A 72089-nucleotide genomic window follows, 5' to 3' on the forward strand; every position below is an offset into this window, starting at 1 on the left:
TTTACCCCAAAACTTATAACCATTGGGGCAAATTTAACCTCTTTCTTTGATCTGTCTTTCATATGGAAAAAGGGCCTTCATAAACTCAATATACTTGAGAAATGTGGGCAACTTTTTTTTCTCAAAACTCAACCTACTGAACTTTCAAAACGAAATTACATATGTATAAAATTTTAGGCAATTGGTGAATATTAGCCACTAAAGGCAACCTTGGTGGTAGCACCTTCATTTTACTACATTTAATTTGTAGCTCATAATATAAGTTATTTTGACTATCTAAGGGACATATCATAGGTCATTGTAAATTATATGAGGGTTGATGAGATGAGGGACACCCAAAAGTGCTTTATTATACTTGTAATATGTATAGAAGGGGCAAAGCCGTACATGCATTAGTATGCTTGAGAAACTAGTACGATTTCTAGATTTATCAATGTCTACATCTACACCTACTCTATGCCCACAATTTTCTTAAATCTATGCCTACACCTAGTCTACACCTACATTTTGCTTACATCTATGCCTACATCTAATGAAATAGATTTAGAGACCTCAAGTAGCATGACTTAAAAATCGCTAGTCTTCACAATTCTTTTGGGAGGTTGAGATTCTAACTTGTGATGGAACTTAACAAATATCTAGTAGTGCTTATGAAAGCCATCAAATAAGTCTTTTATGAAAGAAATTTATAGTTAGCAATACAAATAAATATGGAAAAACTAGATGGAATACTATGGGTCATCACAATTTGAATCAAGAAAATAAAAATAACTTATATTGCATGCCTTTTAATTTCCTTCCAACAAGTAGAATATGTTGAATCATGAAAATTCATAGTTTTCTTATGATCATGAGTCAAGTGTTTGTATATATATATTTTGGAAAATATATACTAGTTTGTGGAATGCATACTATTTTTATTTTAGAATATATGCATGATGTTGTGCAAAATCTTGACTTATTTGTATAGTTTGATTTTTTAACATTTGAAACACTTGCATTTACAACTTTCAATGTGCGGAAAGACGCCTTTAGGAGGTTGTATGGGATGATGTTCTACATGAAGTAGCATAATGACAACTTGTAAGAAATGGATTGGCCATTGAGTCTCTAACTTATAGGGTGATGTTTGAAAGAACGTTTTGATCATTCCATATTTGAGAAATGTAGCTCTTACGTCTTTAACCTCCCATCAGCCATTGGGGATGTGCAATCATTGGACACCTTAGCATGAAGTGAGTATCATGTTGCACATTCAGTATTAAATTTACATAGTATCAAACTTTGATTTTTTTGTTATGAATAGGTACCTTGGGTTTTCTTCTACATTTTGATATCTCATTAGTCCTATGTGGAGGTTTCTGCCCAAAGTTATGGCCTTTTAACTACAATAGCCCTATTCATGATGATAGCATTTAGGATTCTCATTGTTTTGCAACATTGATAGTGCTTTCTTCTCATGGAGAATTCTTCAATGCTTTATGGACAATATTTAGCAACATACCTTCATGGTCAAGTTTTTGCATACGCTTAATTCCTTTTTCACTCTTGCCATTCTCAAATCTTGAGGATAAAACTTATTTGGGTAAGGATGATATGTAATAAAGTAAAAATTCAGCCTTGGTCTTGTAGTAAGTCTAGTGTCCTATAAAATCCAAGAGTTTGCCATTGTGGAGAATATTCCATGTTTGAGAAATTTAGATCTTGAGGCTTGAACCTTATATTGCAAGAAATTTTTGTGTCACCAATGATTATTCACAATGCAAGAAATAACATTATTTGGAACATTTGAGTTATCTTCTCTTATGATTCGAGAAAAAATTGGTTTCTAAATATTTAAGCACATCGTGGTATATTTTATAATGTAATGAGGAGTACTATATCGTTATTATTCTTTTTCTTAAATATTCACATTGTATATTTCACAGTATTCCTACTTATATGCTTTTATAAGTAGATTTAATTAATATACATAATACTCAATGTGTATGTAAGAAGGGGCAAAAAGAAACTAGGGAGTTGCTAGTTGTAGAATTGTGGCTCCACCCATAATTGTATAACTATTAACTTCTTGATTTCTTGCCTACACATGCCATGTCTATTTACACATTTATATTTATGGATAATGATACATAAATTTTATAGTTGGAGCACATTTAAATTGATATTTTCTATGGTATAAAAAGTATATTCTAGTTATGCCTAAAATTGTGTTTAAGATTGTGCTTACTATTCACAAAATAAATGCAAATTAGGCAGAAGTCACTTGATATGTGAGCAAGCTCATGTGTATATGTACTTGTAAGTTTTTCTTTAGTTCATTAAATGCATCAACTACTTGGTTGTCTATGAGCCTAATCCCTTGTAGTATTTGGAGATTGTAAAACTTTTTGTAAAGTCAAGATAAGTACATGATGGTATGCAACTCTACTACCTCTTGTAAGACATGAAACTCAAATGAATAGTGTTACTATTGGCTATGTTGAAAAAACCATTGGACATGTGATCTTGATACTTAGCTTTGATATCTCCTATGATTACCTTGAGATTCTCCTTTTTCAACACTTTTCATTACAGAAACATTGATCAATCTATGCATCATATGAGTTTCTTGAGCACACTAGTACATCTTTTACTTTGTCCCTCCTATTCATATTGCTAGCACAACATGACACTAGTGGATGCCTTTCATCATCAATTTCAACTAATTTCAACTAGTTCATACGTGTTGGAGGTTGTCCAAGAAAACCTTCCCTGAGTTCATGATCCTTTGGCAAGAAAGCAGCGTGTCCTTGATATACCATCTTCTTCATGGTTCGTGAGCTTTGGGAGTCTAACTGTGGCCCGAACAATGGACATGCATGATAACCTGAGGTAACCAGACCTGTTCCAACACCATGACCCAGTGAATACAAGCTTGAACGAGATAAAATATAGATATTACCAATGAGAACGGAGGCCTATTCACCTGAGCACTCTCCAAATCCTGGAAAGTCATGCATCGTCCACATGACAATGGCTCGAATATTGGTTGACTGCCGACCATCGCGCCTACCTCTTTCTCTTCAGCTAACCTCAGTTCATGTTTAACCCTTAGTAGCTGAGGCTGAAGGTATGTTTCCCCTTGGTCAACCCTTATTTCAAGTGTTTGACATTCAACATATTTTCTTGCTCTACTAATCCTTGTACTTTGAACTTGCTGTAACTTAACCTCTTTAAGGTATTGTTGGGTGTCTCTAATGGCTCTAGTCCAAGCTTGGGCAGGTGACCATTCTTGTTGAAAGGATAGAGACCATATCATGCAAAGAGTGTCTCTTACATTCTGGTTCTTGAAAAGCCTAGGGTCTGTATGAAACCACCCAGCCTTAATAGTATGCCCAGAATTTGAAAGGACAAGTTGAATGGGTTTATGGTCTGACAACACAATATTATCTAGGACTTTGGACCTGCAATTGACATATGAGGCCAGTAGCCCTGCTGAAACATAAAACCTATCAAGCCTTGCCTTTCTTAAGTGACAATCACTTTGATTATTTCCCCAAGTGAACCCCAAATCCTCACTGACATCAGTAAGACCATGAAATGCTTTAATGATTAACCATTTATCTTTTTCCTTACCTGAAATACTATGTACTTTTTCCAGATACCTATCTTTGGAGGTTTCCACCATGTTGAAATCTCCAGCCAAAATGATGGGATAGTTGATTACCTGTAAGGTATCCCAAACTCTAGCTCTCTCCATAGAGGAATTAGGTGCATAAATAGACACAATTGCAAACTCATCTTTATCCTTGAAGTGCACTGCAACCCAGTTAGCATTATCATCATGAGTGACTTTGAGCAATTTGTCATTCAGCTTTGATGAGATTCCTATGCAGGCTCCTCCTCTCCTATTTGTGTGTTTGGTTGAGAACCATATGTGTTCTCTTGATACTCTATCTAAGTTCTTAAGTAGGGGGGTTTCAATGACTTTAATCTCTTGTAGGCATATTATATCAGGGGAAATGGCATCAGTTTTAAGCCATTCCCTGATGATTAGTGCCCTTTTAGGGTCTGTCAGCCCTTTTGTGTTATAAGAAATAATTTTCAGTTTGTCCATCATCATAGTAAATCTAGTTCTTTTTAGATTTTCCCTTCTTACTAGCTTCTTTACCCTGACCAAATGGATTACTAGCACTCTACCCTACTCTAGAGTATCTTCTTTTAGAGTTTTGTGCCCCAGTTCCATCTTTTCTTGGGCTTCCCCCTAAAGGGGTACTTAGGGGAATGTCTCCCCCATTTGGTAGCTCCTCCTCTTCAGCCTAAGTCAGTTCAGTGTCATCCTGAGTGTTGAGGTCTATGATGGGGTTCTCCCTATTTTTTCCTTCATCATTGGCCTCCATTTGAGTCTCTTCAATAATCACATCATCATTATCAGATTTCGTGAGTTTACCCTCCTTATCTTTACTAGATTCTCCTTTCTCAAATGTACTAGTGGGCTCCTTCTCTATATTCATTAGAAGTGCTGAAAATCTATTGGCATTATTGTTTTTACTCTTAGTTGGATTACTATTTTTATGGGCTGACTGATTCTTGTTTTTTCCCTTCCTATTTACTGTCTGAAAGCCATCGTCTTGGTCTTTCTCAGTTTGAGGAGGGGTTTGTTCCTTTTGGGGCTCTGACTTTTCCTTATTTTTCCATTTTGGACAATTTCTAATAAAATGCCCTATTTTGAGACATTTAAAACATGTGTTGGGGAGATTTTTATAGAGGACTGGCTGGTCCTTTATAAAATTTCCCTTCGAGTCAGAGATTAACAAAGATTCTACAAGTTTTTTACTAAGATCTACTTCTATCAATAGCTGGGAGTGCCATCTAGGATTGATGTCTGTGTACGGTCTTTATCCCAGAAGTCTGCCTATTGGGGATGATAACATCTTAAGGAATGGGTACAAATTCAGTGGGAGATTGGGAAACTCTACCCACACAGGTATACAAGTAGGCTTTGGGCTTGTGGGGTCGAATTCCGGGGCCCATTTGAACAGAGATAACGGTGAGCTTTTGAGCATCCATTGCCCATAGCTCAAGATGGTCAAGGCAGCTTGTTCATTCTCAAACAAGAAGAAGAAATAACTATTTGGGAGATAATGCATGACTACTGGTTTAGCCCCAATTGGTTTCCAGTTGGTTCGTACCCATGTACTTAGAAATTCCATTGGGGGTTGGGCACCATGACATAATCCTATTAGAGCCCTAGATTGATACGGCAAATTGCATTTTTTTAACTCACCTGCTGGAACCAAAAGAGGTACTTTGTTACCTGCTGTGGTGGTGGAGTCTGTTTTTGAGTTACTGGGAGTTTGGCCCGCTTTTGGGATGCTGTTGTTGTCAGATTGCCCTTTTTGTGGTCCACCCTCAGCCTGATGTTCGCTTTGTTGAGGAAAGCTCGCTGACCTCCAGAAGCTGCATGGTTGTCAGACCTCTCAGCTTCTTTGAGGCTCTCCCTTTGGAGGTAGGGGCTGCCTCCACCGCTTCTTCCCAGTGGGTCCGAAGGGCCTCCCATGTTGATTGGTCCATTTCCCAAGGCCCATTCGCCTCCTCCACCTCCGAAACCTCCACTTTGACTCCTTCCCTAGATGCCATGGTGATTTTGATGAGTGTATTGAGCTGATAAACCATTGAATAATGGGTTGCCAACGACGTTCCCAAAAGATTTATGTAGTGAACCCACCATGCCCTTACAGAGCTGATTGTTGTTCCACGCCCAGAATGCTTCAGGGTTTATATTGACGTGCTGCATATTGATATCTCGGTCCATCGCTCTTTCTGCGATAGGGTTTCACAGGAGAGAGACGATTCGAGGTAGAAGACACGCAGCGCAGGCATCCAAAAGGGACCGCAATGCTTCAACGTGTAGCCCAGAGAGAGACGCACGACTCGAGGTAGAAGACACAGCAGAAGCGCTTCCTCCACACCCTCTGGACTCCTACTCGGACTCGGACTTGCACCTACTCGGACTCGCACATACTCAGACTCGCACCTACTCGGACGAAAAGCGAGCTGACGAACCCGAAAAGTCTTCTCGACTCTCTCTCTCTCACTCGAGAGGTTTTGGGTCATGAATTGTACTTTTTATTGATCATGAATTTAAAAAGACTTTTTAAATGCTTGATTAGATGTGCCCACTTATGGGTGTCTACCAATTGTACTTTTTACTAGTCACGAATTTAAAAAGCCACTTTAAATGCTTGATTAGACGTGCGACTTATGCGCATCTACCAACGGTGTCTAGGGTAAGAATGATCAAAACAATATTTACTATCATTGCATATTAATCTTATTGTTTCACGCAAGTTTGGTTGAGTAGTACTAAAGAGAGTGATAGCAAGGATATGAAGCGTGGTTGGGTACCAAAGAGCATCGTAGCGAGAACAACAATATCCGTGTACATTTGTGCTCCAAAATTACACGTTCCCCTTCCTCTTTAGACTAGGTCTTGGAAGCTAGTATTCATTATATGATGAACCTGTTCACAATACTAGCCTTGAAAAGTTTTAGGAGTATTAATCACTCGTCAGGCACATATAAGAGATACGTTTACAAATAGAAACGTACAAATTGTGAGATTATGCGAGAACCTGAATATAGAGTACCGGGCTTTTTTGAAGGCAGGAATGAATAAATTAAGAGCTATAGATGTGCATGCGACTTGGCGACGTATTCTGGGCTTGGATGATTCTACGCATGCAATAAATAATGAGTGCGTTTTGGATAGCTATCTTCGTCGCTGCTTGTAGGGATGTACAAAACTGAAAACTGTAGACTGTGAATTACGCTTGTACTCATTAGACAAGAAGCCAGCTACTGCAATTCCCTGGTGCAAAAACAAGAGCTGTTATTGATCTTCTTCTGGCGCGACAAGATAAATTTGCCAGCTTGCACTTTGGGAACTCAGCCGGCTGGACATATGACGGTTGACCTCAAATTATTACAGATGCTTCTTGTCTGTAATGGTCTTCCGCCCAATTAGCGGAGCAGGCAGGCTATGATGACGAGACCGTTGATCCTCAGGTGGATCGTCTGAAAGAAAGAAGTCGATAAGCTCATGCAAATCCAGCGCACAGAGAGAGAGAGAGAGAGAGAGAGAGCTGTATAGCTACTCATGCAGACCATGGAGGGCGTCGTCAGGATATCATTATTGTCAATTCTAGCACTGTTCGTAGGATTTGCAAATGCCAATCACATGCTGTTAGCTGTGTCGTACGACACGGCTTGCGACGCACAGCTCAAATCATGGTCTGCGCTGCCTAGCCATGATGACCCGGCGGCAACCGAACCGACCTCGCGTTCTGATTGGTTGGCCGGGAGCATCGTGACGGGGACGTGGGAGCGGGCCGAAGCAATAACGGACGGCGCAGATCATCCGCAGCAGCAGCAGGATCAGCTGGTGGTCGGAGAGGATCACGGCGGCTTTTTCGATCTGGTGAGCGCGCAGAGCTTAGGCTACGCCGCGCCGGCAGCCGTCGGCCACGTGTCGGGCAACGCGAACCTCCGGGGAGCAGGAAGGCTCTCGCGAGCGTACGTGGCCCTTCGGGTGGCAGGCGTCCTCAACTCCATGACCGGAGATGTATGCATGGTGGCTTGCAGATCAGCGCTCACATCCAGTAACCAGCCACAAGAATGGTAATAATTACTTCATCGTAAGCTGGATGTGTATGAAAAAACCTAGTTGCGCCTAGTTCGATCTTTCAACTTGTGAAGAATGAAGAATATAAATTAATTGTGTTCGACCGGCGCAGGAGCACGAACTTCAGCAGTGACTGTGAGATACGGATAGTGCTGAAGATGAAGTATCCTAAGATAGGATTTCTTGAAACGACTGTAGAGGGTAGCCTTGAGAGCCTGCGACAGCCCCAAGATCCTCTCTTCTTCTCGCCCTTGAAGATCCATGCCCTGGAAAAGAACATCAAAGAGCAGCACGCCCTCTACATCGCCACTCTTGCCATCAAATTCGGAAGCATTATTGTGGAGCTTGCCCTGGTGATCGTCCAGATCTACTACACCAGCAGGCACGTGCACGGCTACTACATTTCCACCCTCGGCCTCGTTGCACAAATCTCCATCTTGGGTTTCCGATGGATTAGGGCCCTTTATCTACCCCTTAAGTATTATAATAGGCTTAACTACAAGTTTCTGCTCACGTCATGGGCATGGATCACCCCCGTCATCAGCGACTTCTTCCTCATCTCTGCCTACCTTGCCTTGGTCCTCATCGTGGCCCTTAAATTGCGACGAAAACCAAGAATGGGCGTGGATGATGCAAAAAGTGAGAATGTCAAGGCCAATGAGCTTCCTATATGGCTATTCGGTCTACCCGCCTATTTTATCGTAGGGTTGGTACTTTGGTGGTGGACAAGTGGCCTACAAACTTATCTACAAGTGGTGCTCTTTTGGTGGTTGCTTCCCCAGATCATAGCAAATGTCATGTGGGATTTGCACTGCCAACCTCTCCTACTTGTTTTTATTGTTGGCGTCTCTCTTTGCCGATTTGTGATGCTCACGTTCAACACATTCAGGCCCACAATTTATGGGTATGATGACATCTACAACTTCCCCCGAAATTGGTATTGGGGGGTGTCTTTGTCTCTTGTCCTCTTTATGGCAATGGCATGGTCCCAACAAGCCTATGGGGGAAGATGGTTTATCCCTAAGCGTGTCTATGGGTATCAACAACTTGAGTTAACAAAAAACTCCCACTTTAAGTTTGAGGCTAATGATGGTGAGGAGCTCTAATCAAAATGTTTGATAATGCTTGGTCAACTCTGCTAAATGAAGTATGTAGAATACAATTGTATACCATTGGGAGTATACCCCAAATATACAAAATGAATTTTCTTGGAATAGGTTTTGGACAGTACCTAAATTTCCTAAATTGTAAATGTGTTCAAAGTTTCAATGTATTGAGCATATTAGGACATTCAAAAATGGGAAATTCTAATTCTTAGAATGAAAGTAGCCACTTCTCAAGTATTACATACTAAAAGCATGCTTAATTCATGAGTGTCAATATTCTTATTCACATTGACCCTTCACACATGTAAGACTTAAAACACCAAACATCTAGAAGGACCATTACTTTCACTTGCTAAATTTGTAAACCATTACTATTAAGTTCTAATTGTCTATCACTTGACTTTATTTATTCTAGTCCTCTTTGAAGAGCATAAATTTTTCTATGGCCTCTCACACTATAATAGTAGTAAATTATTCAAATTGTTTTTTGTGTGATTTTATTGAGCAAGAAAGTGAGTATAAAAGCAAGTAAGAGTAGCTGAGTTAACATATGGGTGATGAGGTTGTATCCAATAGAATGACAAGTTAGACTCTACATCATGTCATGGAATTTTAAAGACTACGTATGATGATGGCACCCCTTGTTGTAACAACTAAAGTCACATTCAAACCAACTCTAGGAAATTTCAAGCCTGCCTTTGTATTAGATTTTGTTGGGTATCACTTCTATTTTTGTTATTCTTTTGGGTCTTTGTTACATACTGTCCTTTATTTCCACTATAATGATGATTAGAAGTAAAAAACTAATGGTTTGTATCAAATCAACATGCAGGTTACCAATGCACTCACTGTTGTGACCATTGCAACACTCATAAGGTGCCTCCTCTCATGGGACCTAGGTGGAGGTATCTTGAAGAGAGAATCGATTGTAAGGGGATATAATAGTTTCATATTGGTATCTTAATACCAATATCTACTACACATACCATATTGTTAGATCTAAACTTAATAATGAATTTATTTTTCTCTATGGCTAAATGTGATTAGAAGTTAATTATATATTTTTAATAATAATTATTTTTGGACATAGGTTAGGTCTATAATACAAATTTATCAATGTTGGGTGGTTCAATGAATATTTTGTATTAAAAAAACCATTAAAAAACAAAATAAAAAAATAAAAATAAAATCTAAATAAAACAAAAACACTAAGGTGCTTGATTTTTTCGAGTTAGTGGTGTTTGTTTTTTTAAAACTGGATTCCTTGCATTTGGGACTACTCCTTCAGTCTTTTGCATACACATCCCTACTAGGTATTTATTTTTTCCCTGTATTTATTTTGATTATCCCTTAATCACAATTAATTGCTAAAATGAACTATATTCACCCACTTTTTCACGCGCATTCGCGCTAAACACACAATTTTCTAATAATTTAAAATCAACCAGCCTTTCACTTTGCACGCGCTACGTGCACTTAAGAGGCACCTTAATTGTTAATAAAAATGAACCAGTCATCACAAAAAAGCACACAATGGAAAAAACACACTCCACATTACCATTAATTTTTAATTAATGAATTTGCATTTAGAGACCCCAGTCTGGGAATCGCAGTCTGGGTTTTGATAAAGCACTACTTCACCCTAATAAATTGTAATTAAAATTTTAAGAAGGAACTGCTGTTTCTTATTAAGGTTTATAACCTGATAAAATGTCACCCATTGTTAATAATTTCCTAAAATGAACCCTTCATTAAAACCATCTCCCCTCACTATACTTTTCCCCCCTTTTTAATAAACAAGCTTCGTGGAATGGGCGCATAAAGTCCTCTAAGTTAAAATTGTTGGTCAAAGTTATGGTCAGGTCCTGATTTAGATTTTTATGGTATTATGGATTGCTTATGTGCTATGATTACGGGTGCGGTTGTAGTTTTTTCTCTCTCTTGGATGATACAGGGTTTTGGGTGCCTGCTTGTTGCATCGCATGAAGTTTTCGGTTGCATAAGTATCAAGGTCATGCTGAATTTTTTCTAAGATGTGGGTTGTTTGGGGTGGTAAATTGGTTAGTTACGTCTATATGTGTGTGTCCTTCTTTTGATTGATTTCTTTTTGATAGCCCTTTGGTTATTTTGCAGGCATTCTTTGTGATTGTCTGTGTTGTGGTGTGTGTGTTTTCCATTTGAATGGCCCCTCACGCTCCTTCTCCTATCCAGTATGTCCTGTTGATCAGTAGGGATTATTCTTCCCTACTGGCTTTTGAGCCTATAGCGAAAGCAGGACTTGCGACTTTGGTGGCTGCTTCATTCCCATTGATTCCAGATGATCCATCCCTATGTGATGAGTTTCTTGCATCATACAGTAAGAAGTCGGGCTTGGTTCATGGTGCTTCCATGGTATTGACACCTTGAGGGTTAGGGAAGGCTTTGTCTCTTCCCTACAAACGAGAGCCCTTTGTTACAGCTAGACAATTATTCTCCAATGATGAGATTTTCAAGCTGTTACAAAAGCAAACCAAAGAGATTTTGGATGTCAAGAAAGTGATAAACACTTCACGAGTATCTTTTTCCATGATCACTGATCCTCTTTGGAAGTTAGTCTGCCAGTTCCTCCAAGATAGGTTTATGTCTGCCAAAATACCATCTCATTATATTTTTCCATGATCACCGATCCTCTTTGGAAGTTAGTCTGCTAGTTCCTCCAAGACAGGTTTATGTCTGCCAAAACACCATCTCATTATTTGTCCAAATAACTCATCACAGCTTCCAGGATGGTGTTAAAAGGGGTGGCTATTGATTGGAGTACTTGCCTGCTTAGAAAGATGGACCAACATTTTGGCAAAGTAACCAGAGGGAATGTCACAAATGTCACTTATGGTTCCTACCTATATGCTTTCTTGACATACTCAGGTCTTAAGAAGGGAGTGCTACCACCTCCTCTATCTGATCCAGTACCTCCCCCTCCACCTTCAGAAGAGTCCGAATCTATGGACATAGAGGATCTTGATTCCCCTCCTCCACTGGTAATTCAGTAGAAGCACTTGAAGCGTGTGGCAGATAAAAATCCCTCAGTTATTCCTTTAGTCACAATTCCTGCTACATCTGGCAGTGACCTCTTTGCTTACCTCACATGTAATAATTTGTTCAGGGCACATAGAGAGGGTTCTTTGGAAATATCTGTCCCTTCACTAAACAGTTTAGTGTCAGGATATGCTATTCCATTCCTTTGTAATGACATCCAGAGTTCGATTGAACTTTCAGTGTGACAGCTTGTGTTCAACTGTAATATTTCCGCACACTGCGTACCGTAAATATTGCCTTCCCGCACGCCGTGTAAACCCTGTGCAAGGGTATTCCCTACTTCGTAATTATTTGTAACTTAATCCACACCATGCACGTTCAAAATGAGGTCTCCACGTTGATAATTAGAGGCTGAGATTGGAGACCGTAAAAGCCGCAAGGGAACACCCTTTTTGAAGGGGCAATTTGGATAAATCAAGGCAATTTTTTTTATTATTATCCCTTCCCCCAGCCGATGCATGGCTGGAGGAGAGGGAGTGTGGGGAGGAATGGCCAAGGAAGGAGATGGTCAGATTGCATGAGGAGGAGTCCTCCACGTGTGTGGAGGCCCTCTTTTCCCCCCATGCCTATATAAACACCCCCTTTTGGAGAGGGGGGATGAGAACAATGGGCAGCAGACCGTGTGAAGGAAGGGGTGGAAGGGACGGACGTGCTGGACAAGCGTGAGAAGGGGAGATGACGTGCTGAACGGACGTGAAGGGAGAGGCCGGACGTGAAGGGAGGAGGCCGGGCTGTGTGAAGGAGGGGATGCCGGACGTGGAGGGAGGAGGGCGGCTGTGAGAAGGAGGAGGTCGCCGTCGCCAGCCGCCACGCTGCCGCCCAGTCCACCATAGCCGCCGTGAAGCCGCTCGGCCCTTCAGTCCGCTGCCGCTGGATTACGATTTCCCCCCCCGTGTACACAGCTGGCAGAAGCTTCTTAAGAAGCTTCTCTAGGAAGCTTCTAAGGGGGCTTCCTTAAGCCCCCTTCCCACTACATTTCCCCCATAGGTCTATCCACACCCCCGGGACTTTGAAGAGAAGGAGGCGACGAGCCTTCTCACCAATCACCCAATAAGTCCATCTCGAGACTTTGAAGAAGAGGGGGCTACAAAAACCCCTTCCCACCAGTCATCCTTGGGCCGGGATTTTGAAGAATAAGAGAGGAAGCCCATAAAGGCCCTTCCCACTAATCACCCATAAGGCCCTAGGCTTGGGATTCAGAGTTTCCCTTTTTCCGCAAGGCCCACAAAATCCTTCCTAAACCCGGAATTTCAAGGTGGATTAAAGCTCTCAAACCTCCATTGTCCAAAGGACCTCATAAGAACCCTAAGGCCTTCCCAAGTCAAATTCCGCAAGTCAGAACTTCGGTCAAGGAAGCCATATCTCAAAGGAAATTGCGCATACAAGGGAGACGGACCAAGGTCATAAAAACTGCAAGCCAAGGCAAAAAGTTGAAATCCACAAAGGCTAACTGGAGATCGAATTCGCGATGGCCTCTAGAAAGATCACAAGGTGCGATGCGGGAGGTTCACCCCGAGCATACGTGGATATTTTCCGGAGTCCGCAAGTCCAGGTTTTATCTATTTGGATTCCACACAAAAGTATTGAAATTATTTACGATAACTTCACGAATTAGGAAGCACTCATGCATGTTCGAATTCAACTAGTCAAGTTAAATGCAATTGGAAAATGAATTGGCTATTTGAACATTTATTAGAGATAGCTTAAGATATGAAAATTGATCATTGGTACGTTCAATGGAGTTAATGAAAAGAGCATAAGGTGTCTATGCATTTGCAGGACCTTATTAGTAAGTTTCCTTTTGTGCATTCAAAAGCGACGAGCCTAGGACAACTGTTGCCTCATTACAAGGTTGAAATTATTGAGGTACACCTTTTTACTAGGCATGGAAAGATTAATGGCATGTCCCATTTTTAGATAGATCTTCCTTGTAATGATTCAGGAGGAAAAGTTAACACCCATAAGATGTTATTCGAAAAGGAATAGAAGGGCACGAAAATGATCTATGGACTTGCAAGTGGCATGATTATTTGATGTAAGTCCTAGTAGGACCTAGGAAAGTTAGTGTCCAGATTATCAGGCATTTTTACTTCGCCAAGGAAGGATAGGGTTATTGTGAACTATGTGATGCGTAGAAGCAGTGAATCGCATGTTTACACGTATTGGTGTAGTTGGAACTATTGATCTAGTTTATTACCTTTGGGAAAAGTTCATTCTTGTCGCAAGACAAGTATATTGTGTTGTCTAAATCACATAAACCACAAGAGATTCATTTGGGCATGGTTCAGTCGATATGATAGGTATCCCAAGTGCCAAGTGCAATAAGAATTCGACCTAGTTTTACACTTGTTGCCAAGTCTAAACCCGCAAACCCAAAGATCTTACACATGTTCACGAAATGTCGAATCAATTGGATGTTCATGCATAAAATGATCTAAGGTTTCATCCTAAGGATCACTCGTACAGATGATGAAACTCCGACTGAGTTGGAAATTCCTAGGGCCGTGGGCCAATATAATTAGGAATGGATTGGGTAAGAAGATACCCTAAACCTTGCTACTCGTCTGGAGGTAACTCCGTGACCGGATAACGCCATTCAATGGGTGAAATGATCCCGTGGAATAGATGCAACACATGTGCAAAAAGTTGCAACATCGTATAAACTTGAGATCTGTCCACAAGAGAGTTTTTGTCATTTCTCGAAATGAGGTTGGCAAGTTATTGAAAGAATTTAACTTATAGGAGGATGAGTAATCATCCTGTTACTTCACCTTTCTTGGGGAATAATTACCAAGAAAAAGGAGAGTTAGGTATTTACCTGAAAGCAAATGACCAATCAATAAATTGAAGCGACATGGTCGCCAGGATTTACTATTACCTAAGGTATTGATTAAGTTGGGTTAACAGGGTATGGCCCTAACCCAAGGATAAAAGGGTGAACAAACAAACCCTTGGGGATCTTGCCAAAGTCGCAATTTGATCCCAGGTCGAATGCTGGATGCATTCGGAGAGAATGATTCACTTTTTAAACAGTTGGCCAAATAAAACGACCACTGGAATTGATTGTGCTTGTAATAGTTTAGAAAGCACTGTTTGCATTGTTTGCTCAAGGAACTAAAGGATGAAAAGATATCTAAAACTTCAGGTTGAAGCCTGAAGGGAGAGGCAGCTTCAGTTACCCTCGACTGCCTGCCTGACCCTAACCAAGGGGGTTGTTAGCCGCGCCGGGAACGTGGACCGAACCCGCCGTGAGAGGTCTCTCCGTTGAGTTCTACTTGGAGCAGGAGGACGCTTGGGTGCCAGGGGGGGCTCTGGCTGTAAATCCCTCGCCTTCCGGGCCCTGCACAAGAGACTAACGTGACTCGGGATTGGATCTCGAGGCCCGCATACTAGTCTACGGGCGGAAACTTGGATTAGTGATCCCTGGTGGATTACTGGATAGCCTTCGGGCGGATTATGAATACGCCTACGGGCGGGAACTCCTTGTATTTCAAAGATAAAAGGATAAAATGATAATAAAGAAGTTGTTTGGCATTGTTTTCTTTATGTCCTGTGATAAGATTACGTGAAGGAACCAGTGCATAACAGGGCTAATCAAAGAAGCTGTTTGTATATGTCAAACTAATGTGGTAGGCAATTACATAACTAAAACAAACCGAGGAAAGTGCGGAGGATGGACCATGGGTCCGTCCTACGGATGGGTGGTCCCGGTTAGCCGGGAACTTTTCTCAAAGTCTTCGACGAACAGCAGGTTGATCTTCAGCATCAAAGGGAATAACGAAGACGATGACCTAGAGTTACATCCTACCCGATTTATGCTGTTTTAGGGGAACGGAATGGGACTATGCCTTGTGGCAGAGAGGTCGAGCCTTGCATCCCTCTCGTTTCCCATTCTCCTTGAACCAAGTGCAGTGTGAATCCGCTTCGGATCTGGCGTTTCTGCATAAAGTAGTTCGCTCGGGTCTGACGCTAGTTGTTGCTAGCTAATGACCAAACAGGAAAACCCAAATTCAGGTCGATCCTAAGTGGGAACGCCCAGGATACTTCCGCTACGTGGCAGACGCGGGAAGACCTAGATCGCAAGTCCTGTAACATTCCATGGGAGTGCCGGGCGGAGCTTTCTAGACATCCTTCCCGATGGACTGCTAAGACGTGTCCGGGATGATTCTAGTGGACACGTTACATCAACAGCTATATACTTCTTTCTATGAAGAACTGATGTAGTCCAGAGACTAGTTGCATAAGGCAACCTCAAAGTTAGCCTCTGCTAAAGACACATTTGCAGATCTGTTTAAGCAGATGGAGCAGCAGACCCAGATGATTGAGACCCAGAGAGAATATATATATTCTTTGAAGATTTAGTTAACAAAAGCTGAGTCAGAGGTCACTCGAGTCTTAGAGGAGAAAGAGAGAATGTCTAAAGAAGCTCAAGAGTTTCAGACTCTTTTAAATACAAAACTGTCAGCCTTATAGATTGTCATAACAGAGTGGAATCACAAGCTTCCCAGATTAAGCAGTTGCAAGACCAACTGACACCGTCACGGTCCTTTCCTCCAAGCCCCAATGTTCCTATTATTCCTTCTATCTCTCAGCAGGACTTGGCAGTTCTCCAAAGACAAGCCACATTGTGTCCCTTGTTTCAAGATAAAGTGGAAAGATTGCAGTCTAGGATGGATTTGTTATGCTCTACCTTTGAGCACTTTCAGGAGTATGTTCCTCCGGACCATTCTTTCTTTGTTCACTATCAGTTGCAGAAGTTTGCCTTCTATAAGAAGCTTTCAACGATGGATCTTCCTCTTCCAAGGGATGGTTGGAGTAGGGCTTGGTCTTCTGAGTTGCTGATAGAAGTGGTTCATATGGTTTTTGAAGATTTTGTGAAACTTATAGGACTCCCTAGACCACTCAGTGAGTTAGCAGAAAGGGATGTCAATGAGGGTATTAACCTCCCTATATCGAAAAGGGTGGGGTTGGAAGAGGTTAAAGATTCTAAGAGGCTGGACCCAGACCGTGATGAATATGAAGATTTTAATGACCCGGTGTTGATCCCCAAGGGGAGGACTAAATGTCCTCCTCTTTATAGGGATCTCCCAGTGTTTTATGGGTTGCCAAATGAGGATCCGATGATATACATCGAATGCTCATATTCCCAAGTACCCTAAAGGGAGAGGCAAGGAAATGGTACTAGAGCCTCCCAAGAGGGTCGATCAAATCATTTGAGGAGTCTTGTGATAGATTTCTAGATGAGTATGAAAAGAAGCTCCCTATGATTCAGGTCTTAGGGCAGCTTATGCAGTCTAGACAGGAGTCTTATCTTTCTGTTAAAGAGTATGCTAGAGCCTTTGATAGTACTCTTAGGCTTTGGTCAAGAAGAGCCAGTGCACTACCAGATGATGTGCTATGTGAGCTTTTTCTGAATGGCTTAGAGATTAATACGCAAATCCAAGTGGGACTGTGGAATCCTAAGTCGTTAAGGGAAGCAAAAATGCATGCCATTGATTATGAGGGTCATATTCAGAGATGTTGGGAAAACTTTTGGAGTTTTCCCTGCTCAGTACAAGTGCATCCTAGCTTCCAAACATTTCTGCAAGAAGACAGCTCACTTGTTGATACCAAGGCAGCCTATGAGGGGAACCTTGGTGGCCAAAATCTCAAAGTAGAGAATGGCCATCCTATGAGTAGTAATAACATGCCTCTCAGCGAAAAGGTTCCAAGCCATGTAAGTCCCATTAGGTCTTGCAACACTTCCACGAGAGGTAGTTGTGATGGCAACATGGATGGAACCAATGGGCCTATGAGTGTTGATAAGCATTCTGTATGTGGTTCTAATTTTGTTGCTAGTAAGGCTCTTGAGAGACCTTTGGTGTCGGAATCATGCTTCCGGGTGGATGTTGTTCCCTTCAGTGAAAGCATGGTTCTTATGAGAAAAAATTTACAGTATGGACGTAAACAAGTAAAGACATCTTTTGTAAAGAGGATGCAAAATGCTAAAAGTCCACCTATGCTTCACAAAGGTCATAAGGATGTGAGGCAATTTGGCCATAGGGATAAGTTTGCATTGAGTTCATTAGACCAGTGCAGCAAATTGAGGGAATGCAAGAATATTAAGGGAAATGTGAGATGGGCTTGGAGACCCAAAATCTCCAAAAGTGTGGCAGGAGTGTCAGATGCAAGGCCAAGGATCCCATCTGGATATATTTTGTCGAACCCCCAAGAGGATAAGACTGGATATACATCTGACAATATACATTGCCTTGGGATACACCCATGTGATGTGCCTAGGCTTGAAGGTCTACCTAGTTTGGGTCACAACACTGATTTATGTGAAAACCCAAATAGGGGAGGTTTGAATGAGTATAACGCTATGATTATTTCTCTCAAAAGAGCAACTCATCCGCTTGAAGGACCAGTTTATTTGGATTGCAATAAATGTAGGACATGTGAGCCCACTGAGGCCATTCATTTAGCTCATAGTGCCCAAGAAGGGATGGGTCTTATTGGTGAGTTATTTGTGGAAAGGCTTGGACTTGTAGCTTAAAAAATAAAAACCTAAGATCAAAAAATACAAGATCAAGCTTTTAGCTGACTTGCATGCGTAGCATGGGGCTAGTCGACCTATGATATGCTATCCTCGGCACCCTGGGTAGTCTGATAGGGTGTGATGTATATGCCAAGGACATCAGTATTACGTGGACTAAAATGACCTATCTAGTTTTAAGCTAGGAAGGTTAGCTGCTTTGGATATTACATCCAGATTTTGTTAGCCTAAGAGGGCCGATTAGTTTTTGTAGTGCATCGATTTATTTCATTAGGCCAAGAGGGCCAGTTGTCTGTATAGTACAGGTGCGGTTAATGGTTTCTTGTTGTAGTTCTGTGCGAGACAGGTTCAAAGAAGAGCTGGGAAGGAGCCTTTGTTGCGTAGAAGCTTCTCGTGGCCCTATCCAGGTGATATCTCTTATTTTCGAGTACCGTGGTTTTCTGCTATATGTGTCTGTGTGCTTGTAGGAGATTTTCTTTTCTTGTTGGGGACCGGCATCCAAGGCATGAAGTCCCAAGGTTTAGGTTTAGTATGTTTGAGGGAGGTCTAAGTAGTCATTGCCTCTTGTAAAGACATTGCCAGGCATTGAAAGACCTATTTGAGAAGGTAGTTCTAGTGACCCTGTTCTGCTAGCCTGCTAGGCAGCCGTTCTAGGAGTTCTTGTTAGTTGTGAGATAGTTAGAGAAGCCTGCCGACGGAAAAAAGATAATGAAAGAAACCTTGAATATCTCAAAGACAATAAATATATATGAAGGTGTGTAAAAAGGGGTTCTAACCCCCTATAAAAATAGAAAAGAAAAGAAAGGAAAATTTATACGCAGCTGATCATCGCCTTGTGAAGGCCTGGTAGGTTCCTGGGGACGAGTTAGACTCGGGGTCGATGCCTTATCTTCCTAGGGGTGGCATCTTGTTGGAAAAGAAGAAATTAAGGAAGGTTGGAGCGAAAATAAAAGTGAGCGTCAGAAAAGGATTAAGTGTCACCTTGCGAGGGCTTGGTAGGTTCTTGGGTACCAAGACAGGACCTGAGGCCGATGCCCTGTTCTCCTTAGGTCACTACGCTCAGCTCCCTGCTTTTTACATGCCCAGGTATGGAAAAATAAAAACCTAAAAGAAGAAATGTGCTAAAAGAAAATACTTCTTGATCAGGCTATAGGAGTCCTCGCCTAGTAGGAGCTCCTAATTGTGTTGTCCTTAGTTAGGTAGGTAGTTCAGACCACCACTTAGGGTGACCTCTTTGACAGTTCTTTTTAGTTTGGCCGTGTTGGAGCAGTTGGTTAATGACTAGCTTCGGACCTTCTATCAGATTATGCTAGGCCTACTCCTTGTGGATGTCATGCCTTGGTTTTATCAGGTAGTAGGGTGAGCATTGTGCTGTGTTTTAGTATATGTCTATTTTGTATCAGCTTGATGCTTCCTTTGGTTGTTTTGTGCAGATCTGTTGTGGGATCCGACGGGCTGAGTCGCCCTATCCCATGGTCGCCAATGAGAACGGAGTTCTAAGCTCGGGATGTCCCTAAAATTTTCCAAAAAATCTAAAATTTAGGGGAAAAATATTTAACATCGAAGGCGGTGGCTCAAGCTAGGACGATTTTAAGCACAAAGTGAAATACAACTCTTAAAAGGTGCCCGAGCGACACTTGTTGATTTTTGATAAATTTTCAGACTGTTGTGCGGGTTGTCAGGAGTTACCACTCAATGCGGGATGTCAAGCTGGACGCCTAGAAATTTACAGCACTCAAACCGGAGCCCGGACGGGAAAATGGCCACAAAATTGGCAAGATATGAAAAGGTGGACACTTGGGAGGCCAAAATTGGGCATGCCTTTTGAGTTCCCCCCCCCCCCCCCCCTCAAAATTTTAAGCATACAAGATAAAAAAATGTGGAGACAGGATGGAGGAAGAAGGCGCCATCTTCACGCCAGAATTTACGCCAACATGGGGATGGATGGAGATTGCAGCCTGCAAGTAACCCACATGACAACTGATCATACCCCTGATCTTCTCCCTCTTTGCTGGTCTTATCACCTGTCTTCGCCCGTGAAATGGCTGTGGGAATGAAGAGAACTAGATCTAGTCTTTCTCTCTCCTCCCTCTCTCTCTCCTAAGGGGCTATTCTTGTGTGCAAGAGGAAAATGAAGAATGGTGAAGGAAAGCTTGTCTGGATGAGACCGGATTGCTTCCGGATCAATGAAGACATGAAGATTGCTGATTTTGAAGATGCTGGACATTGAATGAGGGCTGACCCACAGTCCCGTACCCAAACCGAGATCCCGCGGCATGAAGCCTAAGCGGTAATTCAATTTTTATGAAGAAAAAATGAGTTTTTATGCTATTTGATTGATGAAATATTGTTCCCATGGGCTAAATATGCATTATGTTGTTGTTTGCTATGAGTTTTATCAGTTTATGCTCTGAAAATCAAAAAATCATAAGTGATATGGCTGAAATTAGTGGTATAAAACCCGTAAAACACGCATTTAAGGGGTAAAATGGGTTTTTTTTTGCAAAATAAATGAGAAATATGAGATATAACATCAACAAAATCTGAAATTTCGCTGTCAAGGAACCTAAGGGCCACAGCCCACAATCAATCTTAATTTCTAGTCATTTTTTATTGAAGATAATAGGAAAAAAATACCAAAAAATGGTGAAAAATGGGTTTTAAATGGGAGAAAATTAGAAAACGGTCAAAGGAAAATTCCAAAAAAATACATAAGTGTTTGTGCAATGTATAATGAAGGTAGAGCACGAGGTTGGCCTTGGTTTATCCTCATTTCTATGTTTCTGTCCGTGTTTATCGCTTTCTTTATAAAGAAATACACATAAAATCGCTCTTTCACCTATCAACGATTGCAAAACATTAAGCGGTAGGGTGAGAGGGGAGTTTGAGCATCAAAGTATGATTCTAAAATCCGATTTATGTGTTGCATCATGCCTATAGGACGTTGTTTTAAAATAAAGGAAAAGGCAGCATGAGCGTAAGGCTCGGTGTCTGTTCTCTTTGCAATACATAAACGCTAGCATGGAAATCATGAAAAGATTGGTTTCACACGATGCACAATGTTGAATTTCTTTTGTTTGTGCACTAAACCATTCACATTATGCACTACGCATGGTTCATGGTTTCAAAGGAAAATCTCATGGACTGCATAGTAATTGTTTTCTTAGGACTTTGACCCACGATTGAGAGTGTGAGGTTATCCCTTGCGTAGGGTAGAGGGTCGGTTTTCCTAAGGGACTGTTAAGTGAGGACACATGGTACATCTCCTGGAAATACGAAAGATATAAAAGAGAGGAGTTTGTGCTCGTTTGTTTTGTATGTTTAGCAGCACATCAAAGGGCTAATCCCTGCGATATAGGAGAGCTGCAGTGGGGCCACGGTGTTTCTATCGAGAGGCTACCTCCATATGTGTGTGATCGTGGCATTGCCAATGTGTAAAGGTTCTCCCTCTGAGGAGTTTAAGGGAAACGTTTGACTATAAACTATAAACGCATAGATTAAGCTTTAGGGCAGTTTGTCCTTCAGCATTAGATTGACACTCCTGGTCCGCAAGGCCGTGAGGGTGTTTGTGTGTCATGAGCATGAGGTCCAGCTAGTGCCATAGCCAATGCCGGCCCATTTTAGGTCCCATAAAAAACCCACACTCTATATAGGCCTATTGTTATATTAATATTCAAAATATAAAATTACAAAGTTGTACTTACAAGAGCCTATTCATAGGCATCAAAGGAGCTACATCACTCCTGAATTACAACAGCCTATTCAGAGGCATCAAAAGAGCTTTATCACTCCTAAATATACAACATGTAAAATAAGGATAAGCGACATCACTGCAAAATATAAAATCTCCAAGAAATTCCTTCAACTGAACTTGGGATGTAAGCAGTATATCTATCATATTAAAACTTAAAGAAAAAAAAACGTTACAGTGACATTAGAACAACACAAGGTACGAGAGACGAAAGGAAGAGAAGAGAGAAGAAGAAGTGTGTCAACTGAGCACACATGATAGGAATATATAGAGGGGACCTAGGGCACCATATATAGACAGACTATATATAGCTAACACCCCTGCTCAAATAAAGGTCCCTTACTATGGATGGAAAAACCCTTGGGGGCTCAAGGGAAAAACCCAAAGCTCTATATAGACCTACCATTATATTAATATTCAAAATATAAAATTACAAAGTTGAACTTACAAGAGTCTATTCATAGGCATCAAATGAGCTACATCACTCGTGAATTACAACGGAGCTACATCACTCAGGAGCTATATCACTCCTGAATTACAACAGCCTATTCAGAGGCATCAAAAGAGCTTTATCACTCTTAAATGTACAACATGTAAAATACGGATAAGCGGCATCACTGCAAAAGATAAAATCTCAAAGAAATTCCTTCAACTGAACTTGGGATGTAAGTAGTATATCTGTCACATCAAAACTTAAAGAAAAACATTACAGTGACATTAGAACAACACAAGGTCTATAGAGACGGTTCGCGACGCCGCTCTATAGAAAACATAACACATGTGGGGCCCCATGAACATAATATAAATAAAACAATTTGTCATCAGCTCGAATATAGACGCTCATCAGCTGGAAAGAATATAAACGAAATAATGTGTCATCAGCTGGAAATAATATAAACGAAATAATGTGTCATCAGCTGGAATATAGACCCTCATCAGCTGGAAAGAATATAAACAAAACAATGTATCATCAGCTAGAATATAAATGAAACCATGTATCATCAGCTAGAATATAGACGCTGATTAATGGAATAACGAACGAGGACGAGAGAGAGAGAGAGAGGAAGCTTATCTGCTAAGTGGCTCTCGTAAGCTACCATGTTTCTAAACAACCTCTCTGTATCATCTCCCACTCTTATTTTGGGAAAATATAGAATGGCCTTCTTAGCATCGAAACTAATTGAGTTAATGTAACCGGTTTGCTTATACTCACTGAGTGACTTGCTGTTAAAAATGTGGGTAAATGTAGGACCCAAAAGCATTGCTTGGATGAAACTCCAAGAACCAAGAAAGCCCACTCTGGAAGTGATTCTAAACAGCAGCTAGCTGAATAATTTTTCAAAGGACTCCTAATAATGATCTGATTGTGCATCACCATCCATGACCAACAAACAGAACTGTATTGCATCATTAATATAGGACTCCATGAATTGGATATGTAATATCTACTTTTTCGAAAAATAGATCTGACTGTTCATTTCAAGACTTCTAAAAGCTCTACAAAAGCAACTCCAAAAGAAACTTCTTATATCACAGGACTCAAAAACTTGGTTTTTGAAAGATTAACTTTGTCATCTTCATCCTGAACAATCAGGATAAGCATCAAAGCCTTCTTTCTCAACTTTTGAACTGTGTCCCATCAATGCAGTTTGCTTATAGCCACTGTGAACACCACAAACATCTTGAAGGATTACTTTCCTCCAACTGAGGTGTTCAATACTACTGGATCCCTCTTACTTGTTCATGTTCTAGATACATTGACTTCCAGCAACTCCATTGAGGGGATTATAGCCACTTTATAGCTGAGATCCCAATATTTTGAGCAAACAAAAGCCAAGAAATTGCAGCACATTCTGGATAGATTGATCTCACAAATCTTTATGGATGCTTCAAGTTCCAACAGATTGGGCTGCTGGAGAAAGATATCTCTGGAATACTGGCAAAGCTTCTTAGTCTCTTCCTCAGAAAGTTGAACCTATTTTCCAGGCCTAGTAGGGCTGCTGGAGAAAGATGTCTCTGGAATACTAGCAAAGCTGCTTAATCTCTTCCTTAGAAAGCTGAACTTTTTTTCTAGGCTTGGTAAACCTGACCTCAAGGAGAAAGGCCATCATGCTTGAGACAAGTTCCTGGGTGCAAACATCGCGAGCAACACGCCCCCCAAGCTGGTGTGGCTGAGCCGATGCCGTCCCATATGTCGGGCATGGTGCCATTCGGAGCCCAGCCCCATAGGTATCAGACCGAGATAAATAAGCCCCCGTAGATGGCATAGGTGTGGGCGAACTCCTGCTTCTGGAAGGTGGGGAGGATGCTCAAGGTGACAACCAGGAAACCGCCGAGGACAAGGAATAGCGAAGCCCCCGTAGATTGTTGAGATATCGAGCTCCACTCGTGATACGCCAGGGTGACCGTTGTGTATTTATGTCACCGACTTGTCAGTTGCAGACACGGTTGGTACACCACCCATGAATAATAGCTACATGATAGCTATCCTTATCTACTCTAGTTCGTGGCTCCGTTAGTATGCCACCTTAGTTAGTTGAGTTTGGTTTGAGACCCATATATAGGGTTCTTCTATTTCTTTGTATGAGAGTTCTTTTGGCTTACACAACTAAGAAGAGGAAAAATGTTTTCAGCCTCCACCCTTGTGTGTATTCCCCCATTGTGCAAGCAAGAAAGCTACAAGTGAGACTCCTTCCTTCTCTCCCACAATCTTGACATGGTATCAGAGCCTTGTTCGTGGTAAGGAGCTTAAGAAAGCAAGCCAAGCTCGCGGTGTTCTGGTAAGAGGAGCAGTGTTGCTTTCATTTTCTGTTTTGGGAGCAGATCTCTGCAGGTAGCACAGCCGAAAATTGCAAGAGTGCATTGTCTCAGGTTGAGACGCCCTTTGCGGTGAAGCAAGAGGGCAGTATTTTTTTGATTTGAGGCCATTTCGGGGCCTGTTTTGGAGGCGGAAGTTTTCTGCACGCACTCAGGAAAAGGCTCAGTTTTATGCTGTGCAGCCACTGTTCTATAGGTCGGTGAAAAGTTACTGTAGAAATTGCATCGTATGCTTATACGCAGAGACATTGGGAGTTTCAGAATCATCCTTGGTTCCTGTTTATGCAAAATCGTCACTAGGAAGTGACTGTATGGTCAAATACCACTTTCGCCAGTTTTTGCAGATTTGCCCTTGTGAGGGTGAAGCTGTGTTTTTTGCAGTGACAGAATTTTTTGCAGTATTCTGTAATGGCGTCTGATTCTCTGTCACAGATTGTCACTGAAAAGCTTGACAAGAATAACTTCCAGGCATGGAAGTTTAGAATGACGAATTTCCTTATGGGAAAAGGATATTGGGAATTTGTTGCAGGAAATGAAGAAGAACTAGTTCTTCCTGATGTTCCCAATCAACAACAAATGCAGGCATTCAAAGCATGGCATGAGAGAGCCAGGAAAGTTATGTACTGGCTGTCTATCAGTATTTCAGACTCTATGATTGTGCATATTCAGGATGCAAGTACGCCAAAGGAGGCATGGGATACTTTGTCAAAAATGTATAGCACAAATACGCAAGCCAGGAAAATGCAGCTCAAGCAAGAGTTGCATAATGTGCAAAGAGAAAATATGAGCATCAATGACTACCACATGAAGATGAAGAAGATTGCAGATGCACTTGCTTCCATTGGGTCGCTAGTGGAAGATGATGATTTAGTTTCTGTGACCTTGAATGGTCTAGGAAAGGATTATGCATAGTTCCAAACATCCATTTCCGTCCGTGAAAGATTTCCTGATTTTGAGGAGTTGATTGCTCTTCTAATTTTTGAGGAGCAGAGAAATGGTGGTGCATCTTCTTCAGGAGGAACTTCAAAAGAAGCTGTCTTCTACTCAAATGCTGGAAGAGGTAGAGGCAGAGGTAGAGGAGGCCGATTTGGAGGCCGTGGTAGAAATCAGGATATGCAGCAAACTCAAGAAAACCAGTCCTATGGAGGAGGACATGGTAACTCTAGAGGCAGGGGGAGCCAAAGAGGTCGTGGTGGATGGTAAAGAGGCCAAAATGCAAACAGTAATGTTGAATGCTACTACTGTGGTAAAATGGGTCATATGGCTAAAGACTGCTATAAAAAGCAGAATGACATCATGAATGGAAAACCGCAACAAGAAAATTATGCATCTTCTAGTAGACAAGGTGATGACAGAAATGAGCACTTGTTTATAGTGCAGCATATGAACAATTTTGTGACAAGTGCAGAAGAAAGCAATGATGTATGGTATGTTGACTCAGGTGCATCAAACCACATGACAGGTCATGCAGAATGGATGGAGGATGCAAGAAAAATGGAAAAACCAGGATTTGTGGAGACTGGTGATGATACTGCACATCCTATTGTGCAGATTGGAAAAATTCCTTTGTCTATGCAGGATGGGAAAAAGAAATACCTGTCCGATGTATTTCATGTCTCGAATATCACCAAGAATCTGGTTTCTGTTGGTCAAATGGTTAAGCAGGGCTTGCAGGTCAGATTTAATCCTCATGGATGCTTTGTTGAGGATATGAAAAATAAAGGTCGCTTGATAGCAAAAGGAAAGAAGAAGGGCAGAATGTTTACGTTGGATGCAGACATGTCTGAATTGAGTGCAGCAATGTTTGCACATGGGACCGGTGTGTAATATTTCCGCACACTGCGTACCGTAAATATTGATTTCCCGCACGCCGTGTAAACCCTGTGCAAAGGTTATCTCTTGCATTGAAATTATTGGCAGTGTAATGTGTGATCCGCACGCGTGAAATGGGGTCCTCCGCATTGGTAAATCAAAACCGGGAGCTCAAAACCGCAAGTCTCACAAAAACACCCTCTTGGGAGGGGCAATTTTAAATATTCAAGGCAAATTTTTTTAATTATTATCCCTTCCCCCAGCCGATGCATGGCTGGAGGAGAGGGAGTGTGGGGGAGGAATGGCCAAAGAGGAGAAGGTCAGTTTGCATGAGGAGGAGTCCTCCACGTGTGTGGAGGCCCCCTTTCCCCATCCCTCCCAAGACCTATATAAACACCCCCTAGCTAGAGGGTGCTGAGGAGGTGCCGGACGTGAAGGGAGGAGGCCGGGCTGTGAGAAGGGGGAGGTCGCCGTGAAGCGCCACGCTGCCGCCAGTCCGCCAGTCCGCCATCGCTGCCGCCCAGACCGCCAAGCCATCTCAGGCCGCCGCCGCCACGCTGGATCACGACCCCCGCCCTCGACGTTGCTGCAGGGGGTCCAGAAGCTTCTTAGAAGCTTCTAAGAGGAGGGGGCTTCCTTAACCCCCCTTCCCACCACATTTCCCAAAGGCCCATTCATACCCCCCTCCCCGGGACTTTGAAGAGGGGAAGGTGAAGCCCGTAAGGACCCCCACTAGACCCATTGAAAAAGGCTTTTCGCAAAAAGACTTTAAAGCCATTTTTCCGCAAGCGCCATCCCGCAAAGGAATCTTCCGCATACGAGGAAAAAGGCAAAGGTCGGAAGGTCGCATTCCGAGGCAAGTCAATTCGTAGACCACAAAGGCAAATCAGAAGCCGAATCTACGCCTACGATGGCCCCAAAAAGATCACAAGGTGCGACTGCGGGAGGTTCATCTCCGAGTATACAAGTGGATATCTCCCCGAGCCCTCAAGTCCAGGTTCTTTCAGGTTATTTTCCCATAAAGAAATGATTAGGCGCGCTTAGTTCATAAGGGAGATTGCATTTTTACGCTTAATTTTAATGCATGTGGAAATTGGAAAAAAAAATACATTTGATAAAGTATCTCTTGAAACATTAGGCAAGATTGAAATATGTCATGAATTTGAAACGAGTTATCCACCTTAGAAGACTAGTTGCATGTAGTTTTTTTGGTACATTATCAAAGTACTGAGCCTAAACTTAGGGCAAAGAAATGGAATTTATAAGTGCATTCTCTTTCGTCCTAGACATGGTAGGAATAAGCGTGTGCCGCATGTTAGGTAACATCCTCCTCGTAATGATTTCATGAGGAAAGGTTAACACCCATAAGATATTATCAGAAAAGAAATAATAGAGTACGAAAATGATCTTATGGACCTGCAAATAGCATGTAAAATGGAATGAGTTAACACTAGCTTTAGTTTGGTATAAACTTCGTTAACTACATTATAGCTAGGAGAATGTTGCGTATTGCATAGTCATCATGCGAAGACGTCATTCATCAGAAGCCGCATTTAGGAAAGGTTGCATGGTTCGTCAAAGCATAAGATTCGAAAGTATAGACTACAAGGTTGTAGGCATGATTAATAGGTCTTAGGAAAAGTTAGTATCCAGATTATCATGCATTTTTGCTACACCAAGGAAAGATAAAATTATCGTGAACCATGTGATGCGTAGAAGCAATAAATTGCATGTTTACGCGTATTGGTGTAGTTGTAACTATTGTTCTCCATTAGATTTAGTTTATTACCTTTAGAAGGTTCATCCTTGTCGCAATACAAGTATATTGAGTTGTCTAAGTAACCTAAAACACAAGGGATTCATATGGGCATGGCTCAGTCGATATGATAGGTATCCCAAGTGCCAAGTGCAATAAGAATTCGACCTAGTTTTACACTTGTTGCCAAGTCTAAACCCGCAAACCCAAAGATCTTACACACGTTCACGAAATGTCGAATCAATTGGATGTTCATGCATAAAATGATCTAAGGTTTTATCCTAAGGATCATTCGTTCTAATGATGAAACTCCGACGGAGTTGCAAATTTCTAGGACCATGGGCCAACATAATTAGGAATGGGTTGGAGGATACCCTAAACCCTGATACTCGGCTAGAGGTAATTCCGTGGCCGGAGGACGCCATTCAATGGGTGGAATGATCCCGTGGAATGATGCAACACATGTGCAAAAAGGTTGCAACATTGTATAGACTTGAGATTTGTCCACAAGAGAGTTTTGTCATCTCTCGAAATGAGGTTGGCAAGTTATTGAAAGAATTTAACTTACAAGAGGATGAGTAATCATCCTGTTACTCACTTTTCTTGGGAAATAATTGCCAAGGAAAAGGAAAGTTAGGTATTTGCAAATGACCAGACAATAAACTAAAGCGACATGGTCGCTGGAACCTACCACAACAAAACCTAAAGTATTGGTAGGGTATGACCCTAACCCAAGAATGATAGGAATCTTGCCAAGTTGCAATTGATTCCGGATTGAATGCGGGTTGCATTCGGAGAAAAGGAGTCACTCCTTAACAGTTTGCCAGCTAAACGATCACTGGAAATTGATTGTGCTTGTAACAGTTTAGAAAGCACTGTTTGCATTGTTTGCTCAATGAACTAAAGGATGAGAATATATCTAAATACTTCAGGTTGAAGGCCTGAAGGGAGAGGCAGCTTCAGTTACCCCCGACTGCCTGCCTGACCCTAACCAAGGGGGTTGTTAGCCGCGCCGGGAACGTGGACCGAACCCGCCGCAAGAGGTCTCTCCGTTGAGTTCTACTTGGAGCAGGAGGACGCTTGGGTGCCAGGGGGGGCTCTGGCCGTAAATCCCTCGCCTTCCGAGTCCTGCACAAGAGGCTAACGTGACTCGGGATTGGATCTCGAGGCCCGCATACTAGTCTACGGGCGGAAGCTTGGATTAGTGATCCCTGGTGGATTACTGGATAGCCTTCGGGCAGATTATGAATACGCCTACGGGCGGGAACTCCTTGTATTTCAAAGATAAAAGGATAAAATGATAATAAAGAAGTTGTTTGGCATTGTTTTCTTTATGTCATGTGATAAGATTACGTGAAGGAACCAGTGCATAAGAAGGTTAATCAAAGAAGCTGTTTGTATATGTCAAACTAATGTGGTAGGTAATTACATAACTAAAACAAACCAAGGAAAGTGCAGAGGATGGACCATGGGTCCGTCCTATGGATGGGTGGTCCCGGTTAGCCGGGAACTTTTCTCAAAGTCTTCGACGAACAGAGGATGATCGTCATCTCCAAAACAAGTAACGAGAACGATGACTTAGAATTAACTATTACCCGATTCACGCTGTTTTAGGGGAACGGAATGGGACTATGCCTTATGGCAGAGAGGTCAAGCCTTGCATCCCTCTCGTTTCCCATTCTCCTTGAACCAAGTGCAGCGTGAATCCGCTTCGGACCTGGCGTTTCTGCGTAAGGTAGTTCGCTCGGGTCTGACGCTAGTTGTTGCTAGCTAACGACCAAACAGGAAAACCCAAATTCAGGTCGATCCTAAGTGGGAACGGCCAGGATACTTCCGCTACGTGGCAGACGCGGGAAGACCTAGATCGCAAGTCCCGTAACATTCCATGGGAGTGCCGGGCGGAGCCTTCTAGACATCCTTCCCGATGGACTGCTAAGACGTGTCCGGGATGATTCTAGTGGACACGTTACACAGTGTAGTTGCAGATATTGATATCTGGCATAAACGCATTGATCATGTTAATGTACAGCGACTTAAATCAATGCAGGCCCAAAATATTGTTGCAGGATTGCCTAGATTCAAGGTTTCAGAAATGCATAAGGTATGTGAAGCCTGTCAGTTTGGAAAATATGCAAGGAAACCATTTCCTAGACATGTTCAAGAGAGTAAGAAGCCATTGGAATTAATCCACTCTGATGTGTGGACTACTAAAGCTGCATCTCTTGGAGGCTGCCATTATTTTGTCAGTTTTATTGATGACTATAGCAGAAAACTTTGGGTGTATTTTATGAAAAAGAAAAGTGAAGTTTTTGGGCATTTCAAAACTCTTAAAGCTATGGTTGAAAAAGAAACAGGCCTGCAAATAAAATGCCTAAGGTCAAATGGAGGGGGAGAGTACCTCTCAAATGAGTTTGCAAGGTTCCTACAGGAGCATGGCATAAAGCAGCAATATTCATGCAGTCATACCCCACAACAAAATGGAGTTGCAGAAAGGAAAAACAGGCATATTGGAGAGGTATCTCGTGCCATGCTCAACGAAAAAGACTTGCCAGATTTTTATTGGGCTGAAGCAGTTGCTACAGCAGTCTACATAATGAACAGGACTCCCACTGCAGCAATACATGGGATGACTCCAGAGGAGAGGTATACTGGTAGGAAACCAGATATTTCTCATTTGAAAATTTTTGGTTGCATTGCCTATGTACATGTGCCAGACGAGTTGAGATCCAAGTTGGATCCAAAAGCTGAGAAGTGCATCTTTATTGGTTACTCTCTGCAGCAAAAAGGATATAGATGTTATAACCCTTCTACTCGTAAGTTTACAGTGAGCAAAGATGTTGTTTTTGATGAGATGAGTAACTGGTATAAACCAGTAAATGTGATAGATGATGTAGATGCACAAAATGGTAATGCTGACAGAAAATATGAGTGGGGTCCAATAAGTGGTTGATTTGTAAGTGGGTCCAATATGGCAACTCGTAGAAAACTGAGAATGGTCACATTCTGTTTGGATGTGACTACATGTGGACCATTTTTAGCTCGTACCAGCTTTGGGCATTCATATGTGTTGGAGGTCGTCCAAGAAAACCTTCCCTGAGTTCATGACCTTTTGGCATGAAAGCGGTGTGTCCTTGATATACCATCTTCTTCATGGTTCGTGACCTTCGAGAGTCTAACTGTGGCCTGCATAATGAACGTGAATGATAACCTGAGGTAACCAGACATGTCCCAACACCTCTATCCAGTGAATACAAACTTGAAAGAGCTATAATAGATATGACCAATGAGAACGGAAGCCTACTTATCTAAGTACTCTCTGAATCCTAGAAATTCATGCATTGTCCACATGAGAATGGCTCGAATATTGGTGGACTTTCGACCATCGTGCTTGCTCATATGTTGCATGGTGACCCCCTCCTCCCACAAAATCTTAAGCTCCTCGACTAATGGACGAAGATACACATCCATATTTTTGACTTTGTAGCGGTCGGGAACGAGTAAGCTAAGGATGAGATATCCTTTCTTCATAGAAAGCCATGGAGAGATATTGTAGTTGACAAGGACTACAGGCCACACACTGTAAGAAGTTGAGTGCAGACCGAATGGGTGCACACCATCCATTGCAAGATCGAGTCGAAGATTCCTTGGCTCTCGGGCAAAGCCTGGGAAGGTAGAGTCAATGTGGCTCCATGCACGTGAATCCGCTGATATTCGTTAAACTCCATCTATGGATCTATTATGCACATGCCACATTGTCAAGCTTGCCATGTCGGACGTATGAAACATGTGGTTTATGTGTGGGATAAGTGGAAAGTGTCTAAGAAATTTTTTAGGGATGGTTTACTATTGCAAGTCTTATCAATACTTGTGAGCACCACACTTTGGACATGTCTCCATAGTCTCATATTCTCCTCAAAACAGTATGCAATTGTTGATACATGCATGGATGCTGTTTTAGTCCATGACAAGCTTTCATAAAATATATCGTGCATTATCACGAGACTCAGGCATGGTATTTGTAAGTGGTAATATATGATACTTTAGTAACCTGAAAAAAAATCATAAAACACCTTGAGAAAGCACAAATATTTTTAATGATAGTGCCGAAAAGAAATCAATGAAGCATACGTACAAGGTACTTGATCAACTCAGTCACACTTGCATTGCTCCACCCGTATTTTGCTTGCACACTTAGGAGTGCAAGCAGTGTCTTCAGGCAAGATACTCAGCACCCATCATATAATGGTATGGATGCTTCCTCTCTAAGTGGATTAGAAGTCTCGACATCCATGGGCATTAATGCATTGATCATTGCCTCCATCTCAGGCTCTAAGATTGTAGATAAGTCTCGAAGGCTGCTTGCCTCCTCTGGTATTGACGGTACAGATTAGGTAGTACCTTCCAAGTTGTGGATTGGCTCAGGCACTCTAATCATCGCATGCCCACGAACTCTTCTAACTGGCCGCAAAGGGTGCACTCCTCCTTGGGACGAGACATCACCTCCCTGGATAGAAAATTTGCCAGCCACAACCAATCTTTTTGTATATAGTATTCAATTAGCTTGCGAATACAATGTATGATTGATATAAACTTTTCTTACTATTTGTTGAAAATCTAAGATCACCTAATCAATGATCTGAGATTAAAACTCGCCAAAGCGTCGTACGTGTTCTATAGACAATCGACGTTTTCTCGTCTAATTGCCAGCTTACATTGAGAGCGAGGACATGGGACACGCTGATTAAGATACGCCTCGCGATCTTGAACATCACGACCTTCATCTTTTTCCATTTTGTCTACGTTATGACAAACAATTTGTTTTTCTTATCATTCGTTTTTTCTTTCTTAAATTATTTGAGAAGGGATTTCTTCTCTTGTAACTCAACAAAAATTAATGTATGTAAAGTCTCCACCCACCCACAAATTAACATATGTCGGAGTTTTTCCCATCTCATGGTATTGCACCGGACCTCACCGGACCTCGCCACCACTCTCTTATTGTTTTTTATCCATTCAATCTCTCCTCTCCTTCCATCTCTCTTTCTTTTTCTCTTTCTTTATTATGCTGTATGTTTATTCCCTCTCTCTTGTTCCTTGTTTCTTTTTCTCTACCCCTCTCTCTCTCATTTCCTTTAACAAAACATCTCTCTCTCTACTATCAATTTCCTTTAACAAAGCATCTCTCTCTCTCTTCTCTACCACTACTACTACCACTACCACTACCACTATAATAAACAAGAAAAGAAGAAGAAGAAAAAAAACAACAACAACTACTACTACAACAACAAACAAGAAAAGAAGGAAAAGAAAAGAAAAAAAACAACTACTACTACTACAACAAAAAACAAGAAAAGAAGGAAAAAAATAAATAAAAAAAACTACTACTACAACAACAAACAAGAAAAGAAGAAAAAACTACTACTACTACCATTACTACTACAACAACAACAAACAAGAAAACCACTACTACTACTACAATCACGACTACAATGACTACGACTATGACTACGACTACAACAAACCACTACCACTACCACTATCACTGCCACTGCCATTGCCACTACCACTGCCACTGCCACTGCCACTACCACTATAATAAATAAGAAAAGAAGAAAAAACAACAACAACAACAACAACAACTATTACTACTACTACAATAACAACAAACAAGAAAAGAAGAAAAAACTACTACTACTACAACAACAATAACAACAACAAACAAGAAAACCACTACTACTACTATAACCATGACTACGACGACTACGACTACATCTACGACCATGACTAGGAGTACAACTATGACTGCGACAAACTACTACCACTACCACTACCACTACCACTACCACTATAATAAATAAGAAAAGAAGAAACAACAATAACAACAACTACTACTACTACAATAACAACAAACAAGAAAAGAAGAAAAAACTACTACTACTACTACAAAAAAAATAAGAAATATAAACAACAATAAACAAGAAAAGAAAAGAAAATACTACTACTACAACAACAACAAATAAGAAAACTACTATTACTACTATTAGTACTACTACTACAATCACGACTATGACGACTATGACCATGACTAGGACTACCACAACAACTCTCTCTCTCTCTCTCTCTACTACCACCACTACCACTACAATAAACAAGAATAGAAGTAAAATCATCATCATCAACAACAACAACAACAACAACTACTACTACTACAAACAAGAAAAAAAGAAAAAACTACTACTACTACTAGTATTACAACATCAACAAACAAGAAAACTAAATAACAATAAACAAGAAAAGGAAAAAAAAACTACTACTACTACTACTACTACTACAAAAACAAACAAGAAAACCACCACCACTACCACTACTACTACTACTGCTGCTGCTGCTGCTGCTACTACTACTACTACTACTACTACTACTACTACTACTACAAACAAGAAAATAAGAAATTAAACTACCACTACCACTACCACTACCACCGCAAAAACAACAAACAAGAAAATAAGAAATTAAACAACAATTACCACTACCACTACCCCTACTACTTCTACTACCACTCCCACAACACTACCACTACTACTACTACTACGACTACCACAACAACAACAAATAATAAAAAAAGAAAAGAAGAAATAAAACAATAATAACAATAACAACAACAACAACATCTCCCTCCCTCTCTCTCTCTCCCTCCCTCTCCCTCTCCCTCTCCCTCTCTTTCCCTATTATGTTTAATGTTTTCTCCCTCTCTCTCTCGTTCCTTCTTTCCTTTTCTCTCTTCCTCTCCCTCTCTCATTTCCTCTCCCCCTCTAAATATACATGATTTCTAACAAAAACAAGTAAAATAAAAAGAGAAAAAAGAAACAAAGCAAGAAGGAACAATGCACTCCTTGCAAAGGCCCGAGGATGGATTCCGTGCCTCCTCATCATGACGACGGTCCTCTTTGCCCTCCGTGCACTTCCTCCTCTTCTTCATGAACAGTGGTGGCAGCAGTGAGAAGCTTTTCTTCTCCCTCTTTCTCTCTTTCTCTCCCTCTCCCTCTCAAATGCAAGATGGAGTTCGCTCTCTCTTTTGTTTGTTCGTGCAAAATAATGCACTCGGGTTTTGGCCCCCACTTTTTCATTTGAGCACCATCGCTATTTGCATCGCATTTGCGACGCTAATAGTGACGCAAATAGTGATGCCATTATTTTGCATCGAAAAGTGCCATTACTGTGCCATCGAAATTCACAAGATTGTGTTTATGAGTTCAAGGTTTCATCTTGGAACCTAATTCACTTGTGTAACGGTTTGTCTCTACTTGTCCATGTCATTATGAGTTTTTGGTCTTCATATTTCATCCACCATAACTTGTGTCATGCTCTAGATCCACATCTTTTAACAATAAGCCATGGAATTCAAAGCATATTTCAATGTCTTGGGCATATTTTCCTAAGCTGCTGGAGATTTTGAATGAGAAGGTCAAAATGAGGATTTTGGAGTCTTCTTCAACTCCATATTTGAATCAGTGGTTTACTGTTCCAAAGAAGAATGGTGCTTTGAGGTTTATACAGGATTTTCAACCAATTAATAAAGTCACCATAAGGAATATTGGACTAGGCCGTCCGATAATGGATGAATTTGCAGAAGAATTTGTAGGCAAGGAAATTTACTCTATGGGTGATTTATATTCAGGATATGATCAGTTCCAGCTTGCATTGGAAAGCCGGGATATCACTACCATGAAGATACCGTTTGGATTGGTTAGGATGTGTATGCTTCTACAGTGAGCAACCAATTAATTGGCGCATATGATGAATTCTATGCATAAAGTTTTGAGGGAGCATATTCCTCAATTGACCTTACCCTTTCTTGATGATGTGCCGATCAAAGGATGTGATATATATGAGAAGAATGAAGAGTTGAATGAGCATGTATGTATAAGATTTGTGGCTGATCATACTGCTGATTGTGATAGGATTTTGAGTTGTCTTGAAGAAGTGCATTTGACTTTGTGAGGAGAAAAGTCAGTTTTCGATGTTCTTTGAAGTAGCATCTTTAGAAGGCCCAGAATTTTTTGCACTTTCATTTGTACTTGTATGTACATAAGTCTCCTGACAAGCATCATCATCATTGATCAAGGTGATCTTCTTCTCATGCCATGATTTCAGTTCATCAAATACCACATCTCTTGAGACCAATGTCTCATGAATAGAAGGATTGTAGCATTTGTATGCTTTCCTATCTTGTGCATACCCAATAAAGATGGCCTTTTTTGCCTTTGGATCAAGCTTCTTCCTCTTTTTATATGGAAAATATACATATGCCAAGCATCCAAAAACCTTAAGATGGCTAATGTCTGGCTTTATCCCATAAAGCCTCTCATGAGGAGTCACCTCATGTATACCTGTTGTTGGTGTACGATTCATCACATACATTGCATTCATTACAGCCTCTACCCAATATGCATTTGGTAGGCTTTTCTCATTCAACATGGCTCTAGCGGATTCCATGATCACCATGTTTTTCCTTTCTACCACACCATTTTTTTGTGGTGTATATCTGCACACCAGTTGCCTTTTAATCCCATGGGCTGCCAATAAGTGATCAAAATATTTAGAAACATATTCTCCACGACTATCAGATCTCAAGCATGAGATGTAGCAAGCCAATTCTTTCTCCACATGTCTCTTGAAGTCCTGAAAAGCATCCATGGCATCACTCTTGTGCTTCATCACATACAACCATGTGTACCTACTATAGTCATCTATGAATGACACATAGTAATGTGATCCCCCAAGAGATGCATTCTGTGAGGGTCCCCATACATTAGAATGTACAAGCTGTAATGGTCTAGTAGTACCTTACATGCCTCATAAATGGAAGCCTTGATTGCTTCCCAAATTGACATGATTGACATATATGTCCCAATTTCACATGCTTGAACTTAGGAAGTCCAAGTACAACTTACTTATGCTGCATATTCTTCAGCTTTTGAATATTTACATGACCAATCCTTTCATGCCATATCTCATTGTCCCTTATTGTAGCATTGTCATGTGAGTACATAGCAACATTCAATGCTAGAATTTTCGTATCCAATGTAAAAATCTTGCCATTTCTTTTGCATTTAGTAATGAGTTTGCATCCTTGACCATACTCTTCAATGTAGCATCCATCTCTATTGAATCTAAATTGTAGATTCTGTTCAGCCATTTGTCCCATAGAAATCAAGTTTTTGGTTATGGAGGGTACATGTAACACATCATAGAGACTCTTTTTCCTATCACCATGCATCATCAGGGGAACAATATCTGTATGCATAATGTCATGTTGTGTATCATCCCTTGTGCAAACATATCCATGAGTACCTTGTACCAACGTGTCAAACCACTCTCCATGAGGAGTCATGTGGTTAGATGCCCCTGAGTCTATATACCATATATCATCTACTTTGTCTTGTGTAGGCAACCCTTTCTTCACATGTTGCATTGCAAACAACCTGTCATTTAGGCACCTCTAGCTGAATAACCCCCTCTTCCAGGAGCATTTGAGGCACCTCTATTTGCTTGAGGCTGCCTATTCTGACATTTAGTAGCTTACTGTCCACGAGCTACATATGCATTTCCAGCACCTTGTCCTCTAAAGTTCGATCTTCCTCTTCCACATCTACCCCTTTGATTGGAGTAGAAGACACTGTCCCTACTATTTTTAGACCCACTGGAACTTGTATTGAGTCCAAGTTTCACTTGTTGCAATAGAAGTGCCACAATTTTGTCAAAGTCAGGTTGATCCTGACGCACTGAAATGGAAGTATCAAACTGCTTATACTCCTGTCCAAGTCCATGGAGGGTAGTAGCTACCAAACCATTATCCTCAACTTCAGCTCCAATTGAGCCGAGTTGTTCTGCAATGGATCTAATCTCACTGACATAGTCTTCAGCTGAATTTTTTCTACAGGTGTGTCTTTCTCGCATGAGTGACATGCCCATAATTCTTCATCAATAAGTCCCAAGCAGCTTTTGGGGAAGTACAGTTTGCAATTTTCATAGCTTTTGTGTTTGATACACATAATGACAACCAATGCAAGACCTTGCTGGCCTTTTCTAACCAAGTTATGTGTGCCTTTAATTGATCATGCGTTGGAGGTCTATCCTCTGATAGCTTGGGATCATCTTCAAGACCTGTGACTAGGTCCCAATAGCCCCTTCTAATTAAGAAATTAGACATCTTGAATTTCCATAGAACAAAATTGTTGTAGTCCAGCTTCTCACCAACTATCTAAGTGATAGTATCCTTCTCTCCCGTGTTTTCCATTTCAAAGTCTTAAGCTTTGCAAAATCAGTCAATTTCTCAAAATGCCAGCATGCAATATACTTCAGTGACCTGTAGTGCAACTTGTTTTTACTATAAAACTTCAGCAATAACCACTATTGCATTTTTAGATAGTACATTTGCTTCTGATCCCATTCAACTGCAGTTACAATGCATCAACAACTTTGCATTCCAATCTGATATGATGAGTGCATACGATCCAATACATGCAAGAAATAGAATCTAAAAAATCGTTCAATTGATTGCTTAGATATATTCATATTTGTCATAGCATTTTTGACCTATCATGAGAGCTTTACTCAGTCATCATACTCTCCACAAGTATGCCATTCATTAGCAATGGGTTGTTATTAATCACTGCCAGTGCATAATAAAGAATCAAGTATATTTCATGCTAGACTTAGTGAGCTTCAAGCCTGCTTGATACATTCATTGCTGCTACAAAACTAAGACAAATACAAGCTTCAAATGGTATTCCCGGATGCCAATTGTATCCTTGAAGTTAATACTCAGGACCTGCTGTACAAGCTAAACATGATCTAGAGAAATTGTCTCCATCAAAGCTTTTACATGCATCAACAATGGGTTTGTAGCCAGTGCACTTGTAGATATTACCTATTATGGCAGACTAGGTTTATTATGACAACAGAGAGCAAGTGTGCAGCCAGCACACATTTGATGTCCACAGTCTTGAACTTCAATTGTGTAAGCATGCTCAAAACAAATATGGTGTTGAAGAATTTTCGAAAGCAAAGTCGCGACCACAGAGGACCTTAACGAATTTCAAGATGGAAGATCAATCAGGCGAATAAGCATGACGAGAAAATGATGCCAAGTAACAATTGTATTATTGCCAAGAAGTTTACAAAATACAAGATGACTTCAAATCTGATCAGTCCACTGATTTTAGGCCACCCGATTTAATTGTGCTGCATTTGTAGATCCTACATCAAACTGTCCATGGTCACACTGAATACTTTGTTGACTGCAATCCACTTCCGTGCTTTCTAGAAAAGCAGCTTCTTGTAAGCGTTTTTTAGCCAAAACGATAAACTCAAGTATTAACACCTTGACCTCAAACACTGTGTGCAGAAATCAGGAATTCAAAGATACAACACTATCATGATCTTCTTGGATTCAGGCTGTCTAGTAAGACCATAAAAGGCTTCTTGTGCACTAAGCCAGAAATACAAAGGCACAAGCTTTCTCCTAAGCTGCCCTGTTATGATAGAGGCACAACATAGGAGATCTTAGTTCTACAAGTATCCAGCTAAGCTCCTCTGAGAAACAATCTAGAGTTGGTTACTGACTCCTTGGCTGTATTGAATGGGGAAGAAACACTGGCAATCTGGTATACTGGATGCATGTTGAAGACAAGATCATTACTGTCTGCTAGCTTAAACTATCCGCTCTAGTTCTTTGGCATAACCCAGAGTTTGATTGATCAATTGTAAGGAAGGTATTTCCTTGCACATTGTATCTTTCGCTTTCTAGAAGTACACACAGCCATTGGGGACCTCCCACTCTGGTTGATCCTCTGCAACATAGGCTAGGAGTTCTTGATCAAAGGAGAACATCAACATCTTCTTTGCATTAGCAAGAGACAGAAAGTCATATGCCTTTTCATTGCACCCAGCTATCTCATCCCGCACAGTTTTTGCTAGAAGATCCATGAAATAGGCGTATGTCTCATGAGGGATAGCCTGCCGGGCACTTAACACTCTATTATATGCACCTTCCATAAAAGACTGCTCCAATTCAACAGCATACTTTATGCAAGGATTAACTAACGCTTCAGAAGAAAGAAGCTCCAGCTCTGTCTGAAACTCTACAATCCTGTTTCACCTTAATTCGATTGCTTTCGTGTCCTGTATTGTGAACTCCTTGATCTCCAGCTTTGTGTCTTGCAAACCACTACATATGGAACACTCGTGCAGCGGCTTCTTCTCTATCACTCCAGATGGCCTCATCTTGCCTCTCCACGTGCATGATAGTTTATGTGACAACGGCGGTCCCGAGTCATTGCTTGTTGATGTAGTTCTCCTGGCCCATCAGAGGGCTTTCGGGAAATCTCATTGACTCCTCCCTGCATCTTGCAGTAATCTTTTACAAAAGTGTTACCCACTCGACAACGATCCAGTAAATACTGCTCTTGATGGTAAAGGCAATGATATGCAGTCATGGAACTGACATTATGCTTGGACTGATCATGCCACACCCGCTTCTCTACGCTCCCCTCTATTGCCTGTTGTCGTTGCTTTTTCTCCCCCAGGCGGAGTTTTTCTGGCATGCTAATTTTCTCAAAGATAAATGCTTTTTCAAATAGCCGACAAATTTGCTCCTTCCCTCTGAGTGACCCAATATGTGTAGTGGTGTATGTGGCTTGCCTCAATAACCCCATGTTGAGAGCCATGGCACCATGAACAACAGTGGGTCCAGCTCCTTTCCACAAGGCAAGGACATCCTCATCTGCAGAAATTCTGTAGAGAGAATGGAAGACATTGGTGTAATTTCTGCGTTGTGCAAGGGGTAATGTGTTGTCAGCTTGCATTCGGATCAATGCAAGATCTGCAAGATTACCAAAGCAAGCACCAATCGCTCCAGCTGTCAACCCACATAATGCATTTTGATAAAGTGGAAGTGGCTTTCCTTCATTGGCTTGAGTAGCTTTGTTGATCAGTATCCTGCTCAAAACTGTCAGCATCATTACATAAAAAAGGTTCTCCAAAAGGTTGAGGTTCCTTCACATTACCAAGCTGATTGACAACCTTAGTGTCCTTTGACCCATTGTCATGAACTTGATCCAGTATGGGACCTACAAGAGGAGCATTATCTATCCCTTCAAAGGTTGAACCAGGTGAAGTTTCTCGTACAACTTGCCAATCTCGTATCTGACCATGCTCCTACATCTTAGACAAGATAGTACCATTTGTATAATCATTTTTTAACTCGATTGATGTCGGCAGTATTAGGAAACAACTCAGATTCCTGCTTCATTCTGTGCACCCTTCTCACCCCTGTTTATGATAACAGTTGCTGCCTCCCTAGCTTCATTTAGATGTGCCTTACACAGGTTTATAGGATGGCAGCACTCAAAATGTCTAAAGGTACAAGCAAATGAAAGAGCTTCTAGATGTTTACCATCATTAATTAGCCTTTCAATCACCTCTAGAGCCTTGGACATCCATATGCTCCTTGGCATCTTTTACAAACCTTATTGTCACAATGGCTTTCATTTGAAATAAATCATATTGATGTGATGTCTCCTGTTCATCATTATGCTGCCCACCTCCATGGGGTCTGTAGGTGTGCTTTTGGGTGAACATCAAATCATCTACTAAATAGCGAGGTTTGATCTCCAGCCCACGCAAAACAAAATGCAAACACAATGACTAAGTATGCACAAAGTAACAAATGTCACACACACAAACTTTTTGGTGGATTCCACACCTCGGATACACAGCAGTATGACAACGGCATAACTCTATCTCCTCTTCATCATTCTCTTCTTGAATAGTTGATCCATCCAACTCTTCAAAAGTATTAACTACCAGAGTCACGTCGAGTTGAAAATATTTTCTTTTCCCAGGCATCATTGACTTGCGCCAAAGCAGCCTCTAGTAACCGTTTGGCTTCTAGATCAAGGTCACTCATAAACTTCCATGGAGATGAAAAGCGGATTCAAAAAGTGTTGCACAAGCTATATTGTTGTACTTCATGGGTATGAAGAATGGAGTGTGGCCTTGTGAATTTCTTTGCATTTGATCTACACCCCAAGCTAAAAGCTCCTTTACACATTTTGTTGATCCACCACGTGCTACAAAGTGTAGGGGTGTACTCCCAAATGCACAACCACTACCGCCCTTGTAGTAACCGCACATACAAGTGCCCCCTTGTTTAGAAGTAGACAAACTACTACTGGGTGGCTAGACCGGGCAGCTAGATGTAAAGGAGTAGCACCACTCCCATCATGAACATTCACAAATTGAGAAAAACCCCAAGTTTCTGCTACCGTAGGAGATTGGGCAGCATCTAGAACTCTCAGAATACAATCAAGATGCCCACTTTTTGCAGCATAATGCAAGCATGTCCTCTAGCAAACCGATGAACATGAAATGCAAACCGCACTCCTTGAAGTAGTAAAAATTATTTTTGTGGTTCTCTTACAGGAGATGCTATTGATGCATCAAGTAGGCATGGCAGCAAATCTGCTCATGCTTTGAGAAGGAAGCCAGGTCCTTCAATCCCAAGCCTTTTGCCATTGCTGCTCTTCTTGGAACACTTGGAAACCTTGGTAGCATTCCTCAGATTCAAGAAACTGTGGTGGCTGATGAAGATTCAATCCCTGTGCTAATTGGACTTGTTACATCAAGAACACCCATTGCTCAAGTACATGTGTATGATTGTCTGAAAAAACTTGTCATGCTCAGATGAATACATAAGATAGGAAATCATCAGAGAAGGTGCCATTCAAGCTCTGATACCATATTAGAAATGAGAGAGAGAGAGATGGACAAGGCACAAAGGGTAGCAGACATGCTCCCTTCCATTCCATTTCTTCAACACTATCCAAAGTCAACTGTGTACTCCACACATACAAAAGATCAACAAACCTAGATCTAATCATGGTTAAGCCAGTGTGACTTAACCTTACTCAACTAAGGTAAACAACTGGCAGAAGACTAATGAGCTTGAATCTCAACAATAAGAAGGTCGGGAGACAATGCCAAGGATAGGCTTTGGACTTACAAATATCCTAGAAGACCACAAAAGAAGCCCAAGACTTATAGATGAAGGTATCGATGGAGAGCCAACACAATGCCGCGATGGATATCCAAAGTGTTGCTACGTACTCAAGGGTATTACATAGGAAACCAATGGATTTGGGTACCAAAACCACCTACTAAACCATCTTTGTTAGAGCTGAAGGCCAGACCATATCAAAAGTGAAGAAGCATAGAGGGAAATCTAAACGAAAAACCAAGTCTCGAGGCAAGAAACCAAACATGACTATTCGAAAGGAAGATTCTCAGCCTAGCATGCTTAACAAGCAGATGTAAGATATGATTGTCGAGTGTGCACAAAGACCACTAGCACCCAAGTAGCCTTTGACTTCCCAAGAGGATAATGGGCACCACAGACACAATGTTGCTCATGATAAGGCTGATTACTCAATAAAGAAAATTGCAGAATCGTCTAATAACAATGAGCAAATTTTTCAGCCAGTAATGCCAAGTCCACCTAGGAGTCCACATCTCCTACACCCTCTTTTCCTAAATGGACACAGGAAGCACAACAGTGGTCGTAAAGTGCAGCCAATCAATCCCTATCTCAATCTCCATATGATCTTCCAAATGTCCAAGATGCGGGACATGACACCATCCCTAATTCTTAGCCTAAGGATATGCCTATGCAGTCCAGTGTGACTAGCTCAACTGATGCTTGATCTACACAAGTGAATGCGCAACGGGCAACAAAAGATATGACCACTTCTAATCTGATTGAGGACTTGACACCACAATCTACCAATAATGGCTAGTCCATTGAACTAGCTGCTATACTACTTCCAATTAGGAATCATAGCAGTCATAACCTTTGACCATGACGATGCCCCTTGTGGAACATGTCCTTTAGCAATTCACATGCGGAAGAGGTGTCACAACAACCAACATCCTTGACACCTCAAAAGCACCTAAAGCCTAGGCTTGAGGAGAAATCTCTCGAAGATTTGGCCAAGGAGATGCGCATCTAACCAATGAACCAAAGATGAAGTGCCTGATGAAGCTTGATCACAAGCTGATAGCCATCACATGTGCATACGTCCATGAAATTTGAAGGCCAACACAAGAGCACACAAATCTCTATTCCAAAAGCCATAGCTAGAGAATTGTGCTTGATACCCTCACTCTATACTGATCAATGTGAGACAAACAAGGAAAAGATTGAAGCAATCAAACAAAAAGGGAAGGGACAAGGTAACTTTGTGCAAAAATGGTACTCTTGGCAGCCAAAATTGGCCACCGACTAATGACACTAGTTGAGCAAAGAAAGGCCCTTTGGACATCAATACATGATCCCACGTATGTTGCCCCAACCTCATTAAGAGTATTGGAAATGATCCATGAGGTCTAGCTTTCTACCACTACCCAAAAACAACCCTTGTACGATAAACTGCTTCTAGAAGAAGATCTATATGTGGCTAGTAGGCTAGGAGTAAGGAGCATGATACTTGATGTTAGCACATATGTCTTCTGCCTTACTCAAGATCCTTCAATCCTAGATCTCTATGCTTCCCATCAATACAACCTGATTTCTTCAGCTAGTTTCATCCATGCCTACATGACAAGAACCCTAAACCGTCTCTTGGTTCTACACTAGAGTCACATGAACCTCGAGAGGAAGAGAAAAATAGCTCTAAACACAACACGGATCTAATAAGAAGCAATGGAGGCATGCTCCAATGGGTAAGGACAAGAATTAGACCAAACACCTAACTGGGAGCAATTGTCAAGGCAATTGGATGAGGGGCTAGATGGAGGGGAATTAGGTGAAGAACTCTAGACTCTCCAAAAAGAGAGGCAGTTGTACCCTCACAACCTAGCCAGGCTGTTCAATAGGCCCCAACTATATCCCTTGAGGACACATTAGAGAAAGAGAATGCTGAGGCCCAAAACTAAGCACATCAATGGCTAACCTAGTTTAGGGTCCTGAGTATTTAAAGGATACACCTCAATTACCCAAGAAAAAGAGGAGAAAACAATGAAAACAATAGCAGTTGCAAGTGGCTGTAGAAACAAGAAGATTGAGATCAAGAGTGCTGAAGAGCTAAGGAATAAAGCATCTAGTCCACCCACGAATGAACCCATTGCCATCTCTCCTAATAGCAGTGAAACCTCAAACACATCCATGTGTTATGATAAGTCAAAGAAACCATTACCATCAATGGTTTCTTGTAACACTCAATCCACTAACCACAAAACTTACATTGACCAATCAAGAGTGGATATAACACTGCCACAACAAGTTGACAAAACTATACCAGTCACATCTAAGGAGAACCATGACACAATAGTAGAAAAGCCTTAGGAGAAACATGAAAACCCCAAGACATAAAAAATCCTAGCATTGACTAATCTTGCTCATCTAGGCCTGAGTCCCCAGCTATGCTGAAGCCTAGGGAAATTCCCAGAACCTTGCATAAGATAGCAACCGAGCAAGCCTTCATAGAACATAGAAGTGTCACACACATTTCTTGATCGAGTTGGAGGCTAAACTCAAATTATTTGCACGTGCTTACATCTTTGTAGACATGGGCACATTCCCTAGGGAGTAGCTTGAGAAATATTTGTGATATCCGCTATCTTGGGAAGAGCAAGAATATCTTAATGAGCACTATGACAAGCTCCTACATGAATTTGATGAGGAGGCCGACAAACTACGCTTAACTGTGACATTCAACAAAGCTCTTTGCTAACCAAATCTCTTAGAGATATGCAGCTAAAGCAATAATCAGAGGGTCAAAGTCAAATTGAAAAATATTGGTTTGAAAATTGTGCTAAAATGGTTGAACTTGGAGCCCAAATTATGACATCTCAGAGGAGTGACTGGCCAAATGGCGGTCTCAAAGAGACCCAACCTATGTGGCACCAACTTTCTTTTGAGTATTGACTACCGTTTGGGGTATGGACTTAGCCAAAACTAGCCAAGAGAACTCTTTGGTTAATAAAATTTTCACAGAGGAGGAGCTACATGTTGTGAGAAGACTTGGACAAGGTACCATGCTACTCAATGTTGCAAAATATCTATTGTTATTGAATAGGCTGCCAAAATTACTAGATGCATGTGCCACACTCCAATACAATCCTGAGTTCTACAATTGGTTTTTATCATTATGAAGTAACATGGATTCATAAATGTGTATATAAATAAACAATGAGTCTTGTGACTGTGTGTAGATAAGACCAAAAAAGCAAAGCCAACACACACACAAGAAATGATAATCAAGCACAGGTGATATTTATTGAAGTCAACACCATGGGATTCAGGTAAGTGATGTCTCTTTGAGCTGCACCTGTTCATTATTATGTCTCTTTGAGCTGCACCATGGGATTCAGGTAAGTGATGTCTCTTTGAGCTGCACCATGGGATTTAGGTAAGTGATGTCTCTTTGAGTTGCACCTGTTCATTATGGTTGAAGCATATGACTTGCATGTACTCTCACGAGTTGCCAAGTCAATGCAGGATGACACATGTTTATGTACAAAAGCATTCAATGTCCAAGTCACCACAAGATCACCAACCCCACAAAGAACCATTATGGAGAAAGCGACAGAAATACCAAGAACAAAGAGCCATGATGGAATCCCCCCCACGGGAAGAGAAAATTACCCTTGTAGAAAGCACACATTGCATCTGTGCATGGCCCAAAGCATAGTCATTGGCTACTCTATCTTTCTTGGTAAAACTCTACACCTAGGTAGGAGCCACGCTCTTAGCAATGACAAACATTTCTTCATCAACCAAGATTCAATTCACCAGATACTCTGTTCCTTGTCCATGCATAGCTCACTTTAGTTGCTACCTCAATTGCACTGATGTCTCACATGTTACAAAGAGGTTTGTAAAATCTCAAGTGTATGTTTCCATCTCAACAATTGTTCTTCTAGCATCGAGGCTAGCAACACAATCATATTTGTAATATCCATTTTTCATAGCCTTTGGATCTCGACATTTCTCAATCCAAATGAAAGGCTGATAACCAAAAGAAAAAAAAGGAAATAAAATAGAAACAAAAAGAAAAGAAAAGAAAAGAAAATAAAATAAAATAAAAGAAAAGAAAAGAAAAGAAAAGAAAAAAATCACTCACAATCACAACACAACACCTAGGGGTCCTCAAATTATGTACGTCCAATGACCTTGGTCGGCAAGCTTCGTCCCTAGTTCCCTAGCCCTTTATATATCCCCCACAATTGTTTAGGGCTAATCAAGGGTAAGGCATACCCAACGAGCTTGTCTCGCCTATGGGACCTGTCACCTTGACCCATTTGCATGATTTTTTTTCACATTCCGTCTCAGTACCATTGCAATCAATAGTGGTGAGCAAGGCATAAAAGACCATGGAAAGTACACCATACTCTTCAAACAATACATGTAGCCACCAACTACCAAAAGCTCAGGCGTCAATGAGCTCAATTAGGCTACATCGTATTGTCAAAAGTATAAATGATGTCTCAAGAAGACTTCGTGTGTACTTCTCTCAACATCGACAAATTTTTCCATCCCATTGAACCCTTGCTTCATCCACATATTGCTAAGAGGAACCAGACCAAAAGTCTTCTAACTACATAATATCTAAGTATACACGTGCACGCACATAATATCTACACCACAATCTATACAGAGTTTGGGTCCTTAAGTGCACACATTGAACCCTTGCTTCATCCACACATTGCTACGAGGAACCAGACCAAAAGTCTTCTAAACTACGTAATATCTAAGTATACACGTGCACTCACATAATATCTACACCACAATCTATATAGAGTTTGGGTCCTCAAGTGTAGGACATTACTCTCGGCTCACACCTAGAGTTTGACCTATCTTCCAAACTAATCATACTAGGTCTTGTGCATGATAAGAAGACTAGCACTACCCCCAGGGAGAGATCACATAAGAGAGGTTTTCAATTGTAGGTATTGAAGACTTCAATGAAAGTACTGTCAGCTCTTCATCAACACTCAACTTTGAATTCTTATTCTTTATCATCCTGTAAGCCCACCAAAGAATGGTCGCCCTCAGAACCCCCAAAACATCAACACGGGTGTCAACCCATGAGTGCAACTCCCAACAAAAACTAGCTCTATCATCAAATTCAACAACTCTATCACCAACCAATCACGCCAACAAAGTGCCACCAACCACCTTCATTCGTACCACCACCAAAACTCCTCCAAGGCAAACCACAGCAGCCCCTTTCACCCACGTCTTCTCGGTGCATGCCAAAGTCTACTACCTATGATGGTGAGTGCCATGGCACTAGCACTCATCTAAGAGGGAGGCAATGTTAAGAAAGATGGAAAGTTTGGAAAATCTAAAGCAAAAGACAAGGTCAAGGAAAAAGTGCAACAAAAGACAAAGGTGCACCAAGAAAAATATGAAAACACAAGAAGTGCAGAAAAGTCTGCAATGTAAAAAAGGGGATAAGGGGATGACCGCCTAAAGGGATTTAGGGTTTTATATATAAAGTTGAAAAGTGAATGAGAAGCTCATTCTTGTGTGTGGACAAAAGTAGCTCTCTTCTTCTTCTTCTTCTTCTTCTTCTTCTGTTTCTTCTTCTTGCTTGCTTGCTTGAGCTTGTGCTTGAGAGAGGCAGTGTGAGAGTGTGAGGGAGTGAGTGTGTGAGGGTGAGGGACGGTGGTGAAGCTCTCCATCTTCTCCTCTCTTCTTCTCTTCTCTTCTCTTCTCTTGTATTGCTTGCGGAAATGGAGCTTGGAGCATGGAGCTTGAGGATCGAGCTTGCTTGAAGCTCGTACTTGGATCATGGAGCTACTGGAGTGCTCAAGAGAGGAGGAAACTCGATTGGGCATGAAGCTAAGCTTACTACACTCGTAGAGATAGATAACGTGTCGGCTATGTGAGAGGTAGCCACTAGTGCTCGACTTGAAATGCTTGAAACAATAAGTGGTCCGTGGGTCTTGAGCTCGCCTCTACAGGCTCATCAAAGATTGATTGGGATTGTCTTCTTGACATTGGATGCTATCATTGGACACTTGATTGCTCATATGCTCTGGATGTCTTACTGATGTATGATCTTGGATACTCTATCACTGGTGCTCTTACATGCTTTTTTTGAGTTTATTTACTTAACGTCTATGGCTTTTGTGCTAGTGGAAGTGTCTTTGTATGCTCATCAGACATTGAGCAGTGCGGGTTATGCATATTGAGCTTTTAGATCTTTGATACCGGGATATCCTCGTGGATGATGTATGGTTGATATACCTTGGTCTGTGTAGATGTACTTGGGTTGATTCAGCTTTTTATTCACTGAGCACACACCGACTTGTCTTAGGTCTTGGCAGTGATATGTACATTTTGTCCTATTGATTGGGGGATGTAATGACTTACTGTGATAGACTTTGTCTGACGGATATTGTCTAACATGCTTGGGTGTGACAAAATTTGTCTGACATGCTTGTTTATGTCTGCTTGATGCTGGTTTTGCATTGACAATTAGTGATTGACTTGGAATATTGGATTTTGCCTCTACTGTCAGCTCTCATTGTATAGTGCTATTATAAATTATAGTAAGCATATATCTCCAGAGGACTATCATGTATTTTTCATGTTGAATCATCCTAGTTTGATGTACTTTTGATGATACTTGGTGGGCAGCATCATTAAAAACTCATTTCTTGTCATTTTTCCTTGGTTTTGGTGGTTTTTTGGTCATTTTTTGCAGTTTACAAAGAAAGCAGTTTTAAACTATGTGCACTGTTTCATCTTGTAGTATGGCATCTTCTTCCACTAATAGTGCTATCTTCAACATCACTAAGCTTGATGGTATGAATTATGTCTATTGGAAGAACCAAGTTTGGCCGATTTGGTGCAAAAATCATAGATAGAGCCACTAAGATTGAGTGGGCAGCAGCCTAAAGCTATGACTCATGACGAATGGATGGAGCTTAATGAGTTATGCAAGTCCACCCTCATCTTGTCTCTCACTGAATAGGTGCATTATAATGTGGTTGAGAAAGCACAGAGTGCTTCGTAGCTTTGGGATAAGATGAAGAACCTCTATGACAAGCAAAGTCCTGCAAGTCAAATGTATTGAGTGAAACAGCTTATGGATCTCCACATGAAAGGGAATGTGACCATGTCAGCTCAATTGAGCCAGTTTCATGCTATTCTTAAGAACTTGGTTTTGCAGGGCATTGATTTTAAAGAGGATGTCACTAAGCTCTGCCATGCAAATGGGTGTACAAGTTGAAGAGTATCCATGAACACCCCAAGCCAGCTTATAAGGAAAGACTTGAGCTAAGTGTTTTAAACAGGAGCATGGAGTTGACTTTGATGAAGTTTTTTATCATGTGGTTAAGATGATCACCCTCCACTTGGTTTTAGCCTTAGTCGCATAGCTTGACTTAGACTTGTATTAGATGGATGTCAAAATGACATTTTTACATGGGGATTTGCCTGATGATATTTACATGGAGCAGCCTAAGGGCTTTGTAGAGCCTAGCAGTAGGGAGCACCCTGAATCTCCCTTCACCCTATTGTCTCTTACCCCTGTGGTAAACTTTCAACCCCAAATGCTTTGACAATAGTGAACCCGACCTGAAGTTGGCAGCAACATGTGTGTAAAGATGGGGGATTCTGTAGGTTACAGTAGTGGTAATACTTTACAATAGATGATTACTTTGTTGTAGCAACAACAACAGTTATTGTTACAACAACACATGCAAACTTGACAGGAAGCAGAGAGAATTGATTCCTTAGCTATGAATGCATTGCAAGCAGTGGGACAATAATTGAAGCAATTTAAGGGTCAAAATGTTTGGTCCCTCATCTGGTTGTATGAAGAAAAGATGTTGTTTCATGGGGTACTACAGTATACATGGAGTTGGTATTTCTCTCATTTGGCTGTGCATGCATTGCATGATTGGATTGACGAGGTACATAGAAGAGATGTTGATTAAGCAGCTTTTAAGAAAGCTTTGAGAGAAGAGTTTTTATTGGAAGATGCAAGATTGGTAACTAAAAAGACATTTATAGATTGGATTGAAAATCCCAATAAAGAATTGGCTACTATAGCTTTGCTCCATGAATTTGAAAGTTGGTATACATAGTTGAATGCCGATGAGAAGCAATCATTGGAGGGTCAAAAAATTGATTTGTTTTTGAAGGCTGCAGATCCTATCTTGTAGGAGAAGATAATAGATTATTTAGAAGATGCCTCTTCTGAAATGGGCCTGAAATTAGATTGGGCTAATGTAATCGAGGCAATGCATATGTTGATAAAGAGAGAGTGGATGGGGTATAGGAAACGCATGTACTAGTGCTTAGAAGGGGGCTAGAATTGCAACCAAGGCACTTGTGGCTATGGCAGAACAACCGCCTATACTTGTTGGTCATCCGGCTCTTAAAGGTGATGTTGTAGATGCATTAATCAAAGAAATGTATGATTTGAGACTGAATTTGATAGAAATCTATGAAAATGTCAAAAAATTGGATATTAAGGTAGAAGAGAAGGGTCGGGCAATAGCCCAAAGACTGTACAAAGAAGGATACAAGAGGAGATGCATTTGGTGTGATAGTTTACAACATGAAAAGCAAGACTGTACAGCCTACCAAGAAGCGAAAGCGAAAAGATTAATATTTTGGAAAGATGGCAAAGTACATGCAACAGAAACTGGTCTTCCAATAGAGCCAAAATTTAGAAAGGGTGGCATGCAAAAGAGGTTGGAAGAGATGGCAGTAAGGACAACATTTGTTGCCATAAATGTAGCTACATGTGGGTTGAGAATTGAAAGGACTGAAGAAGCTTGTAAAGGATGCATGGCTGAAGCAAAATCTCGTGTTTGGATGCAGGCATTAGACTGCATGGAAAAAGGCAAAACAACGAAGTCTGAATTGGTTGATGCAAGTCAGAGTATATGGGGGAGAATAGGATGGAGTACACTAGTGGATTCATTTTCAGCCTATGCTTATTTGGATGAGGTTCATAATCAAGAAGCTCTTGTGAAAGAAAAGAGAAGAAGAGATGAGGACACTGTTGGGGATGCATAACACAAAGTAAAATGGAGCAACAAAAAGAGGTTAAAAAAGCCATATCTGAGCATGCTATGGAGGATGCATCTCAAGAGAAGAAATAAGAAGGGAAGAAAAGGGGCAAAAAGCCCGGTTACATGTTACAATTGGATCTTGAGACTGCTACAAACCTTAAAAAGGTCCTGGAAGATCGCATACTTGGCAGTAGAGTGGAATTCATACTTGGTGAAGTTCTTGGAATGGCGAAGTGTGAATTTCATGATGCAATCATTGATATGTTGAAATGAAAAAGAAAGTTTGATGGTGAAGTTTTGCAAGCATTGATGTAGGTTGAGAGAAACAACTTTAGAGGGAATATGATGATGCACGTAATGTTGATTTGGAGCAGGTTGATGTTGAAAATGGGAGTGTAGACAAAAAGCTTTGTCTTGTGGGGCAACAATAAGCATAGAGAGAAGGCTATGTATAATGGAGATGTCAATCAACGAGTACATGAAGAAGAAGATTCTCATTTTATTCCAAGTAGTCATTATTCATGAACGCATTGAGCTCGTGCTTAAAGTGGAAGAAAGGGAGATGTCTTGCATAGCTCTCTTGGATCATGGTTCCAAAATCAATGTTATGGCATGCAACTTGTATAAGAATGGAGGTAGGTCGATTGATGTAGATCTGGGATGGCACATGCGGGCATAAAAAAATTCATCAGTGATTCTTTATGCAACTTGTTTGAATGTACCAGTGACTATTGGAGATGTTAGGGATGAATATCATTTTTTAATGCAAGATTCATGTAGTTATGCAGTGATTTTGAGGTAGCCCTATATTTCAGAATTAAGGTTGGAAACAAAAGCCTTGGATGATGATTCTTCATATACTTGGGTTCAGAGTAAAGACAATACAAAGGGGGTACAATTTCTCACTAATTATGTGTATCATCCCCGCAATTGAGATAGACTGCGAGATAATCCCATGCCACCTAATACAAGATAGTTTAAGGGTTTTTAGATAGCACTCTTGTAAGTGGAGGCTATGGTAGTGCCTCTAGGAAGATAATTATGCCTCCAAGAAGGGGAGAAACTATGTTTGTGTTCAAATTGCAGGAATAGACATCATGTAGTCTTGGCAGTTTTAAGAATATTTCAACCATGTGTAGGGATGAAAAGAAATATGTAGGATGGGTTGAAAAAGAGCTGAATTCATATGGTTTGATGGTTGCAAATGAAGGTATTTCAAGGCTGGTTAATGTTATTATAGTGGTTGAATTTTCTACAACAATTAATGCTTAAAACATGGAAAAAAAAGAGGTTATTTATGTTGACGCTTTAGAGATGTATGAAGTCATTCAAGAGTTTGCTGAGCATGAATGTTATGGGCTGCAAAACAGGGCTCAAGCAAGGGTGGACACAAAGTACAAAACAATTGGAAAGAAGGTTAAGCATGTGGCTTTGCCTTTACTGCCTGAAAGTGATGGGTTGGTTGAAAAATGACTCGATAGCCTCGTTTACGAGATCCACATGGAGTAGGAGATAAATTTATAGCAGAAACTTTACAAGACCTGAAAATTGGTGATACAAGATTCCTTTTGCTTGTAGAAAGAGCTTGTTTCTTGTAGATGTTGACAAGGCATGGGAAAGCCTTTGTGTTTCAGCTAGATGAAATTGGATGTATTGAGTTGATCATAGTTGCACACCTGTGGTGATCTTTATAGTATCTCATGTGCCATGGAATTTAAAACCTATTTCAATGTCTTGGGCATATTCACCTATGATACTAGAGCTTCTGAATGAAAAGATCAAAGTGCAGATTTTGGAGCCTTCTTCAGCTCCATATTCGAATCAGTGGTTTACCATTCCAAAGAAGAATGGTGCTTTGAGGTTATACAGGATTTACAACCAGTTAATAAAGTCACCGTAATGAATGTTGGATCGGTTAGATAGTGGATGAATTTGCAGAAGAATTGCATAAGGCAATTTACTCTATGGGTGATTTATATTCAGGATATGATAAGTTCCAACTTGCATTGGAAAGCTGGGATATCACTACCATGAAGACACTGCTCGGATTGGTTAGGATGTGTACGCTTCTAGAGCGAGCAACCAATTAATTGGTGCATATGATGAATTCGATGCATAAAGTTTTGAGGGAGTATATTCCTCAGTTGACCTTACCTTTTCTTGATGATGTGCCGATCAAAGGATGTGATATATATGAGAAGAATGAAGAGTTGAATGAGCATGTATGCATAAGATTTGTGGCTGATCATATTGCTGATTGTGATAGGATTTTGAGTTGTCTTGAAGAAGTGCATTTGACTTTTTCAGCAATTTTTGTAGTGGAGAAAGTATTAGTTATTGGGCATATGTGTGGACCATACGGGAGAGAGCCCTCACTAGTAAATATTGATGCCATAAGCGGGATGCAGTAGACATGTTCAAATGTATCTGAGGTGAGAAGATTTTTGGGTGTATGTGTCTTTTACTTGATATGGATTCCACATTTTTCTCATGTGGCTAAAAGTTTATATCAGCTCTTGAGAAAAGGGAAAAAGTTTTGGTGGTATAAACAACATACAGAGGCACTTCAGAAGTTAAAGAGCTTATTGATTTCAGCCCCAACACTAAAGAGAGCAAATTATGAGAATGGGCAGCCTATTATTCTCACCATGGATACAAGCCCAAATTGTATTGGTTGGGTAGTGGGTTAGGATGATGTTGATGGGAATAGGTATGCCATTCGGTTTGGAGCAAAGGTCATCAATGAATATCAATGATGGTATTATCAAGTCAAAAGAGAGCTTTAAAGTGTAGTGATAGCCCTTAAGTGTGATAGGGAGTATTTTATGGGAGCTCATGTAGTGGTAGAAACTAATTGTCTACCTCTATTGGGAATGATAGTAAATTGCTCAACTCTCGATATTGCCATGTTATGGTGGATTGCATATATAAAGTCACATACATTAATTTTTAGCATATTGCAGGTAGAGAAAACCCTGTGGCTTACATGCTTTCATGAGAAAAGTTTGAAGATGAAGAGGACGATGTGATAGGTGCTGAAAATGACTTTATGATAGCAAGGAATGAGTAGGCAGCTGCTATTACTGCAGATATAGATCGAAAAAAAACAAGTACAACAATCATTAATGTAGGTACAACTATCATAACAACAAATATAGCATGTACAATTGTTGTAATAGGGATTTCAATAGTAAGGAAAGAACTTACATCCATGGAGAAGAGATGGATAATAGAGAGAAAGCATCATCAATGTTATGCTTCAATGAGAACACAATTGTTGGAAGAGTTGTATGAGGATGATTGGCTAAAAATAGGCCAATATCTTAGCCTCATGATAATGAAAACTGAGTGGTTTGAAGCTGAATTCAAAAGGATTAAAAGAAAAGCTTATGGATGGATATCTATGGAAGCATGCAAAGAAAAAGAGAGGAGCTTCAGTATGTGTATTGCCTATCCATTGTGTGTGCATTACAAATGGGTAGATGATTTGGTTACCATGCCTACAAGTTTATGGAATATGAGATATCTTGTGCTTGCACGAGAAGACTTGAAAAATCAAGTGGAAGGTCGAGCTGTTAGTACAAAGACTACTCAAGCATTTTGCAGATTCTTATTGGAAGAAGTCCTTTGCAGGTGTGGTTGTGTTGGTAAAGTGGTTGGAGATAGAGGAGAATTGGATGCGGATGAGGCTCATGACTTCTTTTGACGATTGGGTATCAAGATGGCTTTAACTTTGGCCTACAATCCTGAAGCAAATGGAAAAAGTGAAAGAGGTCATGAGCCTATTATTAAGGCATTAGCAAAGTTATGCAAGGGCAGTATGAAAGAGTGGCCAAGAATGTTACCCTTTGTTTTATGGGTTGAAATGACCACTCATAATGCAGTTAGAGGGTATATGCTTGCTGAAATAATGTATGGACAACGACCAATCATGCTGCCTATTGAGGAGACTATTGCTACTTTGAGTGTTCTACCATGGAAAGAGGGTTTGAATAGAGAAGAGTTGCTGGTCCTATGCATTAGAAAATTAGGAAGAAGGCATGAATACATTGAGGCATCCATGAAAAATATAAAGACTACAAGGATCAAGAACAAGAAGAGGTTTTACAAGCGACACAAACTTCAACCACGAGCTATACAAGAAGGGGACTAGGTACTGGTTTATGACAACAGCTTGGAAAATCAGCATAATTGGTCCATATGTGGTAAGGTTTGTTTTTGACAATGCTACCTATGCATTAAATGAGATGGATGGAATAACTCTAAGGATTCCAGTGGCTGGAAAACATGTCAAGCTCTTTAAATCTAGGGATTGCTCAACATATGAGTTGAAGGAGTTGGATATTGAGCATGAACATGAGAATATAGAAGAAGAAGAAGTAGAAGATGAGGACATTGACATGGAAGAGGATACTTCTTTTTGTTGAGATGGCAAGCTCAACACGTGCAAACATTGATGATGGACCACCTGACTAGATGGGTCCGCATGTCTACACTTAGCACGTTGGTGGTCATTATGATACTCACATGGCCACTGACTTATCACTTATTATATTTAGTTTGTTACACCTACCTACAGCTGGCAAAGACATAGCACTAGTCGATTAGTGTAGTCGATTATGCACTGTTTGACTTAGTAGACCACTTTCCTTTATGTTGTATCTTATCTATACTTTGTGTACATTGTATAGTGTGTGGAAGAAGAAGAAAAAATTAGCAAGAAAACGTTTTGGCCTCCATCTCTCTTCTTGTGTTCTTGAGTGAGCTTCCTCTTGTGTATATAATGTGTGTTTGGCACTGCAGCTCAAGCAAGTCCCCCTACCACGCGATTCTTGATATGGTATCAGAGCTGCACCACTGAGAGAGGCTTATTTCGAAGGCTAAAGTAAAGGAGAAGAATCAAGGTTTGAGCAAACAAGCCACGGGTAAGAAGCTCTTCCATTTTTCCACACTCTCTCTTGGATAGTGTCTGTGGAGGTATCGGAAGCAGGGTCGAGCAAAAATCTCAGATTGCTGCGAGATTTGCTGTGAGATTTGGTGTGCGTCTGAGGCCATTTTAGGCCCCGTTTTAGAGCCGCAAGGCTGCGGACAATAGTTTCAGGATACACTGTGATTTCAGCTGTATTGACTAAAAGTGGGTGCACAGGTTATAGATTGCAAATCTGTAATTTTTGAGGTGTTTGCAGGAAGCAAACATAAGGTTTATCTGCAAACAGGTTGCAGATTACATGTACTATTGAGCAATTAGTGAAAAAGGTTGCTTGGCGTAGTGATGTGCACGTGTTGTGAAAGACTGCAGAAGAATAGCTTGCTGTGCTGTATCCTTGTTTGTGATAATGGTAGAGAACAATGAAAATCCCATTATTGAGAAGCTCGGCAAGAAAAACTATCCTTCATGGAAGTTTCGTGTGATGAACTTCTTCATTGGAAAGGGCCTTTATGAGTTTGTCTCAGGTGAAGAAAATGAGCCAGATCTGGGTATCTCTCTGATTGCAAATGAATTAAAAGCATGGAAAGAGTGGAATGCGAAAGATAAAAAGGTGATGTACTAGTTATCTACAGTCATTGATAATACTATGCTGGGACATATCAAGAGGAATGCAGAAACTTCACATGCAGCTTGGACAATTTTTGAGAGCATGTTTTCAGTAAATACAAAGGCATGAAAGATTCAACTCAAGCAAGAGTTGAATGCCTTGAAGAAAGTAAAAATGTCTGTCAATGAGTATGTGTTGAAGGTAAGGAGCATTGCAGATGCTTTAGCAGCGATTGATGCAATGAGGGATGATGATGATTTGGTTTCATCCACTCTGAGTGGCCTTAACAATGAGAAGGCATATAAATCATTTGTTACTTCAGTATATGTACGGAAGCCATTTTCAAATTTTGATGAGCTGATCTTTCTCATGATTACTGAAGAGATCAATATACAGGGTGATTCGTCTGAAAGAAATGGTGAACATATCCAAGTGTTTTACTCGAGTTCAAGAAGGGGACGTGGTAGATCCTCTTCGAGAGGCCGTGGTATGGGACGTGCTGGCAACAACCAGCGAAACTAGTTCAATCAACAGTTTGGTGAAATGCAGGTTCGTGGAGGTAGAGGAAACTTTAGAGGCAGGGGGAGCTCTAGAGGAAGAGGTGCATGGTAGAATAGAGGTTCTAGTAATTTTGCTATTGTTTGCCATTTTTGTGGCAAAACAGGCCATATTGCAGCCCATTGCTATGCAAAGAAGGATGATATTCACAGTGGTAAATTGCAGCAACAAAACTATGTATCGTCTTCACGATAGAATGAAGACAAAAATGAGCGTTTGTTTGTTATGCAACATATGATGAATGCAGTTATAGAAAAGGGGACACATGATGATGTATGGTATGTCGATTCAGGTGCATCTAATCATATGGCCAGTCACGTTGAATGGTTTGGAGAGATGCAGGACTTACAAAACCCAGGTTATGTACAGACGGGTGATGATTCATGCCACCCAATTTCACACATTGGAAAGGTTCCCTTGTCTTTGTATGATGGCCAGACAAAGAGTCTGACAAATGTATTACATGTGCCATCAATTACAAAGAATTTAGTATCTGTTGGCGAAATGGTAGAGCAGGGGTCACAGGTCCAATTCAATGCAAACGGTCGTTTTGTAGAAGACTTTAATGATAAGTGCAGGTTGGTCGCAAAAGGAAGTAGAGTTGGCCGAATGTTCACTTTGGATGCTTGAATTCTTGCAATGGATGCTGCTATGTATGCTAAAGAAAAAGGAGTAGTTGCAGATATTGAAATATGGCATAAACATATTGGACATGCAAATGTGCAAAGGCTGAAATTAATGCAGTCTAGAGAATTGGTTACAGGGTTGCCTTCTTTTAGAGTTGCAGAATTGCATAAAGTCTGTGAAGCATGCCAGTTTGGTAAGCAAGCAAGACAATCCTTCTCGCATGATAGAGAAGTGAGTAGAAAAATACTTGATGTAGTGCATACAGATGTTTGGGGGCCTACACAGAATGTATCTCTTGGTGGCAGCAAACACTTTGTTACATTTATTGATGACTGTTTAAGGAAGTTATAGGTACACTTCATGAAGAAAAAAAGTGATGTATTTGAGCACTTCAAATCTTTTAAGGCAGTTGTTGAAACAGAAACATGCTTAAAAGTAAAGTGCTTGAGATCAGATGGAGGGGGAGAGTACCTCTCTAATGAGTTCAGTGGCTTCTTGAGGAGTCATGGGATAAAGAGTCAATTTACTTGTAGGTATACCCCACAACAAAATGGTGTTGCAGAAAGAAAAAACAGGCATATTGCAGAAGTTGCACGGGCATTAATGGCTGAAAAGAATATGGCCAAACAATTTTGGTGTGAGGCTATCCATACTGCTGTTTACATTATGAACATAACTCCCACAGCTGCAGTTCATGGGATGACTCCTGAAGAATGCTTTACTGGCAAGAAGCCTGATGTATCGCACTTGAAGGTATTTGGCTGTGTTGCATACGTTCATGTGCCAGATGAGCTACGGAAGAAGCTTGATCCAAAGGCAGAAAAATGCGTTTTTATTGGATACTCTTTAGAGTAGAAAGGGTATTGCTGTTATAACCCTATCACAGGTGAGATCAGAGTGAGCAGGGATGTTATCTTTGATGAGATGGGAAGTTGGTTTACACTTGCTGGTGATGTTTTGGATGATGATAATGATCAGGACATCTATGTGTAGAAAGATAAACAAGAATCACGGAGTCTTAGTGGATCAGAAATATCATCTAGTACTACACCTACAGTGAGCCCTTGGTCTGTGAGACTAAGGAGTAGCCCCACATCTTCAGGTGGGTCTATAAGTGTTGCAAGGAAGGACAAAGGAAAGAAGAAAGTGCTGGATGGTAATGATGCATCTAGCAGTCATTTGGGATTGGATGGAGATTCTAGTGGTTTGGAGAGCTTGGATGATGAGCTTGGTATTCTTTCTGTCAGGACACCAAGTGTACAAAGAGCTCATAGTAATGTAAAGGATCCATTGAGTGATATGGTGGTATGCAAATCTAGTAGGGTCAGATACCCTGTTAAAAGATTTGGTTTTGAAGATTATGCAGCTCACCATTATGCTTATATGGTGAAACTAGTTGAGGATATTGAGCCCAATTGTTTTGAGGATACTGTTGGTCATGCTCATTGGGATGCAGCAATGAATGAGGAGATGGCTGTATTAGAAGCCAATATGACTTGGGATTTGGTACCCTTACCTAAGGGTAAGAAAGCTATTGACTGTAAGTGGGTTTACAAAGTCAAGCATAATGCAGATGGTTCAGTTAGCAGGTATAAGGCTAGGCTGGTTGCAAAAGGCTATGCTCAAACATATGGCATAGATTATGAAGAGACATTCAATCTAGTTGCTAGGATGGCAACTATTAGATATGTGATTGCCTTGGCAGCAGCCAAAGGTTGGAGTTTGCAACAAATGGATGTTAAGAATGCCTACTTGCATGGTGAATTTCAAGAAGAAGTGTATATGGAGCAACCAACAGGTTATGAGGATTTAGAGCATCCCACATATGTGTGCAGGTTAAAGAAGGCGCTCTATGGGCTGAAGCAAGCACCTAGAGCATGGTCTGACAAGATTGGAGAGTATCTTGTCAATATTGGATTTTGTATTTTTAATGCTGATCACTCACTTTATGTGAGAAAGGGAGATGCAAGGTTGGTCATCATAGTCATCTATATGGATGACTTGATTATTACAGGTGACAGTGGACAATGGGATTGCTGAAGTTAAGGACTTCTTGAAGAAGAAGTTTGAGATGAAAGATCTGGGTGAGCTGAGATACTTTCTTGATATTGAGGTGATCAGATGTGATAATGGTATATGGCTATCCCAAAGGCACTATGGCTTGGATATGTTATCCAAGTATGGTATGACAGCATGTAAGCCTCTTTCAGTACCATTGGAGCAAAATGTGAAGCTGAGTGCTCATGTTGGAGATGAGATAGAAGACCCTACTATGTTTAGGAGGATAGTAGGGAGTTTGATTTACATGACTATCACAAGGCCATACTTGAGCCATGCTGTTGGCCTTGTCAGTCAGTTTATGCAGATGCCTAGAAAGCCTCATTTGGATGTAGTTAGACGTATATTGAGGTATGTGAAGTCCACTTTACATTATGGACTTTTTTAATGAGGCAGGTAAGGATGTACAGGTCTTTGGATACACAGATACAGATTGGGCTGGTAGCATGTCAGACAGAAGATCTACAAGTGGATTCATGTTTTCCCTTGGTGGTGCAGTAGTTACATGGAGTAGCAAAAAGCAAGCTACAGTTGCTTTATAGAGTACAGAGGCTGAGTATAGAGGTACTGCTATGGTAGCATGTGAGGTGGTATGGCTGCAAAAGTTATTAGGTGATTTGGACGTGTAGGGAGATGGTCCAGTTGTCATTCATTGTGACAACATGAGCAGCATACAACTAGCTAGGAATCCAGTATTCCATGGTAGGACAAAACACATTGAGGTGCAATACCACTTTGTGAGAGAGAAGGTACTTGCAGGAGAGATTGACTTGGTATATGTCAGCACACAGGATCAGATAGCTGACATTTTCACAAAGACATTGGGTGCAGAGGAGCTTTGAAAGTTCCGAAGCTTACTTGGAGTTGCAGAGATAGAGTTGAGCCTGAGGGGGAGTGTTGAGATGGCAAGCTCAACACGTGCGGACATTGATGATGGACCACCTAGCTAGATGGGTCCGCACATCTAGACTTAGCACGTTGGTGGTCATTGTGATACTCACATGGCCATTGACTTATCACTTATTATATTTAGTTTATTACACCTACCTACACCTGGCAAAGACACAGCGCCAGTCGATTAGTGTAGTCGATTTTGCACTATTTGACTTAGTAGGCCACTTTCCTTTATGTTGTATCTTATCTATACTTTGTGTACATTGTATAGTGTGTGGAAGAAGAAGAAAAAATCAGCAAGAAAAGGTTTTGGCCTCCATCTCTCTTCTTGTGTTCTTGATTGAGCTTCCTCTTATGTATATAGTGTGTGTTTGGCGCTGCAGCTCAAGCAAGTCCCACCAGCACACGATTCTTGACACTTTTGACACTGCAGATCCATAAGACTTTGGCACATGCCAAAGGATGTGTAGGTTAAGAGGGGGTGGATGTTGTAAATCATTGGAGAGTCAGAAAATTGATTTGTTTCTGAAGGCTATAGATGCTCCCTTGTAGGAGAAGTTGACTAATTGTTTAAAAGATGCCTCTTTTGAAATGGGACTGAAATCAGATGGCTAATGTAACTGAGGTAGTGCAAATGATGCTGGTAAAGAGAGAGCAGATGGGGTATAGGAACCACACCTGCTAGTGCTCAGAGGGGGGTTGAAATTGTAGCCAAGGCACCTGTGGCAATGCTAGAACAATCGGCTATTACTATTGGTTGTCAGGCTCTTAAAGGTGATGATATGGATGCATTAATCAAAGGTATGCATGATTTGAGACTGAATTTGACAGAAATTTATGCAAAGGTCAAAAAGTTGGATATTAAGGTAGGAGAGAAGGGTCAGGGGAAACAGCCCAAAGACTGTACAAAGAAGGATACAAGAGGAGATGCATTTGGTGTGACAGTTTACAACATGAAAAGCGAGACTATACAACCTACCATGAAGCGGAAGCAAAAAGGTTAGACTTTTGGAAAGATGGCAAAATACATGCAATAGAAAATGGTCTTCCAATAGAGCCAAAATTTGGAAAGGGTGGCATGCAAAAGAGGTTGGAAGAGATGGTAGTAAGGACAACATTTGTTGCCATAGATGCATCTACATGTGGGTTGAGAATTGAAAGGACCGAAGAAGCTTGTAAAGGAGGCATGGTTGAAGTAAAATCTCGTGTTTGGATGCATGCATTAGATTGCATGGAAAAAGGCAAAACATCAAAGTGTGAATTGACTGATGCAAGTCCGAGTATATGAGGGAGAATTGGATGAAGTGTACTAGTGGATTCATTTTCAGCCGATGAGGTTCATAATCAAGAAGCTCTTGTGAAAGAAAAGAGAAGAAGAGACGAGGACACTACTGGGGATGCATAACACGAAGTAAAATGGAGCAGCAAAAAGAGGTTGAAAAATCCATGCCTGAGCATGTTATGGAGGATGCATCTCAAGAGAAGAAAAAAGAAGGGAAGAAAAGGGGCCAGCAGCTCGGTTACATGTTACAATCAGATCTTGAAACTGGTATAAACCTTAAAAATGTCCTAGAAGATCGCATTCTTGGCAGTAGAGTGGAATTCACACTTGGTGAAGTTCTTGGAATTGCGAAGTGTGAATTTCATGATGCGATCATTGATATGTTGAAATGAAAAAGAAAATTTGATGGTGAAGTTTTGCAAGAATTGATGTAGGTTGACATAGACATAGAGAAACAACTTCAGAGGGAATATGATGATGCATGTTATGTTGATTTGGAGCAGGCTAATGTTGAAAATGGGTTAAATGGGAGTGTAGATAGCAAGCTTTGTCTTATGGGGCAACAATAAGCATAAAGAGAAGGCTATGTATAATGGAGATGCCAATCAACGAGTATATGAAGAAGATACTCATTTTATTCCGAGTAGTCATTATTCATGAACGCATTGGGATCGTGCTACAACAAAGAGAATTGTTAAAGTGGGAGAAAGAGAGATGTCTTGCATAGCTCTCTTGGATCATGGTTCCAAAATTAATTTTATGGCACACAGCTTGTATGAGAATGGAGGTTGACTGATTGATGTAGATTCGGGATGGCACATTGTTGAGAGAGAGAGAGAGTACGAGAGAGATACACAAGACATGCTCCCAAAGAATGATTCATATTGATGTAGAGTTAGTATATATAGGTGAGACCCAAGTCAAGTGAGAGATGATATATACATACCTATGATACAAAAATGATTTACTATAAAGTTTTCTTGAATACAATGATACATGCCTCAATCAGTGAGACAAGAACTTGGAATAATACCAAGTGCATGTCTTAATGAGCTAAAGCGAGCTTCACTAAGAGCTTTTGTGAAGATGTCTGCAACCATTTGATCACTGGGACAATGCTCCACCATAATGGAACCTTTCTTGACTTCATGTCGAACATAATGATAATGAATAGCAATACGCTTTGATTTACTATGTTGTATATAGTATTTGGTAAGACTAATAGCACTTTGGTTATCGCATCGAAGAGGTGTACTAGATGATGAAGGATGTCCCAAATCTGCAAGTAGCTGTCGAAGCCAAACTAGCTCACGAGCTGCTAATGATGCAGCAACATATTCGGCTTCAGTTGTAGAAACTGCAACACATCATTGTTTCTTGCTGGACCAAGAAACCAAACATCCATTTACAAAGAAACAATTCCCACTTGTAGATCGCATGGATAAGTGTGAACTTGCCCAATCAGTGTCTGTATATCCAATAAGGTCAAGAGAAGTTGAAGAAGATAAAGATGAATCCTCTCGACGACGATAAATAAGACCAAATTCCTTAGTACCCTTGAGGTACTTAAGAATACGTTTTGCAGCATTCCAATGAATAGTGGAAGGGAAAGAAAGATATTGTCCCAAAAAATTAACTGCAAATAAAATATCTCGTCTTATGTTTAAACCAATAAATTGAAGACAACCAACAAGATTAGCAAAAGGTTGATCAATGGCTGATTCTTCATTGCGTGTTGTAGATGTACCCTTGGTAGAGCCTGAAAGAATGGGAGTGTTGGCATAGTGCACATTTGTCAATCCAAACTTCTTAACAATATCATTAATAAACTTTTTCTGGCGAAGAAGAAGAATGCCTTGTTGTCAGTGTCATTGAACTTGAATACCCAAACAAGAATGTATCTCACCAAGATCCACCATTTCAAATGTAATCGATAAAAGCTTCTTCATAGCATCCAAAAAAGCAATATTATTTGACACAATAATAGTATCATCAACATATAGAGCAAGAATAATAAAATATTTGTCCTCCCTTTTGATGTAAAGATTTGGGTCAGCAAAACATGGAACAAAAACTTTAGATGTGAGGAACTGATTGATCTTAATATACCAAGCATGAGAGGCTTGCTTCAATCCATATAATGCACGATGAAGCTGGCATACAAGATGCTCCTTTCCTGCAATCATAAAACCTTCACGTTGCTCCATATAGATTTCTTCTTCAAGATATCCATTGAGAAAAGCCATTTTAACATCCATTTGGTGAATTTCTAGATCAAATAGCGTTGGAAAAGCCAAAATCATACGAACAGTTGTGGAGCGCACAATGGGAGAAAATGTTTCTTGATAATCTACTCCTGCAACCTGTGAGTAACCTTTTGCAACAAGTCGTGCTTTGAACTTATCAAACGAGCCATCAGCTTTGGTCTTGGTTTTATAAACCCATTTACATTTAATAGGAACACGATTTGGGGGGAGTTCAGTAAGAATCCATGTACCTTTGGAGATTAAAGAATCGTACTCAGCTTGCATAGCTTCTTGCCATTGATCCCTTTGAGATGAATTGATAGCTTCCATATACGATATTGGATCCTCTTGGACAGACATAGCATCATCAAAGACATCATATTCAATAGAATAGAATCCATGCTCTATCTCAATAGGAAGATCGACATAGATCTCCAAATTTTCATCAATCTTCTTTGGAGGTGAAGGAGGTTTATGATCATCAGAATTAGTAGAATCACAAAGCAAGTAAGGAAATGCACTAAGCAAAGACTCTGTATCATCTGAAACATCTGACGACCATGTGCCACCCATAGTCTTCTCATCAAATATAGCATCACGACTAATGATAACCTTTTGAGAAGAAGGATCATAAAATTTGAAACCTTTGGAATGATCTGAATAACCAAGAAAAATAACCTTCAAACCTGGAGGATCCAACTTATGTCGAGTGTCCTTGGGCACATGAATATAAGCAATGCAGCCAAATGTGCGAAAGTGAGAGACTGAAGGTGTCTTCCCTGTCCTAATTGTTATAGGAATTTTACCAGCAGGTGCAGTAGTTGGAAGATGATTTTGAATAAAAACAGCTGTTAGAAGTGCTTCAGTCCAAAACTTTCGAGACAAACCAGAGTGTATAAGCATGCAACGTATAGCATTAAGAATCGTGCAATTTTTGCACTCAGCAACACCATTTTGCTGAGGAGAATAAGGAACTGTAAACTCATGATGAATACCTTGATCCTTACAGAAGTCATCAAATAGATTGGATACATATTCACCGCCATTGTCACTGCGAAGCGTCTTTATAGAGAATCCAGTTTGAAGCTCCACACTTATCTTGTATTGTTTAAATATAGGTAAAGCCTCAGACTTATGTCAAAGAAGATAGACATGTGTGTACCGTGAGAAATCATCAATGAAAGTTATAAAATATCGATATTGAGACTTTGAGGCAGGAAAAGGACCGCAAATATTGGTATGAACCAAATCTAAGAGAGCACAGGAATGTGATGAAGTAGAAGTGTGGAAAGGCGAACGATGGTGTTTTCCAAGTGCACAATACTCACATATTCTCATATGTGGATGAGATTTAAGATCCATACCTTGCACAAGACCATGACGATGAATATCAAGAATTTTGGCAAAATCGGAGTGTGCAAATCGTTGATGCCATAATTTGCAATCTGCATCTCCAGGGGCAGTAACAACATTTGCAACTGTATCGTTCAATGATAGCTCAAATAGATTACCATGTCGAGGATCCACTGTTATAGTATGCCCGTCTTTCTCTATACGACATTGATTATGATCAAAGCCAACAAACAAAACAAGATCAACTAGACGAGCAACAGAAAGAAGATTTCTTTGCAAATCTGGAACATGAAGAACTCCTCTTAATATTCTAGTGGATGAAACAGTCCCTAGATATAAATCACCCACTCCTTTGACTTGACAAGTTGTATCATCCGCAAGGTAAACAAACTTCTTGACAGGAAGAGAATGATAATTGTGAAGCCACTGCGATTGGTATGTCATGTTTCCAGTGGCACCTGAATCAACGATGAATAGAGAACCATCATGAACATGAAGTACCTTTTTTGGAGAGATATCATAATGGACAAAATTGAGCTCCTGATGAGTATGATCATCATCAGTTATAGTTTGTTGAACAATATAAGCTCGAGAACGTTCTTCATCATATCTGCGTTTATAACAACGGCGAGATGGATGATCTATATGTGCACAATAATCACAAGGAGGAAAACTTTTGGACGAGCGAGGTTGCTTTGTAGTAACTCCATGCTCCTCATCATATTGACGTGCCCAGCAATCAGAAGCCACATGACCTTTCTTATCACAATAAGAACAATGTTTGTTAGGATAAGCAAGATGAGAAGATCTACTACCTGGATTAGGGCGTCCACCCTGCTGAAAACGTGAAGCAGGACGCTTGCGAGCAACAAAAGCAGCATCAAAATCCCTTTGTTCGTGAGTGACCAAAACAGCATCAGATTTTTCCAAATGATGCTCATGACGTTGAGAATATTCAATAAGAGATATACATGCTTTGTCAAAGTGGATATCATCCTTGTTAGACAAAATAGTGATGATATTGTCATATAAAGGATCTTTGATGGTATGAAGAAGTTAAGTAACAATCTGATTTTTAGCAACAGGAGTGCCGGTAGCACCAAGCTGATTGATAATGTATTTAAAAGCCTCGATATGAGAGTGCATAGAAGTACCAACCTTATATTGAAGATTCTTCAAACAAGTTTGGAGATATAAAATTTCGGTGACCGATTTCTTCTCAAACGTTGAGATAAGATACTCCCAAATAGCATGAGAGGTTTCCAGATGAAAGACATCCAACATAAGTGAGTCAGGAAGTGCAGACAATATATAACGACAAGCCGCTTTGTCACGACGAATCCAATCAGTATGATCAATTTTCCATTGTTCAAATAATGGACCATCAGTAATCACATAATTGTTATTCATCACATCAATAGGTTGAATTGGGCAAGACAGGTCGCCCAAAACAATATCAAATAATTCGTCACCTTCAAGAACTAGCATCATCTTTGCTTTCCACCCAGGAAATCCTTGTCCTTGGAAGAAGGGAACCGAACGTTGGCCAGACGGATATCCGTTAACAATTATGCAATTGGCCATGCCTGTATGTCGAGAGAAAACAAATAAGATGAGATCGCAGAATCTGCAAACCATGATCAAGACGAGTGTAGTTGAGATGCATGACAATCAAAATAGGGATATGCACGTAAGAACGACGAAAAGTATTGAGTGACTACAAAGAAAGCCCGAAATAGAGAGGCGTAATGTGCAAGACGAGATGACGCATATAAGAAAAGTGCTATTTCGGTCAAGCAAAGAACATGAACGATAATAAAACATTGCTAAAAATAGCAAGATGTTTGCTTGTCGTAATCAACATCATTAATGAAGAGAGCGATTAATAAACTGTAATTGGGGATTAAAGAATGGTTATTAGAAATACAGTTTTAAATAAAGAATCGCAAATTCAAGCAGAATTGCTGTCTTGAATCCTGAACTGTCATAACTTTTGATCCAGAACTCTGATTGACAAGCGGTTTTGACAGGATTCGAGAGCACGACGACAAGATTCATTGTTTTTAAAGACAAAATTAACTAATACTTCTAATTTAAACAAGTTCATGTATCAAATCATCACTTGTGCAAAGAATTAAATCAAGTATAAACAATGAAACAACTTATATTCCTTGTTGTTGCTATGCATCCATAGCTCTGATACCATGTTGACAGAGAGAGAGAGTACGAGAGAGATACACAAGACATGCTCCCAAAGAATGATTCATATTGATGTAGAGTTAGTATATATAGGTGAGACCCAAGTCAAGTGAGAGATGATATATATAGTTGTAACAAGGAGAACAAAAACCAAAAACTCAAAAATAATTCTTTCAATGTATTTTGAGTACAAATGCTTATTAAATGTTATAAATACATGCATGGGGGAGGTTTCCACCCATGCATGGAGAGAGATTGTATCCAATCTTGTGTCATACATGCTTTCTCAAAATTTTCTCTCTCTTGCTTCTATTTTATTTCTCTTTGTGTTTATGCTCCTTTCAATTTTACTATAATTTATTGTTGTATGGTGAAGGCCCTTCATATAGAATTTGATTCATTATAGTATTAATTCAGTTATTATGGGTTAGTTTTCAATAAGTAGCTAGATATTATTATATAATGCATGTTTGGTTGTTGTTGTTTTCCATGATGAAACTAATAATGATTTTACTTGAGATTTATTACTCATTTACTTCTATTTGACCACCGTAATTTCTATTGAGCAGAGGCAACTACAATCTTTCAAAAGATTAGAGTCAAGCTTTTGTTCTTTTTATCCTCATCAACAATAAATAATAGTAAAGAGTAGTAAAGAAAAGTAAAGAGAAGCAAAGACAAATCCACATGTTCTCTAAAGATGGGGGAGTGGCACCTTCCCCCATTATTATAAAATAATGAAGAGACATGTGCCCAATCCTCTACATACTTTGTATGCATCATGTTTATGTGTTCATCTTTGTCATTGCTTTACATTTACAAATATATAAGTTTAGTCTTAGGCAAGAACATGTTTTTTTAAAAACATAAAAACAACTAGATCACAGACTTTGAACAAGAAAATTGTTGGTTTTCCATTAATTTATATTTTGCAATGTATTCTTCATCAACACAAGATTTCAAGTTGTATGACAATTTTCCAACCAAATTTCATTAGCTCTTAAAACTTGTAATTATTGTTCATGTAATGCATAATTTAAAAGAGACGATGTTTCATTTTGCTTAGATATGGTTGAAAATATTTTGTAGTTCTTTCAAGCATGTGGGTAAATGTGTCAACCTAGTTAAATATGTGATTTGGTTTAAATAAGTGCCTTGTCAAATCACCTTCATCAATATCAAGAAAGTATGTCCTCCTTATATCTCACTTTTCTAGTAGAAATCAAAGAACACACACACACACACACTCTCTCTCTCTCTCTCTCTCTCTCTCTCTCTCTCTCTCTCCCTCTCTCTTGTGATGCTTATCCTATCCTTAGTCATTAAGGCTTAAAGGTTAAGTCTTACAAATACCTACCTTGAAATTCTTCAAGGCTAATGACGAATGCTCTTAAACATCAACTATAGCCTCGGTAACATCCATGATGTCTCAATGCTCTCCTCCATCATCTCTGCCCTCATAGTCAACAGATGACTAGCATAGAGCATTGATTTATCTTTTGTTAGGGTAGTCATTCTTACTAAAACACGGAGGGGGGGGAGCACTCCTTAGTAATCACCTCTTCCATTATACACGTGTACCTATTTCAGGCCATCATACTTTACTCAAACTCACCAACAATGATGTAATGAAGCTCTAATTGCTGTAGCATCAAACAAATGATGGCATTAGAGGCTTGTTCTTCAAAGCCACCTTCAATTGGCATTGGAATTTGATTTTGCCACATCTTAATAGTCAATCATGTGAGAAAGAAATCGGTTGGTGTCATGATAGACTGACAACTACAACGCCCATTTCTTAATTTAATCACATGCTTATGGCATTAAGCTCTAAACCATAAGATTTAAAGTTTTATTAGAAAGCTTTGATTGCCAATAACATTGGCTCTCATTCTCGACTCTACAACTTGGAACACCGCAGCGTCCACCCCCCAACTAACCATATCAATAGACTTCATTAATGGATTGCTACAAAACCATAGCGGCGATCCACCATGTTAATCCATCACTAAAGCTTATCATTTTTAAACCTTTAAAAGAAAGAGCCTTAGTTCATCAACACCCTTGTTTTAATTCTCTCAATGGTTTCGTAAAAATGATTAAGGTTAATATATTGATTATAGTGGCCTGTTAAACCTACTAAGACTATACTTTCCAAATTGTAACCCTAGTTTACATGGCATGCTTTTCCTAATTTGCTACGAGTACTATTAATATCCATTTATTAGCATGCAAGCCTCTAGCGATAATAGGACATTGGGTTGACAAAGCCCAAGAATGTAATGGCTCTACAAAAGCGCATTGAAAAACTTAGCATTTGCAATAACATTTCAAGATATCAATAGCTCTCCCAGTCAATGACCTCGACAATAACATCCATGCTTACTACAAATCCATGGATATGAATTAATACTTTTAGACTTCTTACTACAAAATATAGAGAAATCCCAAACACGAACAAACACATGAAAACACGTGGAACTCTAAATGTGGCATTCCATGTTCAAATTCAACTTTGAGGTATTGCTAGAATCCATTAGCCTAAGAAAAGGAACCCTCGAAAAAAATTTTGATTGACCTTTATAAGAAAAGCTCATTTTTGTATTTAATAAGTTTGAATTTCATAACAATTACTGCAAACTTGTATTGAGCCTTGTATTGAGCCTTTTGATTGCCAACGTTTTGATGAATAGCGCATGTTTGTGAATATGAGTATTT

The 72089-nt window shown here is 40.4% G+C and overlaps 1 protein-coding gene and 1 pseudogene across 1 annotated transcript; one reads left to right on the forward strand and one right to left on the reverse strand.

Moving 5' to 3' along the window:
* The first annotated feature begins 7150 nt into the window (after positions 1-7150).
* LOC148012715 (uncharacterized) lies at positions 7151-8772 on the forward strand. Its single transcript, XM_087669198.1, has 2 exons — positions 7151-7662; positions 7779-8772. Exons 1-2 carry the CDS (start codon positions 7151-7153, stop codon positions 8770-8772), a joined length of 1506 nt encoding a protein of 501 aa, XP_087525324.1.
* A 30682-nt stretch (positions 8773-39454) lies between these two features.
* LOC148012716 (E3 ubiquitin-protein ligase XB3 pseudogene) lies at positions 39455-43218 on the reverse strand (annotated as a pseudogene).
* Between the last annotated feature and the right edge of the window lie 28871 nt (positions 43219-72089).

Source organism: Lygodium microphyllum, chromosome 27 (genome assembly GCF_053477565.2).
Source record: "Lygodium microphyllum isolate KBCC chromosome 27, Lygodium_microphyllum_v1.1.10, whole genome shotgun sequence".
Taxonomy (NCBI): domain Eukaryota; kingdom Viridiplantae; phylum Streptophyta; class Polypodiopsida; order Schizaeales; family Lygodiaceae; genus Lygodium; species Lygodium microphyllum.

Coding starts and splice junctions, on each gene's coding strand:
- LOC148012715 (XM_087669198.1), top strand. CDS start 7,151: ATGGAGGGCGTCGTCAGGATATCATTATTGTCAATTCTAGCACTGTTC. Junction 7,663..7,778: donor AGTAACCAGCCACAAGAATG/GTAATAATTACT, acceptor CGACCGGCGCAG/GAGCACGAACTTCAGCAGTG.